The sequence below is a fragment of the Phyllostomus hastatus genome, unplaced genomic scaffold (assembly GCF_019186645.2).
Source record: "Phyllostomus hastatus isolate PE091 unplaced genomic scaffold, TTU_PhHast_1.1 phas_scaffold_585, whole genome shotgun sequence".
In the NCBI taxonomy this organism is placed as follows: domain Eukaryota; kingdom Metazoa; phylum Chordata; class Mammalia; order Chiroptera; family Phyllostomidae; genus Phyllostomus; species Phyllostomus hastatus.
In genome coordinates, this window is record NW_025334037.1 from 27,647,998 (window position 1) to 27,718,886 (window position 70,889).

The following is a 70,889-nucleotide window of genomic DNA, read 5'->3' on the forward strand; positions in this document are numbered from 1 at the left end:
CCAGCCTTTCTGGCTCTCAGTTCAGGGGGCAGTGCTGGTGTTGACTTCAGCCCGTCCCCACCCCCACTGGAGGGCATGTGATGCCAACTGGGTCTGTGAAAGCATTGCCTTCCTTGCTTAGTTCAGGAATGGCCACAAGAACCAGTCCACCCCGTGAGATATCTCCTAGGACTGCTGGCCTCCGTCTCCTGCTAGACTAGGACCTGGGAGCATGTAAGTTGGGAACTGGTTATCATGGGAGGAGCTCCTGTGTGAGAACAGAGCCAGCATGGACTCCTGTGCTGTGTCCCATAACATCACCTGAGCTCCTGAATCAAACCATACCTGAAACCAGACCAACACCTATACTTTTCAATAAAGTCCTTTTTAGTTTAACCCAGCTGGAAGGGGGGTTTCTGTTTACCTGCATCTTTTCTTCCCTCTTTGAACCTGCCCTTTTAAGCGTGATGTCTTTAGACACCACTCTTCCAATCCTCATTGAATTATTCAGAATCAAGTGGTCAAAATTGCATTTTTTGGAACTTCCCAACACTTTCTTGAGCAGTCTTCCCCTCTAGAGTCTCACGCCATGAATCATGTATATCATTCCTCAAATCTGTCTATCATTCCCACCTTTTTTCAGGACATTTAAAATCTCTAACTTTCTAAGTCATCGCGTTTGAGTCCATGCTAACCTGTGGACGGGCTCAGGGGACTACTTTGCAACTGCTCAGTTTCTCTGAGAGAGAGAAACAGACAGAGAATAGCTCAGGATATGAGTGGCTCTCCAGCCTACTCAGAGGCAGGAAATTCTACCAGGTCCATATGTTATCACATTTGATCTCACGATAGTCCCGTGGAAGAAATAGGTCAACGTCCAGCATGCAGGTTAGGACAGAAAGTCACTTGCCCCAGGTCACTGCAAAGGGAGAAGGAGCCAGCAGTCAGAAGCAAGTCTGCCAGACTCCAAAGCCTTTCCATCCTTCCCACCACCCTAAACGGTCCCCTCCAGGCTATCGTTTCCTAAGGAGAGGACTCTGGGGCACCTCTTGGGTCCGTTCTGAGCTGCATCCTATGTGGGCAGGTGGGAACTTGAGGAAAAGGTAGTAGCAGTTGACTCAGTTTCTCCAGAGAAGAAGCCAGTGGTTGGGGATCCAGATGTCCCAGTCATACAGCTCTGGGGGTCAGCCCACATCATCCCTCCCTGCCTCTGTGGAGTCCCCCAGACAACTCTCAGTGTCACACAAGCTGGGAGGTCGCCGAGCCTTGGAACTGGGAGAGGCAAGTGCGGCCTCTGCTTGCCCTACGCCCGCCCCTGCCTGTCTCCACTCCCGAGACCTGCCACCTGGGAAACGGCCTGCTCTGGACGGGTGCCACTCCCTCACCTGCACTGTTCCTTACGTGGATGCCTGTCTCCCCCACTAGGCAGGGAGCAGCTCTCCGAGCTGGTGCAGCCCCCTCACGTGCCCCCACGTCCTGTATTTGGTACTTTGAGGGGGGCATAGGGACACAGCCATACTGGTGGCTGCACATCATCCGTCCTTTGAAAACCTTTCCATTTTGAGAAACTCCCTCTGAGGTCTGCCTTCCCAAATACTGTGTAGGGCAAAAGTAGGTTTACAGTTGTCCATATGGAAAATAATACCATAATTAATAAATAATAATACAAGAATAAACTCCGTGTTCCGGGTACTCACAACTAAATTTCAAACCTCACCCTGTATTTTTCCCCACCCTGTATATTTCAAACCTCAATTCCCAGGCCCCAAGGAAGTGAGGACATGCGCACATGTGACTTGGGCTCTGCCCCGAGAATCCCTGATTCAGGACTGAACTCCAGAAATAGGCACAGACTTCTGTTGTGTGGTCCAGCTTTCAGGGCGGCCTCGGTCACAGCATCAGCTTCCAGGAGCAGCAGAGACCAGGGTTGCAGTGAGGTCAGCTCCTGGCAACCAGCTCATTGGCCGCAGCGACACCTTCCCCGCTGAGCCAGTGCTGCGCTGAGGTTCTGAGTTTCTCCGGGAAGCCTCCCCTCGTCTGTCTCTCTCGCCCTCCCGACTAGTCCGTGCATTATCTCCTAGAGTTTAATAAATCCCTTTTCTGCTTAAGCTAGCCATAATGGGTTCCAATATTTGCAACTCAGTAAAGAAACCTTTTGAAATCACCTCTCACACTGGAGGCTAGAGAGGAGACCCCACTGTGCGGCCCGTCTAAGCCCTTCCTCCTCTCCCCATCCTCATCCTTGCTGGGTGCCCAAGTCCCTCAGCAGCCTCCGTCCAGGTAAACAGGACATGGTACAAGGTGTTGCGGTATCTGGCACAGCGCCTAGCACACCGTAGGTCCAAGGAGATACTTACCGATTGTTGGATTTCTCTAAACTCGCCTGCATCCCGGGATCCCCCGGGCTGCTTTTTGAGATTCCATCCATTTACTTCTTGTCATGTGCTGGGCATCAGCTAGACAGCTTCACAACTATTCTCATCTAATCTTCAGATGGGAGACAGCATCAGCGTCTTGTAGACGAGGGAACTGAGGCTTGGAGATGTGAAGTGGCTTGTCCAAGGTCACAGACTGTAAGCAGCAGACCAGGTGTGTACCCAGGACTGTGTGTACCTGGTACTGTCTGACTCCAGAACCTTAACACACAAATCCTTTCCCTCTGCTCTACCAGGGGAGGCCTGGGAGGTGGACATCTGGCCTCAGGAAGTCCAGACGCATGTGGCCAACTCCAGGAAACCCTACTGGGGATTTGGGAATGAATGGCTGGATGGGCTGGAACCCCAGATACCCTGATTTCAAACAGGAAGATGTAAAGCTATTACACTTTTCTCGTTTAAAAACAAATGGTATAAAGACTACCTGGACACCTGTGGCTATTGTCTAGGGCCACACAATGTTTGGGACATTGCCCACTGTCGAGGGCTCTCACCAGCTCGAGAGAAACAGAGCAACAGCAATCTTTGCGTTTGCTGGAAGAGCCGCAGCAAGCCCCAGAGGTCTCCGTTATCACCAGAAAGTCTGCGTCCCGCCAGAAGGGCATGTCCTGAAGTCCCATCCCCGACGACGTGCAGGTGTTTGGAGCTGGGGTCTGGGGAGGCCAGTGGGCCCTGAGAGTGGGGCCCGGGTGAATGGGGTTAGTGTTCTCACAAGAAGAGGCCAGAAGCTTGCTCTCCCTCCCTTTCCGCCGTGTGAGGACACGAGTAGAAGTCAGCAGTCTGCGACCCGGAAGGGTGCCCTCAGCAGACCCCAGCCATGCTGGCACCCCGATCTTGGACTTGCAGCCCCCAGAACCGTGAAAGATAGATTTCTGTTATTTATAAGCCACTTAGTTTGTGGTATTTGGTTCCAGCAGCCAGAACTAAGGCAACTCCCACCCCCCGGGCCTCTTCCTCCCCCACTCAGCTTCCAGGGAGGAGCTGTGGGCAGAGAGCTGGAGCCCGCTGGGGGAGCACCTCCCGCCAGATGAGTCTCATCTGCTCTGACAGGTGATGATCCCGAGAGACCGGGGCTGGAGAGAGAGGTAAGGTCAGCCAGGCCGCTAATGTTCTCCCTCACAAAACGCAGACGCGCTGACAAGCCTCCTGGGGGTTCTGACCCAGACCCATTTGAAGAGAGCTCACGCACCACTCAGGGCTCGTTAGCGTGAACCAGACCCTGCCCTGAAGAGACACGCGTGAGCTGTCAAGGATGCATGCCTTCAGGGTGCAAGCGTCCAGGTAAAGGCAAGTTTGGGTCTGGGCCTTCCACTCAAAGTGTGTAAGTTGAATTCCAGTGGCCTGAATCCATCTCCTGCATTCTGTGTGACTGGCCAAGTGCTTCAAAAGAAAAATCCTTAAATCATCTTCTCGCATCTTCTAGTTGAGAAATTTCATCGTCTAGTGAGCCCCAGGGCCTGATGAAGGCAGAGCCCTTTGAGAATGGAAAGTGAAAGTGTATTTAGCCAAATTAAGTGTGTATATGCACCTCTACCAGAAATTCACTCCGAGATATAGATCCAAAAGAAATTGTCACACGGACCTGGAAGGAGAAGGTGAGGACCGCCACTGCAGGGCTGCCTGAGGCCAGGAAGGGGGGCAAGGAGGCTCAAAGCTGTCTGGCCTCCATTGCTGGGGGAGGAACAAATGTGGAGGATCCAGCGATTGGAGGCCCCACCTGGAGGTGCACACAGCAACCTGGACAGACCTGTCAAACCATAACACTGAGAGAGGGGGAAAATAGAATCAGGTTTTTAGCACAACACTGTTTATACTATTTACATAAATTAAAATACATGCACACGAAGTAATGTAGGTTTCATAAAATCACAAAGAGAGCAGCAAGTTTGTCTAGCACGCCAGGTGCAGATAAAGGGACTGCAGGCGGCGCAAGCGCTGACAGACGTCCCGCACACGCAGCGGGTCTCACGCCGCTTTCCTGGGAGCCCTACCCCGAATGCTGTTTGGTGTTTTTAAATTTGCTTAAAAAGCAGCAAGAACAACAATATCAATGTTATTTGTTACTGACCAGTTATTATTAGTTTACCGCCAAAAAAACGAACTTTAAAACAAACATGCTAAATTCCCCTCCAGCCACACATTCAATGAGAGCGACCAAAGAGTCAGTCCCCAAACGCCACTGCCACTGACGGGCTGGACGCAGCTTCCGAGCACTGAGCTGAGCGCACAACCCCGCGTGTGCGGCTCTGAATGCTACTTTCTTCTCTAATAAGCCCTCTTGGGTATTGCCTAGTGGTTTCATTTATTAATTACCTTCACTTTGTGCAGAATTATTGGTTTATGTGCATAAAGTTTGAGGGTTTTTTCTGCTACAGGGTTCTGTTTTCTTTGAGAGTCAGGTTTACGTAAAGAGCTAAAGAGGTCACAGCTACAAGAAAAGGAAAGGAAGGAAGGGAAGAGAAAAGAAGAGAACAAAGGAGCAACTCAGGGAGCGGAGGGGAAATGATCCCAATCTTCGTTAATCGGGGACCTACTGCACTCAGGAGCTGGGCTGAGAGCTTGACAAATCACAAACTCACAGGCGACCACGCTATGAGATGGGTCGGGCATATCCATCATCTGTGTGCAAGGCTGAGGCTCACCATGGTTCAGTGTCCTGCCCAATTCCACAGCTAGTAAGTGGCAAAGCCAAGACTTGAACCCACATCTTCCTGGCTCCAAAGCCCTGACACAAGGCCCACAGCACCTGGAACCATCAAGTCCCACTACAAAACTCTGGAGGCCAAAGTCAGGTCTGAGCTGCTAACAGTTGAGGCAAGATGTATCCCTGGGGCCTTAGAGGAAAGGCCAGTTGAAATCTGCTGTGATCAGAGAGTGTAGCCATAGAACGAATAAACCTTCAGGCCTCTGTGAAGTGTGGGGGCCACGTGTCTGGGGGACCTGAGGCCAGGACATGTCCCTAGCAGCTCTGAAGCCCCTGAATGCCCTGACCACCATCATAGGTTTGCCCCCCAAAAGGTGCCGCTTTGCCATGAAAGCCCATCTGCAGGTCAGGCCACCCCTGCTCCTCCCAGCTCTAGGGTTGCCGTAGCAACCATTTCAGGTAGCAGAGATTTTCTCTAAAGAAGGGGTCCCTCACAGACAGGGGGGAATGTTGGAGGGGAGGAGGGGGACATAGAGTCTTGGAAGGTGTTGTCGGCTACCTTGTTCTCCGCCCCGGTGGGCACAGGGGCCTGAGCGAGTTCAGAGAAGTGGAGAGCCCAGAGGGTTACAGTAAAACTCCCCTGGTACCTCAAAGCCCAGCACGCAGAAAAGATGGTCCAATTTGCACAATGCTTTAGGGTAACCTGCAGGCAACTTTGGAGCATCTATTGGGGACTAGGTGAAAAAAAACTTCAATATTACATTTTCTTTATATTACATAATTTTTATAAGAATGAGTACAAAGAAATAGGGGGAATATTAAATATTGAATATGTACAAAACTTCCCATTAAAATCTTCAAAAAATTTAATAAGAAACTTGAGCATTCTTCCATGAACACGGTTTTTTTTAATATCAGGCTTTACGTGTGAAATGGTCATACTCAGTTCTCGATGGGGGCTTTTTAATGATGATCTCTTGAAATCCTGGAAAGTCACTATCGATAGGAAACTTGTTCACACAAGTACACAATAAAAAATGTAAGACCATTTCATAAGCATTCAAAAAAATGTAACACTTGAAATTATATGAAAAGAATCTAACAGCTCTTCTTCTCTCCTTGGCAAATGTCGTGTTGAGATTTCTTGTTACAATGTGAATGGATTGTGAATACAATCAAACATTTCACATGGAGTATTTCAAAATAATGATGATGTTCTAATTTGCAGAGAAGGCGCATATTGTAGGAGCTCTCCCCCCGCGGAACACAGATGCCGCTAACGAGACACTCCACCTGCAAGTGGGCTGAAGTTGCTGCTGTCTGTGAACTCAGGGCTGTAGAGCCTTCTCCTAGAGCCCCTTCCCCCTGGAGATCCTGACCAGCTTCTGGATCACCCCCTTCATGACCTGGCCCACCCTGGACTGGGCACCGTGCACCAGGGCACCAGGAAGGAGAACTACAGGTGGCTGCTGACACAGGTGTCCAGGTGGCAAAGCACCCCCTTGGCCACACCCAGCCAAACCCAGTACCAGACATGGCTGGTCATCCTGAAGCCCTCGGGAACCACAAGGCCAGCTCTATTCTCTCTGAGGAGCCAGGACACCTGGGCTCTGCCTGGTGAGGGGACACACCATCCCAGTTTGCCTGGGACTGAGAGTTTCCCGAGGATGTGGTTCTTTCAGTGCTAAAATTGGGAAAGTCCCAGGCACACTGAAATGAGTTGGTCAGGCTACATGGCTGGCTGAAGGTTATAAGAATCAGCTTCTTGTTGCACACTTGTAACCCATGTGTTGCACACACACATCGGGTTAGAGCGGTGATTATCAAAGGCTCGTGTGCACACGAATAACCTTGGAAATCTTACCTTAAATGAAGACTCTGAATCAGTAGTCTGGAAGGAGCCGAGTCCAACACTCTACCTTTCTAACAGGCGCCCCGGTGAGGCAGGTGCTGCTGGGGCAGAAACCTCGCTTTGAGCTGCAAGAGCTTGTATCACAGCACTGAAGCCAAAAACAAGACTGCGTTGCTGTGGAAGGAAAGCTGCAGCCGACAGTCCCAGAGGAGCAGGGAAAAGAGCAGAAGAGTGTCGCTGAATCCCATCCCCACCATTTGAAAACCGATCACCCCCAAAGGCCCACAGATTTGGAAAGTTGCTCTCTGCAGCTGGGCCGGTGTCACCCATGAGGACACATTTCCTGTTGCTTCTAGGCCACTCAATTTCAAGGCCAGTTGACATTGGCTAGACCCCCGCATGTGTCATTACAGAGAGTCTCAGGAAGTGGTGAACTCATCAGGCAAGGTCCCCGACTTCATGGTATTTTCTGTCTGGCTGACAGTTCATGCATCCAAAACTGTGTGTATAGGTCTTCACTCATTCCCTTGTTCATTCATTTATTTGCCAAACAGTGTCTGAGAACCTATCATGTGTTAGATACTGAAAAAGGATACCCTGGTATTGCACTTTGGGGTAATAAAAAGTGCCCCATACCTAGGATGACCCTGTTATTGAAAACAACTAAAATATCTGGATAAAATAAGAAAAAGTCTTCTTAAATGCCAGATAGCTGGCAAGAAAGTAAATAATGCATGAGAAAAAAAACAAACAAACAATGCAATGAATGAAAGTAGGAACCAAAGAGGTAAGGAGAGTAGCAGCTGTGTTTGCTCAGAAGACATTCACTGAACCCCGTGACAAGATTTTTGCTTTCCTGGTGTCCTAGGACTAAGCTGACAAAACCAAGGGAACGCCCAAGGTGGGGAGTCTGATAGGAGTTTCTTCCCTCAAACAGCTGAGACTTCAAAGAGCTATATACTCTCAGGTTAAGGACAAAGGAGAAATACCAAACAACCCCTCCTCTATGGGGATTGCAGGTGGATTGTCTTAAGTAAAAAGTGGAAAGAGTAACTACTGAGAATTTCCAACCACCAGCCACCCCTTACACAAGTCCGTAAGCTGAATTTACGTAGCCTAGGTGGTCCCAAACTCCACAAACCAAGAATTTAATTTATAGTGGTTGCTGCCAGAAAGTGCCCCCAGTGGCCTGGCAGATGAAAAAAAAATAAAAACAAATATTCTTTGGAAGGGTCCTCTGCAATCCCAGGTCTTACAAATTTCCTTAAATAAAAATCCCCCCAAAAATGAGCAAACTGCAGCACAAAACTACCCAAACACAGGAGGAAACAAAGCAATGTGACTGAGAACCGGCAGAAACAACTGGCAGTGGACGGACTTGCAAGGGTCTCAGGTCCTGGACTTATCGTTCAACCTGGAAAATAATTATGTGTGCTATTTTACAATACATTTTTAAATGTCTTGAAATATGTTCAGAGAACAAGCAACAGTTAAGAATAACTAAGCAGATTTGCAAAAGAAACAGAGACAACATCTAGAAATGAAAAAATATTATAACCTGAATTAAATAGTGGGTGAGCGTACTTAACTGCAAATTAAACACAGCTAAAGAGGGAACTGGTGAACTGGAAAATAATTACAAAGAAACAATCCAGCATTGAGCACAAAATGCAAAAAGACAGACTATGAAATGGGCAAAAAGGAATGAAGAAGAGAGTAAGAAGGTCTAATACATGGCTAATGAGAGTCCCAGAAGGAACACGCAAAAGAATGAAGCAGACACAATATTTTAAAAACTAATGGCTGAGATCATCTTTTTAGAACTGATGATAGACATCAACCCTTGGGTTCAAAGGTCCAGTGAATCCAAGAAGATTCAATAAAAAGAATCCCACAGTTAGATTCATAGGAAAACTTCAAATTCCATAGTCAATGGAAAGTTTTTTGAAGCAGCCCAGAAAGAAAATGCTGATTATTTTCAGAAGGAACACCACTGGATGATGACTGATTCTCATCAGCAGTCATAGAAACCAGAAGAAAATGAAATGTTATTTCCAACATGCTGAGAAAATAAATAAATGTCAAACCAAAATTTCATACCCAGAGAGGATATCTTGAAAGATCAAGGGTTTCATTTTTTAAAAAAAATTTTAAAGATATACTAGCAGACTCTCAATGAAAGCTGTACAAAAGAAAAAACAAAATTCCAGAGAAAAGATCTGAGATAGAAGTGAAGTGGTAATTATATGGGTAAATCCAATCAAATATGACTACATGAAATTAATGAAAAGGAATGTATCAAGAAAATCTTTAAATATAGATAGAATTTAAATGCATAACAAAAGACATCTGCTCATGAAAAATTAAACTTCCGAAGGATTTGCACTATCACTATAAACAATTTGGAAAATGTACAATAAAGGAAGGAAGGAAGGAAAGAGGGAAGGGAGGGAGGGAGGGAGGGAGGAAGGAAGGAAGGAAGGAAGGAAGGAAGGAAGGAAGGAAGGAAGGAAGGAAGGAAGGAAGGAAGGAAGGAAGGAAAGGGGGAAGGGAAAAGAAGGACTGTTTTCAGATATTGGAAAATAAACTGCACAGGACTGTGCTGAAAAGAAAAGAAACGAATGCAATGAGTCCCATGACTGTCCCAGCTAACTGCCTGGAGACACTCTCTAGACTGCAGTGCAAGGGCAAATAATGCAAGTAGAGCCCAGTGGTCTCACTGAGGTAAGTAAGTGGATATCAGAGTTTAGGAAAAGCAGTGTAGCTAAAACCTGTGAGTCAAGGAACCAGAGGAGTGGGACACCCAGAGAGATAAACAGTGGAGGAGGTAGAGAGATCTGCAAAGGGGTCCCTTTGAGTCTTTGGCCAAGTACTGATCTACACACACACAGGGTGAAATTCTACGAAGGTCAGGGCCAAGAAAGAACCATTGGAAATTAGTAGCAAGCGAAACAAGTCCAGGAGTCCACAAAGACAGGCGAATTGTTTGTGTTTCCACCATCCAGATGGTGACACCTCACAATACATGGGACATTGGATAGAGTCTTTGGAAGGGTCGCAGTTAATTAGTAGAACTAACTTAGCTCTGCTTGGGACCCATCATTTAAAAAAACCTTAAAATTAAGGCTTCAGTGAATCATAAGGATGTCAAATAACTTAACTGTGTGCTAGAACAAATTCCAGTACTCTAGAAAGTCATCCAACAAAATCCAGCATTCAGCAACAGAAAATGCATAATGTCCATATGCTAGTTTATTGCTTTTTATCTCTAAATGCGCTCCTCTTTGCCCTGCTTTGTGACACTGAAGCTAGACTCTGACACTAAGTACTGTGTCAGATTTTGTCTTAAAAGTGTGCCGAGGCAGGTGGGTAGGTGTCACTGCAAGACCATTGCAAGAAGATCCTCTTCCCGGTCCTGACGTATTGTATCTCCACAGCTGTCAGTGGTATTTCGGAGGCCTAGTGGCACTCGTTCTCCAACATGTTCTGTAGAAACCCAATAGACCAGGGGTCCCCAACCCCGGGCCAGAGCCGGCACCAGTCCACGGCCTGTTAGGAACCGGGCTGCACAGCAGGAGGTGAGTGGCAGGCCAGCCAGTGAAGCTTCATTCACATTACCGCCTGAGATCTGCCTCCTGTCCACCCCCACCCCCTGCTTGCCTCCCCCTCTGTGGAAAAATTATTTTCCACAAAACCAGTCCCTGGTACCAAAAAGGTTGGGGACTGCTGCAACGGACCACCTTCCTGGACCAGCTCTAGTCCACTGACACACTAGCTTATTGGCTAGTTGACAAGAAGGTCCTGTAAACCAGCTATGGAACACCTATACCCTCTAACGAGTTTTGCCGCCATCCCTTTCCGTAGGCTGTTGCTATGGAAATCTCTGGCCCACATCCTCTGGCAATTTTATTCTCCACTATGTGTTCATATAACAGCCACACCCTCTGTAACAAGGTCTGAATTTAAGCAGGGGTGGTGCCCTGGTTGTTGTGGCTCAGTGCATTGAGAGCACTGACCTATGGACTGGAAGGTTGCCAGTTCAATTCCTGGTCAGAGCACACGCCTGGATTGCAGACCAGGTCACCAGGTGGGGGCAAGCAAAAGGCAAGCAATAGATGTTTCTCCCTCCTTTCCTCTCTTTCTAAAAATAAATAAATAAAATATTTTTTAATTCACAAAAAATAAGCAGGGCTGGAGGCAGGAATGCTTCTTTCAAGTTCTTAATTCCTTCCTTGTCTTCTCTCCCTTAGCCCTAGAGGAAGTAGGGCTTCCTGCATTTGTTATTCCTACACCCCTTGGAGTCTTCCGTTATCCCTTTTTGTAATTAACCACATTTTACTAGCTAATAATTACTTAATTTGTCCCTATTCAAATTACCCATGTGGTTTCTGTCTTTGCCTGACCCTTGACTGGAACACCCAGCATCCAATCAAAAATTACTAGGCATGCAAAAAAAAAAGCAGGTATATAAGACTTATAGCCAGGAGGAAAATAAATCAATCAACAAAAACAGACCCATAAATTACAGAGATGATAGAATTAGTCATCAAGGACTTTAAAACCATTAGAAATCTTATTTAAAATGCTCAAAGATACAAAGGTGAACATGAAAACAATAAGGATATAATAAAATATGCAAAATAAAAGGACCCAAGGGTCATAGAAGATGAAAAATACAAATCTAGACTGAAAAAAAAATATGCTGGCTGCAATTGACAGTAAATTAGAACTTGCAGAACAAAAGATCAGACAATTTGAGAACAGAGCATTAGAAACTATCCAAATTAAGCCCAAAGAGGAAAAAGAATGAAATAAAGAAAATAAACATCAGTCACTTGTGAAGCAAAGTTGGGGTACCTTATACATACGTTATCAGAGTCTCAGGGAGGAGGGGAGACAGAAAAAATATTCGAAGAAAAAATGGCTGAAACTTTCCCAGAATTGATGGAAGTGCAACAAATACCAGAAATCTGATGAGCCCCAAGCAGAACAGGCAAAAGCACATCACACCCAAAGTTGCTAAAAAACAGTGATAAGGAGGAAATCCTGAAAGCAGCCAGAGGAAAAAATATCTTATATATGAAGGAAAAAAATTAAGAATTATGGCAGACCTCTCATCAGAAGCAGTCCAAGGCAGAAGACAATGAATCAAATCTTTAAATTGCTGAAAGAAAAACTACCAACTTAGAATTCTAAAGCCCATGGAAATATCTTTCAGAAATGAAGGCAAAATAAAGACTTGCAGACAAACTCTGGAAGGATTTATCTGCTCTCCAAGAAATATTAAACACAAAGCTCTTCAGGTGGAAGGAGCTGGGTGTCAGGTGGGACTCTGTATCCACACAAATGGACAAAGAGAAAGAAGCAGGCCACTGACTGATACAGTCACCACTGTGAGTCCCACACCACCTGCACGAAAGAAGCCGGACACGAAAGACTACGTATTGCAGGATCCCGTTTATGTAAAATCCTAGAGGAGGTGAAAGTAGAGTGACATAAAGAATTCAGTGGTTTCCAAGAGCCACGTGGGGGGAAGGAGATGGTCCACAAGAGGGCACAAGCGAAGCTCTGGGTGGGTAGTGAGGTTCTAGATGTTGACTGTGGTCACACTGACATAACTACACACATTTGCTGAAACCTATCAGACGGCTTTCTTAAAATGAGTGAAGTTCATTGTGTGTAAATGAAAACCTGATGAAGTGGACTTGGAGGGGGAAAAGCACAAAAGACCACAAGCCAGACTTTCGTTTTAAAAAATGCACCACCACAACATTGAAGTTTAAAAGAAGGAGAACGGAATTAAAAGGCATTAAAGTATTAAGTGTGGTTTTCAAAGGAAGGGTAAAGATATCGATTCACTCTGGGTTAAGGTAAGACTTGGATAAACTGAGAAAGGAATTTGTTATCTCTGAGATTACCACTAAAGGACAGAAACAGATACATCATTTTCTAATCAGTGAAGGGGAGAAGATTTAATAGACAAAAAGTACTGAGTCAAAAGTGGGGTGGGGAAAAAAGCATAATGGGTGAAACAAGTAGGGAGCACACAATAAGATGATAGCTATAAGTTTAAATAACCAGCAATTACAAAGCATTTTTATGGGCTAAAAGACGGACAAATAATTCCCACGAGTTCTACCCAAGAATGCTGGTGGTGCTATATTGACATTAGACAAAACGGACTTCAAAGCAAAAGGATCACAAGGGTAAATGGGGGCACTTCACAATGACAAATCGTTCGGGTCATCAACTGAAATACACAACAATTTTAGAACTGTATGCACCTAAAAACACAGCCTCAAAATCAGAAGCAAAAGAGTGGCAGACCTACGTAGGGAAATAGATAAATCAATCTATCTACAATCCCAGTGTGAAGTCTTTAACGCGCCTTTCTAGTAATCACTAGAATAAACAGGGCTTTTTTAGGACAGGAAAGATATTTAGCCAACACATTTAATGTGACGGGATGGACAACATAGCTCACTATTCCCGATGACCGCAGAAGACACAATCTTTTCCATCGTTGTCCCAGGCTCTCGCTGAGACACTGAGGCTCAGGGAAGAATTCTGACTTGTCCAGCAAGATGCAGTGAAACAGGACCTCAAGGTGAGGCTCCTGTCCTCCAAATCATTAACCGTCTACTCCTCCTGGATGGTTTTAAATGCCCCACCCCCTTCCCAGAACTAATGCTTTTGTCCCAAAGCCACATCCGCCTTCACGAAGCCAGCCCGAGGCCAGGGTGAAAATGCTGAAGGCTCAGGTGTTTCCGAGGAAGGAAGAAAGCAGGAAGCGACGCCTGCAGCCAGCCCGGAGCTCCAGTTTGTGGGAAGAGGAAGCCTCCCTCAGAGGGGTGTGGTCAGCTGGCTGTTCCCAGACACACTCTGGGGAGATGGAAGATTCAGGCTTAAGAAAACTCAACATCCTGCACCCCTGGAGACAGTGGACTTCCCTGGGCCATCCAGAGGAAGAAGATATTCCAGGCAACCCACGCTAAAAACGGTCTTTCTCGAATAAACAAGGAGCACAGATGCAGGTGCCTGGAAGAGGGCACAAAGGCCAAGTCCACCTGACCTGGAGGCTGTGGCGGAGCAGCTGGCTTTCGGCCGCCCCAGGAAACCATTTCCCCAGGATGCTAGACAACCTTGAGAATGTGGCCAGAAGACAGCAGGTCAGCTCAGTCAACTTGTACTCTTCCCAGGTGGCCAGAGACTGTGGCTCTGAACTGCGGCTAAACAAAAGGCCAATTTGTCCCTGTTAACCGGCCACCCTGGGGGCAGGTCTGCAGTTACCCATCCAGATCTCTCCCCCGGGTCAGCCCTTGGTTCTAGGCCTCTGCTGATAAGGGCTCTGTGCCATTTTATCCAGGTGTAACTTTGTGCATTGGTAGTGTTACCATCGGTATTTAGCAAGAAAAAGGGAGCAAAAGGATTTAGATACTGAGCTTAATAAAATGGGAAGCATAAGCGTGCTTGCTAGCCTGGAAGCTACAGCTTCATACCCCAGGGGATTACAGCACGGATCCCCCAAGGGGATTAATACTCCTCCCTTCTTCCCCTTTGGTGGGAGCAGGGGAAAGCAGACAAATGTGCCATAGAAGTCAAAATGGTACAGGGGGAGGTGCTGGGCCACAGAGGCCTGTCAGTCTTGCCTGGGGAAAGAGGGGCTGGTTGGGAGATGGGTCTATCCAAAGCCCTCGAGGGCTTGAGAAATTAATAGATTCTTTTGAACCGGCACTCCGTCCATCCCACACCCAAGCCAATATAATCCTAGGGGAACAAAGAAGCTCTTTCTCTTGCTGAGGTGACTCGCGCTCCTCCCGTGTCCTCTCTCCATGGCCGTGCAACTGCACACACAGGCTCCACTGCAGGAGGGAGCCCGAAATGGACTCCAGCTGGAAACACACACAGAGCTAGCCAGATGCTAGACTGGACTGCACCAGGACATGGGCAGGGGCCTTCGCCCTGGCCCTACTGAAGGCAAGATCGGGCTCCTTCCATGGTGAGACGGACAGAGATGGGACACTGGAAAGCCAGGGGGCAGCTTTTAGTCCCACACGAAAAAAACATACCACATCACAATCTCCCATGCATGGGTCCTTGAAATGCTTTTTCTCGTGATCCTGTGGAAGAACCCAATTCCAACCTACAGATTAGACGAGTTCACAAGAAAGATGCATTCATTCAACAAATGTGCATTGAGCAGCTATCATATTCCAGGCGCCTTGCTGGGAACTGTGGATACAATGCTGATGTGGATGGTGGTGGTGATGGCAACATAATGACCAGCATTTATTGAGTACTCTCTATATGCCAAGCACCAGGCTATGCACCTTATGCAATCTTCAGAGTAGCCCTCAGAGGTAGGGTTTATAATGATTTTTCTCTGTACATTAAGAACTTGGAGGCCCAGAAAAGTTAAGTGATGCACCCAAGGCCACACAGTAGATAGTGGCAAAGATGGGACTGGAACCTAGAACCGTGCTTTTTATCACAGTGGTTCCAAGACGGAGAGATGTGACTGCAATTACAAGTCATCGGCAGGTAGCGACTCCCAGAAGCAGAAAGTGCAACTCGAGGGAGGCAGGCAAGGTAGCAGATCCAAGGTTTAGAGAGAGCATTTCTGGGCTCTGTGAAGCCTCCATAATTGTTCTGGGTAATTGTCCCAGGCTGACAGGCTGCAGGACCCCGGCCCAGCCAGCTCCTCAACTTAGGCATCTGTCTCCCAGCTGCACCTACACACGCACACAAAGCCCTTCCCGTGACCACGCAGCCCATGGCTGCAGCAATGTGAGCCCCAACCTCAGCTACCTGCCTCCGAAGACTCAGTTGCAGCCTCTTTTCCAGCCCTCGGGAAACAGAAGTGGGTTTTCTCAGTGGGTCTGTGAAGGGGCATCTCTCACATCTTCTCCTTGCCATCAAGCAAAGGCATTCTGGCAGGGAGCTCGTTCTGGACAACACCCTCTGGGGATGACGGAAAGTAGAGTCCAGCATGCTTCCCAGAGCCCCAGGGAAGAGGGGCCTGGAGACCAGGGTGTGTGCTGCTGACAAGGAGGGAGCAGGTGGGGTCACACAAACAGAGGAAGCCTGTGAGGAGAAGAATGGAGAGCACATGGCCCCCAGAGCCGCCAGCTGAGAGGGGCGCTGACTGTGGGGACAAGACCAGGAAGTTGCTCCTTAGAGTCTAAGACATCAAGGGCTGCACACAGAAGAGGTGGGGGCAGAGCCAGTCCTGCTACGTGGGGCTCCTATCACTATTTCCTGGCAGGACAAACGCCTCTGGGGGAGCAGGAAACAGCCCTGTAGAGGTGTGACTAAGAGGAGGAGGAAGTGCGCTTTGTCAACCGAAGAATTCTCTCCAGGTGTTCGTTTCCCTCATTCTTCCTGTGTTCAGCCGGTGAGACAGGTGCAGCGAAGAAACAGCAGAGCTGACGTGCAGGCCTGGAGTCAGAAAGAACAGTGGATATGGGGTGGGGGAGGGTGGCTGTGGATTCTTGGAACAAAGCGCAGCTCAAACACCCCCACTCCCCACCCTGAATGCTGTCAGAAACAGCGTGGGAGCCATTAGCTGCCTCAGGCCTCATTTAGATCCCTCCCAGGCCTTGCCCAGCCCCCAGGGAAGGCCTGGCATGAGCAAGTTATTGTATCAGGTGGGGAGCACCTGTTTTATTCATTTTTTTCCATTCAACTAGTGTTTATTGGATACCTATTGTGTGCCAGGTCCTGTAATAAAAAGTGTGATTATAACTGTGCTAAGCGCCATAAAAGAGATGTGCACAGTGCCAGAAAGGGCCTATGATAGGGATAGATTAGATACATAATCAGTGATACAAGGGCCTATCATCAGGAGAGCAGAACTGGCAAAACTGAGGAAGAGTTGATAATGAAGCTGAGCTCCAAAGGATGAGTAGACATGAATCAGATAAACAGGAATAGGGGCAGCCCAGGCGTAAGGAAGAGTCTGCAAAGAGACAGAGTAGCTTGCGAATTGGCTAGGTTTCAATGCGTAACAAGTTAGTCCAAAACCTAGGGGCTGAAAACAACGATCACTTCTTTTAACCCACAATTTCGTGGGCCATCCACTTGGCTGGGTTCAGCTAGGGAGTTCCAATGATCTAGGTAACATTGTGGCTGACCTTGGCAGAGGCTGTCTTGTGCATCTGTGTCTGCTGGCTAACCTCTGGCGGGGCGGGGCTCTTTGGTTCTCCCCCTCACAATCTGTCGTCCTTCAGCAAACCACCCCGGCTTCCTTCCCACGGCAGTTAAAGGCTTCCACAAAGCAGCCAAGAAGGGCAACCGCCAGAGCTCAGGTACCTTTCAGTGTCTGCTTCCATCCCACTTGCTGTCATCCCTTGTCCCAGAGCGGGGCCCATGGCTAAGCGCAGAGTCAAACGTGAACAAACTGGGGACTGTAACTGCAATCATCTACCTCAGTGTGCTCAAGGAATTGAAAGAAAGCAGGGCCCTGGCCGGGTAGCTCACTTGGTTAGAGCGTCATCCCCTTATTGTCAAGATTGTGGGTTTGATCCCTGGTCAGGGCACATACATGCAGGAGTCAACCAGTGAATGCATAAATAAGTGGAACAACAAATCGAAGTCTCTCTCTCTCTATCTAAAATATATGTGGGGGGGGGGGCGTGAGCAGGTATGTATATATATAAAATAAATAAAATCAGTAAATAAAAAACATTTTTAAGTTATATTTTTTTAAAAAGTGGGAAAACTGAAGAGTGGCGAGTGAAGGGGAATGAGGTGCAGGTGAAACTGGAGGTGGGTGGAGCCAGGACATGCGGCCTCTGAGAACACACTAGGAGTTTTTGGTCTTTACCCTGAAAGCAGGCATGCCCTCTGGTTTCTGACCCCCTGTCTTGTGGGTTTGGTCAGCGTAAATAATCCCTTGGGGACTGAACTGGCTGAACTAGTAAAATGGATTTTCTAAGCTTCAGACTTCAGCGTAGAAGCCAGCATGGTCTACCCCACACGCCCTTGCCAATAGCCCACACAGATGTGAATGCCCGGTACCTTCCCACCTCTGTGCCGTGGCACCAGCCTGTCCCTCGGCTGAGAACAATCTTCTCATGCCCTACGTGCGGCCAGTTCTCACCTCCCCAGACTCGACTCAGGCACACCACCTCAGAGAAACCCTCCCTGACTTCTTCAAGCCCTGAGACCAGTGATAGGTCAAATGACACCAAGAGGCCTAGGAAACAAGCCTGTGGCTCATGGTGGCCTTGTGGTTTGTAAAACCAAGTCGGTTCGAGTCCCAGCCCTGCCCTTGCAAGCACATACCAGTGGGTACAGTGCGCTGCCCGTGCTGTAGCCATCGTTTTACGTTCACCCCCCACTACACTATGTTTCTTGAAGGAGTGCCCATAAACCCAGGGCCTGCACTTGGAAGAGTCAGAAATACTCGAATGAGTGAGTGAACAAATGAATGAATGAATGAATGAATGAATCCATCACTAAACGGGACTTTCCTCTGGAAGCCCCAGTCAGCGTTATTAAAGTCTTCTGTCCTGGCGGATGAGCGGAAGGTGTCTTTCCAATGAGGCCAGGAGCTCCAGGGTCTCCCAGGTTCCACATAAAGCCACCCACCCAGAGGAGAGAAGCCCCCAGGCTCTGGAACGATCCAAGGCAGGGCAGTGGGAGAGCAAAGAGAAGGGAGCTCCTTGGGAGACAAGTGTCACAACGTCACTCACTGTAACGGAGTGAGAGAACCAACCTGCAGTGGCCTCCACCAGAGCAGGTCTACCCTGGGTGCTAGAACAGCTGACCAGGGGCACTGCTGGAGGCAGGTATGCCAGGAAGTGACATTACTGTAATTTCACTGGCTCACTGTGTTGACTGGCTCACCACAAGCTGGAGAAGCAGCCCCTGTAAACAGGGGCTGAAAAGTGGGCACCAGGCCTCCAGGCCCTGCCCACCAGCCTTAACAGAGATATTTCCACACAGGCTTCCTGGTCTTGCAATGTGAGGGTTTAAATCATACTGTCTCCCATTTACAGAAAAGAAACCTGAAGCCCAGGGAGATCAGCCTTTTAACCATTGGCCACTTTAATAGTCATGGCTGCCCAGATAAACGACTACATTTCCCAGCTTTCCTTGTACCTAAATGTGTCTTGACCAGGTTCCAGCCAGTGAGACATGTTTGGAAGTCATGTCTCTAACTTTGGGGTTTTGTTCACCAAGGACGGGGATGTGTGCCTCATTTTTCTCCTTACCACCGCCTGGTGAGCCATCTTGGACTATTATAGCCAAGGGCAACGCCTTAGAACGATGGAGCAGCAACAACACGGAAAGAACCAGGGTCCCTGACACCCGGGCACACGACCTGGGTGCACAGTTTGGCACGCACTGCCGAGTGAGAATGAAAGAAACTAGCCTACCTCAATTAAGATACTATTATTGAAGGTGTTTGCTATTGCGGCTGCATCTGTACCCTCCTGACTCATAATACAGCCAGGACCAGGTTTCCTCAGGAAGCCCTGGACCACTGGGGCTGCTGAATCCCAGGCACCCTTATTGTATGAGGACAACAGAGCTGTGACCTCCACCGCAGGAACCAGCTGTTTTCTTGGAACAAGACTTGGGAAATCTGCTTGGAGGAAGCTGCTAGATTGCCAAGGACGGGAAGGAAACTGAGCACAGTTGATTCTCCACCAGTGTGGACACCGGTGCCCCTGCACTGCTGTGAAAATACTGAAACACTCCCAGGCCACTGCCCCATCCCACCCTAACCCACCCCTCAGATGCCCCCCAGCACACCCCCCCAGCTATCTTTGCCCCAGATCCAGCAATTAAAGGAGTAAGGCCTGGCACAGGAGGGTCCCCAGGACTTCCTTCTGACCTCTGGACATTCATTCAGCAAGCCATACCACTTCCTAAATGTTCTGAGTATCAGCCCCAGCTATGAGGTGCCTGATCTCAACCGTCTGAAGGGAAGCGGAACCCTGAACGCAGTGTGGAGGGAGGTGAGGAGGTCATGAGTTCTGAAAGCCCGAGACTGGTTACTGCACCCTCCCTCCACCTCCTTTTCTCCTCCCCAAAGCCAGAAACCCCCAGGCCCCACTGAGGCCCGCCCTCACCCCTGCAGAATATGCCACAGCCACGCCCAGATATTATTGCACTCTTTTATTTACATAAAACACAGATAAAGCATTTCAATGTTCATTTAGCAAACTGATCCACTCTTTTTTTTTCTTTTTGGCACAAAGAAAATATCACAGATGGACCCCAAGATCAATCAGAAACCCATAAGATTTATCAGTCATTACTGGTCCAGGGGCAGCCACAAGACTCAGACAGACAGACAGCATCGCCACAGTCTGGAAAAAATAAACAAGGTGCACATTCACCTCACAGTAAAAACCTGCTCACCGGCAGGCAATGGGGGGCCGGGAGGGGACAGTTTCTATGCTCCCAAGGGGGCAGTGGGCATGGGGGGCAAGAAGCAGGGTGAGGAGGTTTAGACACCATTCATAAATTAGAGGGAGGTGGCCTCTTTTTTAACCTCTTACCTTGTAGAAGTTAGACAGGGCCAAAACTACCGTTCCCTGACCACTCGCCCATTCAGAGCGCTCCGGAAGTTGTGTGGTTCGGGGCGTCTCCCCTTGTGCGCGCCCGTGTGTGTGCACGTAGGTGAATGTGTGAGTGCGGTGCTTGTAAACATGGTCACCATCCACACAGACACCCAACGTCCGTGTGTCGGAATGGGGTGCGGTGGGGGCTGCACCCCGCTCACTCCCCTTCTGCCCCGGCGACTCCTGTCCAGGACATAGTGCAAATTTCAGAGACCAAAGAGGCAGAAGGAAGTGTGGGGCAGGCAGAAGGACACAAAGACAGTGTGGGAGAGGGAGGGGGAGATAAGGCAACAGTTAAAAACGGTCCATTTTATCAAAACCGACACCAGGTGCCCCTCGCCCCCACCCACGGAGCCCTTGTCACAAGAAAGGGCGGAAGTCCCGCTCCTCCACCAGACTGACGGAGGGGTTCTTGAGCTCCTCCTCCGAGGTGGCCATCCTGTAGCCCAGCTGCGCCAGCACCCTCTGGCAGGCGTTCTGGGCGAAGGCCACAATGTCGTAGGAGAGGCGGAAGCGCCACTTCTCGGCCGTGGCCGCCGAGTTGCGCACGGTGCCGTACTTGTGCTTGCCCAAGGCGGGGTCGCCCTGCGTGTTGTTCTGGATCCAGCGGGCCACGTGGCTGTCCAAGGGGATGCCCAGGAACCCGTAGATCTCCTCGGTCTTCTTCATGGGGTTCCTGGCCAGGTCCTCGTAGCGCACCAGCATGTACTTGCCTTTGAGCCACGGGGGCCGCATGAGGCCGGTGGACACGGAGTTGGAGAAGTCCTCGCACACCGTGGTCAGCTGCGTCACATCCAGGTTGTAGGGTTTCCTCCCGGTGCCGTACCAGAGCCGCCAGAGCCGGTACGTGTCGCGGAAGGTCTCGCTGCGGGAAGCCAGAATGCCACGGGGGTCTCGCACCAGCTGGATGACCTTGAGGTTTAAGCGGGGGTCTTCAACCAGGGCCCGCAGGTCGTTAACCTCAGGCACCCTCACTGTCTTGATGGCCACGTGGCTGCGCTCACGACAGGCCTCGGCGGCCACCGTCAAGTTCAGCAGGCCGCACTTGCGCACGCAGTCCCCTTCCTCCAGCACCAGGTCGGCGGAGCCTGGGGGGTCGCACACGGGCCGCGAGCACAGCACCCGGCTGGCCCCGCGGCGGAAGATCCTGTCGGTGGTGTGGTTGACGGGCGGCGGCTTGATGTAGTTCTCCAGGAAGTGGAGGTCACAGTCATAGAGGCTCCTCAGGAGGTCACGGCTGGCGCCCAGCATGACCCGCCGATCCGCGGGGCTCTTGCCCTGGGTGAAGCGGGGGATGAGCGTGTTCTGGACGTGGTAGAGGGGCTCGAACAGGTAGAAGACGTCCAGGTGCTGGTTGAAGAGCTGGCCCACGAAGGAGGAGCCGCTGCGCGTGGTGGCCAGGATGAGGATGTGGGTCTTGCGGGAGAGGTTGTAGGTGAAGGTGGGGCCTTCCTCACACAGCCGCTCGGCCAGCCCCGCATCAGCCAGCCCCGGGCAGGTGTGGAAGGACTTGGCGGTGAAGGTGCGGATGGCCGTGTACTGGATGGCGATGGAGGCCAGGGCGAGGAGGAGGACAGCCTTCCAGGAACATTGCATGGCTGGGCACCTTCATGGGGCTGCTTCTCCACCTTCCAAGGTCTGCAGGCAAGAGCGGGCAGAGGTCAGGGGCAGCGGGGCTTGGGTGCCTCACCTGAAAGAAGAGGTGGTCTCCGGGGTGGGAGTGGGGGTCCAGGGAGGCATCCCTGGCTCCCTGCCCAGTGCTCACTGCTGTACCAAAGGCCTGAACAGCTTCTACACTAGACTTCACCAGTCTCTGGGGGAGCCACTGCGGACTGAACCAACCGATTCCCTGTGCCCCGTACTGCGGGGTTGAACCTACAGAACGCTGCAGGGGCCTCCCTGCAGGAACTCCGGGTTCCTCAGTGGGGGACTACTGGGCAGGAAACTAACTCCTCCAACCCCAGGAGGAGGGGATGACCAGGTCCCGCCCCCAGCCACTGCCCCACCACTGCCTGTCGCCCATTGCTGGCATCTCCTGGGCCGACCTGCATCTTCGTCCACCCTCATGAACTGATCCACGTGGTCATCTTTTCTCCACCCCGTCACTCCCCACCAGGAGGAAGAAGAGTCCACGTCAGAAGCCCCGGACTGAAAGGGCCCTGGCACTCTGTGAGTCATGGGGCTACCAGGTCCGGCTCACCCACGCCCACGGGGCCAGGGGAGGTAGACAGCTGTGTCAAGCACCACATCCCCTGACTTATGGATGCAGGTGACCAGCTTACTCCAGATGAGGACTCCTGGGGTCCCTGGGGTCCCAAAGAGTCACCTGGCCCAGATCACACACAAGTCCGGGGCTGCTGAGAAGGATCCCTTCCCAAGCCCCCGTGTCCTCCCGGGTTTGCTCCAGCCACAGGGTGCAGAGGTCCAGGCCATGGAGCAGATGACCCCCACGACAGCAGAGCGAACTGACCCCTCCACCTCAGCCAGTCCTCAAGGGCCTCCACCCTCAGGCCCTCAGCCTCTTCTGTCCACAGGGTGAGCTTGGGGACCCGCCCTAACCCAGCAACGACCCCAGAGAACCAGGCGGGACAGAGAGAAGAGGAAAGGAGGGAACAGAAGGAGCACCCCAAAGAAAGCATGGGGGATAAGAAAGGCTCCAGGACAGCTGTGAAAGCGAAGGGTGTGCCCAGGGTTCAAGGCAAGGAGCCAACCTGAGCAGCTGGAAGTCCACCAGGAAAGGCTAGGTCAGCTACTAGCATGCAGGGAGGGATCCACTACTCACCAAAGAAGGGCTGCTCCAAGCTGGGGAGTCCACAGCCACCAGGTCTCCTGCACAGCAGCCCTGTGGCCAGCAGGCTTCAGGGAGACAGGGAGGGGAAGGGTTCTGAAAAACAGGTCAGGCTCCAGCACCTCCCTCCCTACCCCTGCTCTCCTGCGTCCTGGGACCTATGGACTGCCCCCCACAGCTGGGTGATAAGGGCCCTGCCTGCTCTCCCATATCTATCACTGACTCGGGGCTCCAAATACCCCAGCACCATCTCTGATCCCTGCATCCAGCCCTCTGAGTCCTGGGCTCCATCGCACCCCCTCCATTAACTTTACCCACCCACCCACACCCTCCTAATGAGCCCTAGCCCCTCTGTTCCCACCAGAAACCAGTGGGCAAGGAGCTGGCAAGCCTGCACCCCCAGATGACCAAGAGTTGCTGCCCCACAGGGACAGACACCCCAGGGAGGTACTCACCCACACACACCCACCACCCAGTGGAACTGAAAAGAAATGCACTGGCCACAAGCACCCCCAGGCCCAGCTAGCTCTGTTCATTCGGCCCTAGCGCCCAGACTGGCCCAACCAGCCACCGCGCTCAGCCTCCAACAACAGAACAGAGCCCCAGAGTCAAACTCATCCCAAAAAGTGGCAGGCGCACAACCCCCGTTGGTTCTGCATTTTAAATCAATAGCACAGCCTGAGCTTCCAAAATTTGACTTGTTCAGTGACTGCCCAGGAGGGGGTTCATGGAAATCAGCAAGGGCAGGGGGCCTCACCTCACACCTCCAGGTGGAAATGCAGCTCAGTCGCAACAGCCAGGATGCTGAGGCCCCCAGGAAGGGGCAGCTGGGGCAGGTGGTTCTCCTTCCAGCCACGCCGGAGAGAGAAAGGCTACCTGAAACTCAAAGCAAGAGTGGACCAGGGAGCATCCCTGACCGTCATGCTCGCCACGGATTCGAAGTTAAAACACCAAGATCACAGCACTATTGTGGTCAGCATCTACTAAGTACAGCCTAAGTGCTAAGTAAACCCTCTACCTCGGAGCTCATGTATTCGCCCCCAAAACTTCAGGTGGAAGCTAGTATAAGCTCCATCCCACGGGCAGGACAGCGGAGGCACAGAGATAAAGCGACCTGATTTAACCCACAGCCAGCAGGTTGTCCAGAGCTCACACTCTCCTCCCTCGAAGATTTGACTTTCTGTTCCTCCAGCTTACGTGTACTTGGCCTTCAAACATGGACGCAATTGATGTCCCCAGCCCATCCGTACACTGGCGTGAGAGGGACTGGGCACCAGATGGGGGCGGACAGGTGATTTCCAGGACTTAGAGCATATTCTTTCCCTTTGCTGTCCGGTCTCATTGTTCAGTTGACTCACGGCCGAGGGACCGAACCCACGTGCTTTTCGAATAGTCTTCCCCCATTGTGCTATGGGTATGACTTTTCTGGGGGTGGGGCAAAGGGGTCCTCATGTCCCAACCCTGCAGTAATGCCTGGCTCTGCCCACCCAACTCTCAACACCACATTATTCCTCACAAGCCCCCGTGGGAGGTCGGGGTCCTCACTTGCATCGTTCAGATGGAGAAACTGAGCCTCAAAGACTAGGCATACACGTATAAGCAAGCAAATAAGAAGTAGCAGAGACTTGCCCTGGCTGGCGTAGCTCAGTGGATTGAGTGCGGGCTGCCAACCAAAGCATCGCAGGTTTGATTCCCAGTCAGGGCACATGCCTGGGTTGCAGACCATGGCCCCCAGCAATCACACATTGATGATTCTCTCTCTCTCTCTCTCTCTCTCTCTTTATCCCTCCCTTCCCTCTCTAAAAATAAATAAATAAAATTTTAAAAAACAAAAAAAGAAGTAGCAGAGACTGAAATCCCTCTGGGTCAGACTGGCAAGCCAGTGCTCTGGCCCCTTCACCATCAGCTTGGGGAGCAGCACAGAGGCTGGGCTGAGCTGGCAATGGGCCGGCTGAGGCTCTGGGGCCTAGGCATCCTGTTTTCAGGATGAAACTCCACTCAGCACCTTTGAAAGGCAGTACCATGTTACCAAGTGGCCGGGAATAGGTGAGGGGCACAGTCTAGATTCTTGGGAACCTCCCATGTGAAGAGAGAAAAAAACACAACCCTGATCACATCCCATCGAACCCCTACTTCACCCCACGGCAGCAGAGGATGCTGGGGTGGAAGAGGTACCCAGAGAGAACGTCCTCTCTGCTTCTGATCTCATTCCCCTGCAGAGCGCAGGCCTGCCCTGCCTGAGTAACCCGAGACAAACACAGACACCTTGGAAGAACAGGTAGGGAACACCATTAATAACAGTGCTAGCTAGTATTTCAGGGCCCTATACTTCAGCTGCAATGCCATTTCATTTGTTTGTACTCGCTTTGTCTTTTTTCACATCTGTCAGCTACCCAGGATGAGACAGGCACTATGGGTAAAACAGCACAAAGAAAGGGGAGCGCTTCCTGGGCATTCACAATGTTTCTCCCGGGCACATGCTCCCTTGGCAGGCATTGGCTCGTCTTGCCCTCCTGCCAACCCCATAAGACTGATGCCACCATATCCCCATTTTACAGAGAAGGAAGCTGAGGCTCTGCAAGGTCAGATAAATTTCCCAAGGTCGCACCTCCAGCAAGGGGCAGAACCAGGATTCCAGCCCAGACATGGTGCTCTGGAGTCCAGCCCTTCCCCTGAACCCTCCTCCCCGTTTGGTCCTCATCAAGACGGGAAACAGAACCCTTAAAGAGACTTCATTTAACTACAGGACTCCAGTCCTAAAAGCAGAATAAAGAGGAGCATGCTGCAGGGAGGGGACCATTTCGGTTTCTCCCCTCCACTGTCCTGCTCACCCCCACCCAGAGAAGCTTAAGGCAGGATTGGAAGCTGCTGCCTTGGCCAATGAATCAGAAGTCCCTGAAGCATCTCGATGTTATAAATCTCTGAGAAAGTGGGACTCAGTTTCGTAAGGTGCAGCTTGGGTTCCAAGGAGGGGGATGTGTTCAAAAGCCCAGTGGCCAGCCATCCCCTTCCCCCCTGAAGGGCAAAGCCAGGGCATGGGAACGGGGAGATGGAGGAAGTCAGGTCCTCCCAGAAATGTCCCCGCTGTCCTGCCAGCCTGGCAGAGCGGGGCCCAGGGCTGGCCAAGCCTTCTTGGTATGCTAGATGCATATGCCCTGAAAACCAGAGGCCCTGGGGCCAGGTCTCATTGTTTCCAGGGGAGCTTTGGTCACTGCAAGGGACTCTTCAACACCCTCAACCTCCAAGCGAGACTGTGAGTCCCCGGTCCCCTCCCTGAGCGTCGAGCATCCTCTGGCAATGGCTTCCCTGCACCTCTGGTTAGTCAAAAGCCAGGCAGATCTGAGGCCCAGAATCTGTAACTTCTGTTGGAAGGCACAGAACTTGGTGAACTCCCACTCGCAGCAGGAAGCTCAGATTTCAGTGTCGGCCACACTGATATTAAGGCACAGAGCACCACACAGGGTGGGAGGACGGGGCACCTCTAAGTAGCAGAACTGTAATTCAGAGCTGAGAGCGCAAGCCATGGAACCATGTCCACCCAGATGTCACTTAGCAGGTGTGTGGGCCTGGGTGACTCAGTATCTCTGCGCCTCAGTTTCCCCACATGTAAAGTGGGTATATCATAGAATCGAAGGGCTTAAAGCATTTAGTCAATGCCGGGCATAGAACAGGGCGCAGCCTCATGCCTGGGACATGGGCTCTGACACCAGCCCCCTGGATGGCCAGATTTCTTAATCTCTCTTGGCCTCTGTTTTCTCCCCTGAAAAGTGGTGATAATTTTAACAAGGCTGTTGTGAGGACTAATGTGTTAATGGAGTCCAGCCTAGAGTAAGCATTCAATGAATGTAACCTATTGTTACCATCATTAAATGTATTATTTGCTCTTTTGTCTCGGGGAGATGCCCCAGAACAAATCACCACTGGCTCTGGCACACACTCTCTCTCACCATTGTGCCCAGATCCCTGGCCAAGCCCCCTGCCCACCGCCCCTTCTTCCCTGGCTCGTCTCCCAGGCCGCAAACTTTCTCATGCTGAGCTACCGCAGTGGTTTTCCTGCTGCCCTCTAGTGGCCATGTCCCATAGTGCAGCCTCTTAGCCCTGCGTCTTTGCTGTGTTCAGAATTCCTGGCTGATCGGCGGCTGCTTAGTGTGAAGATGCAGCCAGCGGGAGGTGATGTTGCAGGACGCAGTGAGGTGTGATGATTACACGCCCACCCTGGCTGTGGCTTCTGCTCTGTGCACCTCCTCTTCCTTATCCACACACCAAGAGGCAAGCAGCAACAGGCAGCCAAACCTCATCCCGAGGGCTTCTCCTCCCCGGTCTCATTCTGCTCTGGCAGGGGAAGGAACAGTGAGCTGAACGTCACAGGCAGCAGCAGCCCACAGCCTCTGCTTCTCCCTGGCTCAATGATCTTGCACTCACCCCGTGGGGTCTGTGTTTCAGTTTTTCCACAGATCCAGCAACCCTAAGGGCCTCCCAGGTCTGACCACAGGGGGTGTCTGAGCCCAGGAAGGCCCTATACTCCACTCTTAGAGTCAGGGCCACTCTTGCTGAAGGCAGGGACCCTTCTTTGGGAGTGGGAAGGCCCCAGTCATCTTCCAAGAAGACACCAGGGATGGGCGGAGCACTCCGCCTGCCACCTCAGCCTGATCCATGGCTGGCCCAGTCGAGCCCAAGAAACAAGGGGCTGTGCCCTCTGCTGAGTCAGCACCACCTGCCCTCACCCTCATGCCCCGCCCCCTCTGTGAAATCCCAGAAAACCCAGGGCTGTGACTCTGCCTTTTCTGGGCCACAGGCCCCTTGGAGAGACACAACCCCTCCTCTCAGAAAGATCCCTTTGTGCCCACAATTTTACACACACAACTGGAGAAGTTAAGCCTCTAGGGGAAAGAAGGGGCACCCATGGGTGGACTTTCAGAGGTCCAGGAACCTGCTCGTAGCACTCTCCCAATCCCAGGATTTTCTTTGCAGGTAACACTATCAGAGAAGGTTCCGCAGACATCACCCGTGATACATTAGTAACTAAAAAAAGCTAGGGCCAGAAAGCACGTGTTCAATAGTATACTGCCATTTCTGGTTTTTGAACAGGAATGTGTGTACGTATGGATATATATATATATATATATATATATATATATATATAGACAAACAACCACTGAAAGAACTTGTGCTGAACCAGTAATTGCAGGAGCCCCAGCAGGGGAGCTAGGAGATGGGGATTCAAGGAAGGCACAGTTTACACAGAGCTCTTCGGTTCAGTTTGAATTTATTAACTTTTGGGGACAGAGTGAAGCTACCCATGCAAGAACTGGAAGGTAACGACAGGGTGGGGCCCCCAAAATCAGCACTGGCACTTCCCTGTGCCAACTATTCTGCCCCCAGGCCACTGCCAGCCAGCTTTCTCCTCCCCCATTTCCAAGGCACCAGGGTCAAAGTCACTACCTTTCCGCCAGAATGGGGCTCTGCCTGCTCAGGCAGGCCCCTAAGGACAGCAGTCAGCTGGGGCTGCTGAAAAACAGTGAGACCTCAAAGGGGACCGGAGGCTGCGGGGGGCGGCAGAGGCCTGACCTGGGGAAATGCCTGCCCTCCCAGCTTTTTCTCCCCAAAAACAGTTTGGGAAGTTCTAGGGACCTAGGGAGAGCAAAGAAGAAGAAAAAAAAACCCCTGAATATCATATTTCTCACCAGACCCAGGAGCCAGTCTGGAGGGACCCCAAGGCTCTGGAGTCCCAGGACCTGGAGCAAGGGGCAGAGCAAACTGGACAGGGAGGGGGAGTTGGCAAACAGGCCTCTAGGACGGAGGCTGCAGAAAGGAAATGCTTAATCCCTACATCAGCAGTGGCCAGCACTAATCCACCGTAGATGTTTGTTTAGTTCGGGCTAAAAGACATAAAACAGCAAGGTTTTTCCCTTCCTAAGGAAAATGTGGTAATGAAATGAGGCAGGCAGAAAATAAGGATATGAAAGTCTGAAAGAACTAGAAGCCAGGTCAGTCTACAAGCACCAAGCCATTTCTGAGCTACACATATAAGGCAGAGCTACCTGGCAGCCCATGGGAAAAGGGAAATATTTCATTTATGTATTTTGTAGGATCCATAAGATGAAGATTAAAGCACCTGCTCAAGAGATACCCACCTACTTCTAATATTGACTTCAGCACCAGATTTCTCCTGAGGGGTCTCCTAGAGAGCCCTGGGGCTGTATACTAGAACATCCTTCAAGGTGAACAGTATGCCAGCACATAATTCAGCCAATGCAACCTTGCCAGGTGAGGCGAACTGATGGTGTCCAGATTTAGCCTCCGTGGTCCAGGCCGGCCACGGAAGGGGAGACTGGAGGCACTTTCAGTGGATTTCCCTTTCGGGTCCTGCCGATCAACCTGAAACACCATGAAGTCTGTGGATTGCTCCCAGAATCAGCACCAACACAAACCTGGTGTTTCTATACAATAATCCCTAGAGTCCCAGGCCCTGCAGCCTACCCACCAACCCCACGGGCAGAACCAGCATGCCCTTCAGTCACCTCTAGTGGGGGCCAGCGTTCCCAGTCCTGGCTCCAAAGACAGGCGCACACAGAGCGACTGATGCACTGACTTCCCATCAGCAGCAGAGCCCCTCAGCTGCCTCTCGAGTCTCCAGAGCATGTTGCTCCAGTGTCCACACGTGATGGCTCCGGGGACCCCCATGGGTGTCCCAAGCTTCCATGAGAGTCACCCACAGGCATGTGAAGAGGCAGATGGGGGGGGGCAGCTGGGCACCCTCTGTGGGGCCAGCTGGCCTGGATTGGACTCCCACTGCTGCTGCCTTACAGCTCAGGGACCCAACCAGGACACTTGCCTGTCACAGGCCTCAGTGGTCCTTATCTATGAAATGAGAAGGACGGTCACAGAATCTTTCAAATATTTGGGCTGTGAGACAGAAAGCTGGTGACTGCCAATAGCACGGCACAGTGCTGGGCACAGAGCCGTCCCCATGAGGCAGGAACCCCAAGCGTGATTTCCAGGGGCTGCTCTAACCCACGAACAGGCAGTAGTGGCCTGGAAATGTTTAAGGAAGTTAAAACAGACGCTGCAGCCTCCTCTATGGGAGCCCCCACAGCCAGTGTGCTTGGAGACCCTCGCTGTTTGGGTGGCAGAGACCACCTCCCGGTCCCGCCCCACCCCGTAGCCAGTCCGCAGGGTCCCAGCGGCCAGACCAGAGGAAAGCTCTCCCGGCACTGGGGAGAGTGACTGACCTCCTGGCTCAAGGCCCCAGTGTGCCCGGCACCTCTGGGGGGGGATGAGTCAGAAGGGCCCAGTTCCCTCAGGCGGTCCTACAGCCTGGCCTGTGGTAGGCGGATCGGACACTGGGCGGAAGGCCCGGTTTCCTGTCCTCCCTCCCCTCTCCAGCAGCCACGGTCAGAGTCAGAATAGTCCTGAGGCCCCACCCCCTGGACATTGAGGCTTGGGCCCATCCTCCCATCTTCAAGGATGGGAAACCACCAAGAGCAGCTCAAGCACAGGCAGCTGCCGCCAGAGGAGTCAGGAAGGGGGGGCGTCTATCCCTGGATCCCAGAGCCTCCAGGCTCTGAAGCGCTTGCATAAGGCCCAGCTGGCCTCTGGGGACCAGGGAGGGCTGGGCGTGGGGGAGGTTCACCTGACTCTTGGGGCTCTAACCCAGCGTAGAGGAGGCTATGGGAGCAGATACCCAGAAACTATCAGGGTCCTGGCTCCCATTAAGCAGGCCCTTATTGCAGGTAGCATCACCTTTCACAGATGAGGGGCAGTGAGGCCCAGGCAAGTGAGGAGGCTTGTGCAAGCTCACTCAGCTAGTCCGTGGTAAGGCCAGGATTCAAGTTCAGCTCCAAGTGCTGGCCCTGACCCTAACCACAAAGCTAAGCCTCACACCACACCCAAGAGCAAGAGCACCTGGAGACCAGAGGGGAGGGGCAGGGAGTACAGGGCCAAGGTCCCAGGACACACCAGTGCAGACATTCCTGGTGCAGTGTGGCGCATGAAAGGCAGTGGCCAAAACACACTCTGCTCCCCAGCCGGGGGCTCCAGGCCTGGCTAGGAAAGTCGATGGAGGAGGAGGCAGTTTCATGGCCAAGGAGCCCAGGAAGGCTCAAATCCTTTGCAACCAAGGGGACACAAAAGATGTATGTAGTGGGGCGCAGGGTTTGCACTCAAGGCCAGGAGTAAAGCCTCCTGCTCCCTAAGTTCAGAACTTATCACCAGCCCACAGCAGGTCACAAGGATGCCAGCACAGCCCAACCTGTCACTCCTCTGTCTCCTGGGCAAGCAGCATTAGCGAGAGCTATCCACTGGTAACATGACAATCAACGAGCATCGCTGTCCCTGCATCAACAGGGGCCAGCAGAAGTAGACACAGTGGCAGCCACTCAGTGGGGATTCATTCCCCAGGTGGGGACCAAGGCTCACAGAGGCTAAAGGACTTGCTCCCACGGCCAGGAAGTGGCAAGGTGGGGACTAGATTCAGACTCTGGGGCGCTGTGTATGACCTGCACGTGCAAAGAGGTCCTCACCTCGCCAAGGCTCTCCCTCCAGATTTCCCTTCCTTCCCCTTCTGACGTCCTAATACCCTTGCATCTGAACCACTCCAAGCAGCTCCCGGATCCTGTACACACAGTCCCGTAAGTGCTTCGATGATAGTTAGCAGAGCACGAAACCCAGACCTGGGGTCCCGGCAGGCCTGGCCCTCTCTGAGCCCCACCCCGGTGGCCGGGTGGGGGAGAGCACGCCCACCTCCCAGGGCAGGTGAGGCTCTTAAACGAGACCTCCTTGCCCATAATGCTCTTAGCATGCTGGCTGGCATACAGCAATCACTGAGTTAGGGATCCCTTCGAATGCCGGCATCACGCTTATCTGTCCTCATCATCCGCCTGCAGAATCCACAAGGGAGAGCACCAGGCCCTCCCTCCGCCTGCCCACCCCCACCTCTGATGCCCACCCTGGGGCCCCCCCACGCACTGCAGGAGCTCAGTGGGCGCTAACCCACGCTCTGTCCCCAGCAGAGATCCCGAGTGGAGAAGGGCTGTGCCCTGACCCCTGTCCCAAAGGAGGAGACAAGCATCCCGGCCGTTCCCAGCCCACAGCCTTCCAGCTCTAATCAAGGAGCAAACACAACGATGGGCTCTCTAAACATTTAGAAAACGCGGGAACTCTGGGCCCCACGTGGCACCGTGGGGATTTATAAGGAACAAATCATGCCTGACAAACTTGATAGCTTTTTTGATAGAATTACAAGACTGGTAGATGAAGGAAATGCAGGCAGGGTAATATATCTTGATTTTTAGCAAAGCATTTGATAACAGCGCCTCGAGTAATCTTACAAAATTAATTCAAACAGACTTGGCCCTAAGCACTTGCCATGTGGCCAAAGGCAAGAGGGGGCAGGTCCCAGGGGTCCCAGGTGGAGGAGGCAGCCCGGGGTGAAGGGGCTGAGGGACAGAGTCTGGGAGTGGGGGCAGGGCTGCCAAGACCCAGCGCTGGGTCAGGCCTTACCTAACATCTTCATTAATGGTCCTGAGAGAGGGAGTAAACAGTCCGTTAATGAAATTTGCAGAGGATATTAAACTGGAAGGTGTTGTGAACACCAATGAGGATGGCAAAACGGTCCAGAGAGACCCGGGGGGGTGGGGGTGGGGAAGAGCTTTGGCAGGAAACTGAGAGCATGGGGGGAGGGCGGGGGGGGGGGGGTGCCGGCCAGCAACTGGGGCTACCTGGAGAGCCAGGGAAGAAGGAAGGGCATCCCAGGGCTCACGAGGAGCTGGGAGCGGCCACAGCCAGCTTGGCTCTGGCCAAAGAGGCAACCCCAGGAATCTCAGTTTTCCTATCTGTAAAATAGAAGGGCTGGCAGAAAGGATGTCTTGCAGCTCTAAGGGTCTGTTATCTTTCTGGAGAGTTACTCATCCCTCTTGGGCAGATCATCAAGAGGGAGATGCCTGTCCAGCCAGGTGAACTAGCCTCTCCCGGAGCAAGGAGAGTCACCCCAATCCTGCCCCTCTGACCTCAGAGCTGGGACCTCTCCTGCTCCTCTCCCTCTCACCGGGCACCAAGCAGGCTAAGGCAAAAAGCTGCCCCTTCATCTGGACTTGGGTTTGTTCCCACAAGGCTCCTTGAGCGGTGGGGTCTCAACAGGAGCCAGGGCTCCCTAGCATAGTGCCAGGCCCCCCACAACCTAAATAAATGCTCCGTGGGAGGGAGAAACGGATGGCTGGTTCCCAGCTGGGGGTGTACCGGGGTTGCCTCGGGCAGCTTTGCCAGAGCAGGGGGCCAGCCCTGCCAGATGTCGAGGCCACCTATCAGGACACAGAGGATGGATCCAGGTGAAGATGCTGGGGGAGTTTCTTCCAAGCTCCTGAATTAGTAATAATGACACTGACTGAACACTTACTATGGCTTCGTTCAGAGTGTGTTCCCCAGATTAACACATTTGACCTTCACGACAGCCCTATGAGGTGGGTCCTCTTATTTTCTCCATTCCACAGGGAGGGAAACTGAGGCACAGAGTAGCAGCCAGGAGCCTTGGCACCCAGCCAGAAGGCCCATGGGAGGAGCGGCAGCCTGCCAGGTGCTACAGTGGGAGATGAGCAGCTCCTGATGGGGGACCCCCGGGGGTGGGAAGAGGCAGCCCCTCCTACGGAGCCCCCAGAGCCTTGCCCAGCCTCTACCTGTCCCCCTTAACAGGAGTTGGTCCAACTCCTGACACACTTGTGGAGCCTGATTTTACTATGTTTCCCTCTCCCCTACCACTGCCGAGCTACACCAAGTCCTCTGAACAAGTCTGTTTCCATGGAAACCATACAGTGACTCAGGGCTTCGGGACCTTCTCTGAACCAGATTATGAATATCAAATGCTCCCTCCCCGCACCGATGCAGAGTGAGTTGGAAAAGTAGAGACACAGTGGGCAAGAGAGGAAGACAGGGAAGTGAGCAAGGAGAAGCCGGGGCGGGGGGGGGCAGGGCACAAGCCTGGCCCCCCCAGTGACAACCTGACATCTGGGTCCCCTGCAGACTCGATGGAGCACAGATGTACATCTCTGCGTGTGCAGAGCCAGCACACACACGCCCCAACGTCAGCACCAGCCTTCCCAAGGAGCTAGGGTCCTAGCGGGGAGGGAGGGGGCAGGGAAGCAAGGGGGCTTGACATTTCTCCTAGTGGGGACCTCACATGGCAGAGGGGGCCGAGGGGCCAGGGCTGAGGGAAGCGGTCTAAGGAGTTCGCCTTCAGATGCCACGGAGGAAACCTCTGGCCAAAAGCATTACAATATTCAGCAAAGAGGGAAATTTGGATTTTCAAGGGGAAATGTGCTTCTGCATAGAGATGAGGAGGCTGAGTGTTAGCCTATGTTCCCCGAGGAAGCACTGGTCGTAATTTCAAAGCCCCCCCCCCCACAGCTGCGGGGATGGGGAATCATTAGCACAGACTTCCTCTAACTTGCCCCCCACCCTCGCCTGTTCACCTGCTCTGATTGGGACAATAGCAGAGAAATCAAAGTTTGCAGTGCCAGACTCCTGGTCTCCCACAGGGGACTAAAGCCCCCAAATCCACACCCCCTCCTTTCGCCAGCAGCTCCCTGAAGACCCAGGAGGGAGGGAAGAGAAGAGGTTGGAGGCTTGATACCTCCCGGGTGAATCCGGTGTGAGTCATGGCGGTGAGAGCCCTTGGAAAAAGAAACAGGGTCACCCCGATGCCTGTCAGTGCCCCCAGCTGCTGGGGACTGGAGTCAGAAGCTGCCTGCCCAGGTAAGCTCTCTGCCTGAGGCATCCGGCCCCACCTTGAGGGGTTGAGCAACTCCCGAAGACAGGAACCTGGTACCTCGGCCCCCACCTGCTTGCCTCTAACATCTACTGGTGCCTCTGGCTTGCCAAAGCAGCCACCTGCCTGCCCAGGGTGCCCACCTCCTGCCCTCAGTCCTAGGTCCACTCTGCTCACCACCCTTACCAGCCCTCGGAAAGATGCCGGGCTCAATGTCTGTCCAAAGATGCTGGGCTCAAACTCCTGCCTTCACCTCTGTGTCCACAGTACCCACCCACCCTCTGGCACCTGGAACCCCCAACTGCCCTTCTTAGGAGTCCCCGGCTTAGGAGCCGTTTAAGTCTATGGAAGAAAACTGGCACCAGAGGTGAGGAACCTAATCCTGGGGAAGGGCAGGCCCTGGACGGGGAAAGGGGGCACCCTATGGCATCGAAAATCAGGGCACCAAGATGCCACCCTAGGAGAACCCTCAAGTCTTACCATTTAACCCCTAGCTTACCAGCCAGGGCTATTCAGGGCTGTTACTGTGAAAGCAAGCAGCGGGTTCCCAGAGCCTGGGAAGAGGTGCTCCGGGCGTCCTACCCAGAGAAAAGCGGGAGGCTGGCTTTCGCTTCCCGTGGAGGGCTCTGCACCAGCCAGGGGCCCGGGCCCCACGGGGAGCCAGCCAGCTCATCGCAAAGTGGTCGTGCGGGTTCGGTTCAGAGCCGGGACTGGGAACAGCAAGCCGGGCGGGGAGAGGGGGGCAGCCCCTGTCTTTAAGTGCAGTCCTGGTTTGGAAAGTTGGTGCAGGTGTGGGGACCTCAGGTTCTCGAGACGGACTCAGCAGCCCAGAGCCAGGGGGGGTGTGGGACAGTGAGCCCAGGCAGCCCCCGAGTCTCCGCAGCGGTGGGGAGCTGGGCGCCTTAGGGACGCAGCGCGTCTCAAGTTTTGCTGCCCTCCCTGAATGGGGGCAGGGAGGGCTGGGGCTATCACAGCGCTCAACCGCCACTAGCCCAGGGAGCCTCGTCTTGCGCGCAACACGCTGCTACCTACCCCGGCCCCACACGGTCAGTAGCGACTGTCCCGGATTATAGGGGCGTCTCCCACCGCGCCCGCGCCCCTCCCGACTGCAGCAGCGAGTGTCCGCTCCCTCCCGCCCCGAGGCCAGCCGGGCCCGGCCGATACCTGGTCGGGGGCACACCGGGAGCCGCTGCAGCGCCCCGCACCGGCTCCATCCTCGGGTCTGGAGTCAGGCTCGCCCGGGCTCAGCGGGCGACGGTGGCGGCGGCATATTCCGCCTCCCGCGCCCTCCTCTTCGGCCTCCCTCCTCCGCCTCCGCCTCCGTAAGCCCCTCACGGGCCCCTCTTCATGGCCCGGAGACGCGATCCCGGGGCGGCTCGGCCGGCGGAGAGCTTTCTCCGGGGCAGCGCGCGGGACCTGGGACCGAGGGGCGCCCGGCCAGCGGCCGGATCCCAGAGCGCCGCAGCCCGGGCGCCGGAGAAAAGCAGCAGCCGCGGGCGCCGGACCCTCACCGAGCGCCCTGCGCCCCGAGCCCAGAGCGGCGGCGGCGGCGGCGGCGGCGGCTACAGCGCCGAGCGAGCGGCGGGTGCTGCGGTCCGGGCTCCACCCCCAAAGCCGCCCGCCCCTCCGTGGCTGCCCGCCCCCTGCTCTTCCCCACCCAGCCAGCGCGCGCCCTCCGCTCCCCGCGCCGCCTCGCCCGCTCCCCGCTTTCCCCGCCCCGCCGGTCCGGCGCTGCCCTAGCCACCGCGCTGCGGACACCCCTCGGCAGGCGGGCTCCGGCGCCAGCCCCCACCTACCCCCGAGAAGAGCCACACCCACACCCCGGGTTTTGGAAGGCCGGCGAGCGTAGACGCAGACTGTCCGCGGCACCTTTTCCCCTACCCTCCCACCCATCCTCCACCGCCGGCGCTCACCGAGGGCCTTCCGCCTGAGTGCCCTCTTCAAGTCCCTTGGGAGCCCCAGCCTGGCCCGTGGCCCAGCTGTCCTCTACCTCTTCCCCATCCAGTGCAACGGAGGGACTCCAGAACCCAGAACGAGAGCCAACCACCTTTCAGTGCCAATGCCCCAACACACACCCCGAGCCCATCCCTCCATCCCTTTACTTCTCAGGTGTGGAAATGAATCCAGTTGTGCCTTTTGGGCAGGGTCAAGGAGGGGCTTAGGTGGTGTTAGAGCGGATTTGCTGGCAGACAGCCTTGCAGGCCAGTCCTGCACCCCGCCAGTCCCCTTCCTACCCGACTGCTGCTGCCTTGCTGGGACTCCGGAGCCACTGCTGCACTTATGCAGAGAGACCTGGGCCCCTCAAGTCCTTCTTTCTTTGCGTAAATATTAACTGGACATCTCCCACAGGCCAGGCCTGCATGGGCACCAGGGGCCCGTTGGTGACAAGACAGACTCCTGGCCTCCCAGAGTGTAGTGGAGAAGCTCAGCAAACAGGCGGAGAACACCATGTGATCAGTGGCCCCTGGGCCGGAGAGGACACAGGAGTCCCGGCTCTGCCACCACCTCTGGCTGTGCCGGGCTGGCCACCTTGAAGGCTTGTCTCCTGATCTGGAAGATGGAGATACTGGTCCCCTCCTCACAGAGCTACTGTAAAACACCGGATGGAAAAACGCCTGTCAAGCACTCAGCACAGTGTCTGGCACATGCTAAGTGCTTAATAATTGTGCAGTGTTGATACTGTTATTGGCTGGTCGGGATTCAGGGCAGCCAGAGCAAATATCCACTTGGTCACCCAGAGGAAAATGTGGCCTCTGTGCTCCTGTGGAGGACTGGGGACTCGGGCCATCAAGTCCCTCTGTGTATACCCAGAACCGGATGGCATCAAGGCGCCTGCCTCCAGGGTCCCACCAGACCAAAATGGTGGGGTGTCTTGGTCACAGCGGCAAATTCGTAATATTAAACTCCCACCACCACCACCCACCCCCGCGATGGATCCCCATCAAGCCAGAGTGTGGACCAGTGGGATCCCAAGTCGCCTTCCAGTGTTTTCTCACAGCAGCGACAGCAGCCCGGCCCCAGCCCTGCCCACCTGCCCGCCACCCACGGCAGCCAGGGTAGGAGCGCCAGTCCTCAATCCTGACTGCAAGGTGACCAGATCTGTTTCCCCGCCTGCCCCGGAAGGAATAGCAGTGCTCTGAGGTGCCTAAGGAGAGTGCTGACCTTCCACAGCAAGGACTTCGTGTTTCAGAATCCGGTTTGTCCCTCCACAGAAGACCAACTTCTGAAAGCCCAGAGCTGAGCCATCAGAACCTTCGCCCTCCCCCAGAGCAGATCCCCCTCCTCCCCAAGTCTCAGCCTGACAGGAGCAGTGAGGGTTTAGAGAGCACTTTCTCTATCTCGCACTCTCAGACCCAGCGCCTCATTTTTCAAACTCTCGTGTACTTTGGGCGGAGAAGACGGAAGCGTACATCTGGCTGACATGAAAAGATTGGTGTGGTTGTAATGTAAAGACAGAGTGGAATTTGGACGTATGTTTTTTTTTAAGACCATTTAAACTCTAAAAATAGACAAAACGCCTCATCTCGAGAACACCAGGATCCTGCCTCCAGTTTCCTGGAATCTCCCAGGTGACGAGCCTAAGTGTTTCATGAGTACCTACTGTGTGCACTACACTCGGGCAAGTGGTGTAGGGGAAAGAGAGGAGGGAGAAAGCAGAAGCAGAGGCCTTTGTTCGGGGAATGTTGAGCCCACACAATGAAACCGCAAAGAACAGTTGCTGAAAACGTAACTGAGTCCAAAATACCTAGCCTTCGAAGTCAGAAGAAGGTGGAGCCTTGGAGAGTCATTCAGGGAAGGCTTCCTGGAGGAGGCAGTTACACTGAGGCTTGAGGGATGGATGGGGGTAAAAAGGCAGGAGAGCCTGTGAGAGAGAGGAAGCAGCTGCCAGATGGAGCTTATTGATGAGATAATAGGGAGATTAATATTAACGGTTAATATTTGAGATATTACCCTGGGCTTGGCACTGTGCTATTTGTTTTGTGTGGGTTCTATTGTTTAACTCTTAAAACAACCCTGTGAAGTAGGTGTTACCATTCCCAGTTTACAGACAAGGAAACCGAAAGCCAAAGAGATTAGGCAGCTCACCCAGGTCTGCAGAGCTGGTGAGCAGCAGAGCCAGGAGTTACCAAATCTTTCGGACTGTAAAACACACCGGACCAAAAGACTCACCCAGGTTTTAGAGGAGGGAAACAGGGAAAATTTTTTGAAGAAAAAAATGTGGTAAAATATTTAATAACATAAATAGCATAGGCCACCGCCACCCCACCCCCACCCCCCGCAAGCCAGGTAAGCTACATTCAGACTATAAGATGCACGCCCCCCTTCCTCCCAAATTTGGGGGGTGCATCTTATAGTCCGAAAAAAATTACAACAGTCTGGCTGCACGCCTCACCACTGCGCTGGGCAGAGTGTGGCACCCTGACTCTAGCGGGGGCGCCCTCAGGGAGGGACAGGTGCCCCCAGAGAGGGACAGGTGGCGGAGTGGGCCCGGGAGGACAAAGGCAGGGGGAGGGCCGTCAGAGCCCCAGACAGGGGGTGTTTCCTGAAATAAAGCCCCCACAACCTCCTGGGAAATCTAAAATGAGGCATTCCCTCTTCTCCCCCCAGCAGGCAGATCTCTGGGGGTTGGAAATTAGTTAAGGGATTTGGGGGCTCAAGGCTTCGGCTTTTTAATATCTCCTGCCTGCTCAGGCGGTGGCAGTGTGCGCCACCCACCTTGTTATTTCAGTCTGTTCGGGGAGATTGATGGCCTGGGCTTTGATTTAAGATCTGTGTCTACGATCCTCAATTTCCCCTGTCTCACGGGGGACAATGACAAGGCAGCCATCGCGCAGAGGATGGCTTCTTCCCGAACGTCAGGCCTGAGAGCTCCCAGCACCTGGAGAAAAAGTTCCCACCGAAACAACCCGGGCAGAGGAAGCCAAGCGCAGGGCATCCGTCTCCTGGAGCCTCAGTTTCCCCATGGATGGCGTGCAAGGGCTGCCGCAGAGGAGGCCCACTCAGTAACATTAGGCTTGGGGGAGCCCTCAGGGGTAAGCTGAACAAACCCCCTCGTTTCACAGATGAGCGAACTGCGGCCCAGAGAGGTTAGGCGACTTACCTGAGGACAACAGGAAGGGAACTGAGCCTTCAGCTGGGTCTCCAGCTGTTTCAGAAAAAGGACTTACGTGTCTTTTATCCCTCAGCCTGCCCTGTTTTAGGTGAATTCTTGCTCTTGTGAATGAAGGGACCTGAACTCCTCTGTGGTGGAAATAAAACAAATATTTGAGGACCTTCCCTCAGGCCAGATATTAAACTTGTCCCTCAGATATGTATGATCCTATTCCTTTCTCATAAGCTCTCCATGGATCGCTGGGCCCAGAGTCACCAGGCCTGGCCAGATCCTGGATTCAAAAGACAACATCCTTTTGGCCAAAACCCTAAAATTGCTGTCCTTGCCCTTGAAGTCACCTCACTGCCCCATTGGCAAGGGTTTCCAGGAATCCTCCAAAGGGATGTTGCATTGCTCCCAGACCAGCCTACCAGCGACAGTCACCACTGGCCATCTGCCATACTTGTCTGCCCCTGCCCTAGAATTTTCCAAAGACCCTGAGGCTACCTGAGGGAATAGCCCACCCCCCTCCATTCCTCCCTTGTGATTACAGCCTGTGGAGAAGCTAATGTCCAAGCCAAGGGGGACCCCTGATGCTCCCGTAGCCCCAGTCCCTGGGCTGCCAGAGGCTGGGAGAGCAGCATCTCCCCGAACACAGGGGCCCTGGGTCCCCAAGGTCCCCAAGCTTAACTGCTTGTTCCCCAGTTTCCCAAGACCTCTTTAAAAAGAGCTTGTCCTACTGGTGGCTTTAACTTCTAAGCCCTAGTCTCAAATGTAAGCCAAGGGGCCAGGGTGGAGGGGGTCCGTTCCCGCCTTCCTCCTTGGACTTCTTAGAACCACCCGCAACAGACGGCCCCTCTCATTCTCCAGTCACGGAGCAGCATGTCCCGAGTAAATCAGAGGATATGCCAGCTAATCTGGTGGATGGAAGGAAACAGGGAACCTGAGCAATTTGCTTCTGGCAAGTAGCTAACTCACAACACGTCTGCTGCGCAGACCATCACGGCCACCCCAGGACTTGTCCCCGTGGTGGGAGTCCGGAGTGAGCTGTGTTGGCCCGCAGCCCATTGAAGATGGCCCCAACCCCACCTCCAGGCTTCCATCTCCTCTCCCCCGGCCTCACGTGGTCCAGCCCAATCTGGCCAAGGTGAGTCTCGTTCAAGCCCCGAAATTTCTGGGAGCAAGGAGAGGTCGGAGAGGCCAGCCTGCTCCAGCTGCCCTCTGGGGAAGAGGTCCAACAGAGGAGCTAGCTGACCTTCCCTAAGCCACTTGGCTCGCATTACCACCATCGCCCCCTGGAGGCCCAGTCTGAGGAAGATTGCGGGGTGCTCTGGGGACCAGCGCTTGCCCAGCACTTCCCAGAGCCTGCCTGCCGGGACGTGGAGAGGTGGCCACAGGGCCACCGTCCATCTGAAGGAGGTTTCTGCCTCAGGCTCCCCACCTAGGCCAGACCCTGAGACACGCAGCCACAGAGCCACAAGGAGGCGGACAGACTGACCAAAGGCAAACCAGGCCTAAGTCGGCCACAGACCCTGTGTCTGATCTAAAAATAAGGTACACTAAAAAGCTCACAAGCCCTGGGGCTGGGGAGGCGTTGGAGTTGGGGGCGGAGGGAACAGAATCGTGGGCTGCAATTAAAACTCCCATCCCGGGTAATTCCCAGGCCTCCGTAGGGCTGTTTCCATGGCAAGGGAGGTTGGCCCGGAAAAAATAGGCTCCTGGCAGAGCTGCACTCCCTCCTCTGCTCCTGCCCACAGAAGCCTCAGCCCCTGGGTCGGACAGTTCAGCCCCGGGTGCACGGGCCAGCTGAGAGCTGGCAAGGGACGGGTAGAGGCCCAGGCTCTGTGGGACAGGTGCCCAAGTTGGCAGCAATAGAGAAGGAGGGACAGTGCCTGGGCCCAGGGAGCCACTAGTGAATGGCATGTCCTAGGTCTGTGGGGGGACACCAGGGCTCCAGCACAGACTTTAGGAACATGGGCTTCCCAGAGCCGGTCTCTTAACTGAGGCAGGAGGAAACTGAGCACCCAGGAAGTCTGGATCCTGGTCTGGTAAACCCAAGGCCCCCCCTAGCCCCCACATCTGCCTCCAGGCAAATCTCTCCCTGTTCTGCTTCCTGCCTTCACCAGCGCCCCACTCCCCACCATCCCACATCCCTATAACCTCTGACTCATGGGAGCTCACCTCACACTGGCCCCCCAAGGCAACCCCTCCCCCGAACCTGGGTAGAGCTGAAAAAGTGGGAAGCCCTCCTGGCACATTCCCTGTTGGAAGACAGGACGAGCCGGGTGAGACTGGGCGCCGCTGGGCATCCGACAGCCAGGCTTTGGGAGGCACACGGTCAGGACGTAAGTGGCTGTCCCTAGGCCTCACCTTTGAGGGGTCCTAGAGGAGCTCGGGAGGCCTACAGATTCACCTTCATGCCAGTACGCAGAAGCGCTGCACTGGGGGTTCTGGCCCAGAGGCAGCCACAGCTCCCGAGGTGTGAGCCGCCTGGCAGGGGAAGCCTGCTTCCATTGGCCGGTTCCTCCCGCAGACCCCACGTTCGTTCACCCCAAGGAGGGAGAAAGGATAAGTTAGCATTCCATGTCCACTTCCCTTTTCTCACTGGTTTCCATTCCTCTTCTGCCTCCGGCCTCTCTGGTCTGAGGTGCCAACTCAGAGACCATCTGTAGGACCCCAACCCCTGGCATTCGGGAACCAGGAGGCCGTGCAGAGAAGAGCAGGTATCCCCTCGGCTCCCCTTGCCCAGCCCCATGCCAAACTGGGGCTCTTTCCTGTCTTCTTCTGGGGAAGGAGGGAAAGTGGGTGTCCTGCCAGGTATGGTCAGACCTTGGTCAGGGGCCCATGGGCACCACCCGCTGGACAGCCCAGCCCTGGTCAGTGCCACACCGGCTGGTTCTGGGAACTCAGCCTAGGAACAATGGGGCCATTCATGTGCTTTGCACAATGACCCCCTTGGTCTATCTCCACGGCTAGACGGTAAGCGAGAGTGAATGAGTGTGTGTGTGTGTGTGTGTGTGTGTGTGTGTATGCGACAGAGGGAGAGAGGGAGGGAATCTGGAGGTAACTGGAGAGCCCGGGCAAAGGCAGGAGGAAGAACACCAACCAGGGACTCGTGTACAGAAATCCTGATGTCCATCCTTCGTCAGACGAGCACTGTGTGCCAGGCACTGTACTGGGTGCTCGCATTATCCTCACAACAACTAAGTGAGTCAATTCCAACATTACCACTATTTTATTTCATTTTTATTAACACATGGCTTTTATTGCACCTCTAAAATATCACAAAGAAGTCTGAGGAATCACCGGGCATCTTGCTGCTGCTCCCGGAGCTGGACAACGTAGATCCTGTTCATTGCCTGCTCAGCTGCTTCTCTCTAGGAAGCACAGGTGCCAGCCCCAAATTTCCTGACATCCTTTTTTAACTGCTGGGGCTCGCGGAATCAGAGCAGCTGAGTTTCATACGAGTTCAATGCCTTGTCCTTCGAGAATTAACTCATCTTACTGGGCTTCAGATACTGAACAATGCCTGACCTCATCTGAACCCTGCAGATATGTGTTTCACCCAAGAAAGTTCTGATTTCAACAAGAGATCCATTCTCCCGAATAATGGCGCTGACGAGGAAGAGAGCACACACAGGACTGATCCTGGAGCGAAGCGCCATCGATCAGGTGCGGTGCGTGACTGCAGACGGTGCAAAAGGTAGCTGGTTCCTAGGCCCCCGCCGCTCCTGGGGCCGCACCCGGGGCCTCTTCTTTCTCTTTCCAAGGAGACTGAGTTCTCCCTCGATGTTACTGAAGTCCCTCCGCAAGGTGCCTCTGGGCCCTTCTCAATAACCGTGCAGCCCTTCAGAGTGATGTCGACATTTTCTAGAACGCCGACCTTTTCTGGAACGTCGGCAGTCTGATTGCTGAGGATGGTCTTCATCCTTGCAGTAGAGGCGACAGAGAGATTGCCGCCTCTCTGTTAAAGGTAAGAAAACGGAGATGAGGTTATAGAAGTCAGAATAATGCTAACTCCTTGACGGGGATACTGGCGGGCAAGCGGTGCGCGGAAGCTTTCCCGGGTAAGGGGAAGCTTGCACTCGTGCTCGGGCGGAGCTCACATCGGTAGATGCGTGCGTGGGCATTCTCTGTGCCGTCCGTTGAAGACTGACGCAGTTCGCTGCACGTGAATTTTATTTCACTTTAAAAAATGATGGTACATCCATAGAATGGAATATTACCTAGCCATAATTAAAGACTAAGGAAGCTCTCTGTGTATGAATATAGATCACCAACAGACACTGTTAAAGAGTGACGTGCAAAACAGTATTTTCCATGCAAACGTGTATTTAAAATGCTGCCTATGCATTCCCGCTCAGGCATTTCCATTACCTCCAGACAGACATATGCAAACCACGGCTGCCTCTGCGAACCGGAGCCACGCTGCCGGACACAGAGACTGGCCAAGACTTCCCATGCTTTATACCCTTCTCTTCATCCACGGGAGTGTATTACTTATTCAAGAACTAAGTGAAATTAAAACAATGAGGGTCTCGGTTGCCAGTTCCCAAGCCATTATGTCCATTGTTTCTGTGCATTTAATTCCAAAATCAAAGGGCCTCTCTCTACTCTTCCCACTGTCTCCAGCCTGTCTCCCTCCCTTAAATCCAGCCAGAAAGCATCTGGCTGTGGCTGCCCAGCTGGGAGAAGTTCATGGCTGGGCTCCACCATGGACCATACAGAACCCGCTGTGGCCTGAGGCTCAGGAGGCTTGGCAAGGGCTGGAGCCTCCGAGAAGCTGCTGCCCCACCCTGCAGGGGGTCAGAGCTGCAGGGCTGCCAGCCACCTCCCCCAGGCCCCCCAGCTGCCGGTGTCTGTCCAGGTCACTGTCTAGCTTACTTGTCCTCACTCTGTACTGTCACTGCTTTGTACACTCCCTTCCATGCAAACCCAGGAGGGGCCTGGGCCAGGGAGACCAACAAGTGTGGCCAGAACACCCACCTAGCTTGGCTGGAGGAAAGCAGCAAGAGGCGGCCGTCCTCAGAAAATTGCAAAGCTCACTATTGCTGAGCATGTGTTTCTTAACAAGTGTCAGTTTGCATTGGGGTCCTGAGTTCAAATCCCAGCTCTGCCATTTCCTGGCCATAGGACCTCAGGCAAGTAACTTGGTCTCTTTGTACTTCAGTTGTCTTACCTATGCAATGAAAGTGATGACATGTCCTTGTCACAATTATTGTGAGGGAAAATGACACACTGAGGAACCCGAGCGCGGAGCCCGGAGCGGCACAGGCACGCCTTAAAGAACCCCACTCACCGCCACTGAGTGGCATCCCGGAAGCAGAGCTTTACGAAAGTTTATAAAGTGCTTCCCATAAGGGGGTGCCCCCGAGGGAGGCTCTGCCCCCAGAAGGGCTCCAGGTCCCTTCTGGGTTTCTCCCTGCACAATGGTTGTCAAGAAAGTGAAGGGTGTTGACACTTGGGAGGGCCCCAGGTTTATCCAGGGGCTTCGAGACCTGGTTTCTAGGTTTCGGGCCGAGAGGCAGGCAGGCTCATGGGGTACTGGGGCCCTCCCCAGGTTGCCAAGAGCTACCACTGCAAGGAACAAAACCAAGACAATGACAGTGGGAGTTTGGATGGGACATCCTCATCTTACCAGATCCCCTAGTCTCCATGCGCAGGGTAGGCAAGGCCCGCACACATGCCCTGGGCCTGCGGCTGGCCTAGGCCACTCTGTCCCGGAAGTTTAGTTGCTTTTGGCAAGTCACTGAATCTCCGAGAGCCGTTTTTCCTACCGGTGAGGTGAGGCACACAGATGTCCCAGCCCTGGCACCGTCTGGCCTGCTGATAGCACCGACGGTCAGCAGCGCCCCTTCTCCCTCTCTCCAGGATGGAAGCCCTGTTAGACACAGGGTCCGTTGCCCTCTGCTGCCTGCATGCAGGGACATTACAGACCCCCTTCATGCAGAGGCCTTGTGCTGATCACAGGAGAGGCAACGAGAAACAGGTAGCAGCCCTGTCCTGAATGAGCTCACACTCCAGCACAGCGGGGACACAGTGGAGACAAGCCCGAGGGCCAGGGTTCAGGACATGTGGTGATAAATGGTGGGACTAAGGGGGAACCAATTCTCTGAGACACGGAGGAAGGGGTTTATCCTGCTGGGAAGAGAGTGACCCGCAGACCCCAAGCTCCCCAGCACAGGTCTGCGCTGAGAGTCCCAGCAATGGCTCCAGCCATCCTCAGGGCAGCAGTGGAGGAATTGGGAAGGTGGAACAAATGGAAACTCCTCCATTTCACAGAAGAGCACACCAGTGCTGCATGCTGGGATGGGAGCCCAGAACCCTGCTCCCCGGACAGGCTGCTGCCCAGAACTCCTGCCACTGCTCAGTGTGTCCCACCCAGGCCATATCCCCCAGTCACTGGCTGTACCCGGCCAGGCCCTGCCTCCTTTGTGGAGGGGAGAAACTTCCTACCACCCAGCCTCATTCCTTGGCAGGTGACAGCTGTAGGCAGCCCCTTCTGTGGGGTGAAAGTGTCCCCCCAGACCCTAAAAACAGGGCCACCCTCTCACCCATACCCTTCCTCCTGCTCAAATCCACACCAGAAATGCCATCTCCAAAAGGTCCCTGTTATATTTCCAAATCATCCCTGAGTGGTAACCTCTGGGAGACCCTTGCTGGGCCTAAGCATCCCCCCAGAGTCTGAGAGGCAGGTGGGGGAACACTTTGAGTTATTGCAACCACCCCTCTTGGTGCTCTGGGCATTCCAGAAAAAACTTCCCCTGGACACTAGTCATTTCTGTCCTTCTCCAGCAGTTCAGCCATTAATGCCCAACTATTTCCCAAACAGGCCCAGAATACATCTGTCCTAGAAGGGTCTCTTTACATTAATAACTAGCTCCTCACCCTCTAAAAGACAGACATGATTTTGAAGGGCAAAATCCTCCAATGGCAGCCTGCAGGGCCGTGAGCGAGGCCGTGGAGACAGCAGAGACACATCCCAGGGTACAGAGTGCCCTCGTGGCCCCTCGCTCTGCACCTCAGGTCAGAGCAGTAGCGGCTGTCAATAGCAGGGGGCTACTGGTGGGGATGTGAGGGAGTCCCAGGCCCTAGGTCCATCTCCTGTGGCAAAGGGAGAACACTGGGGTCCTGAGACCCAAAGGAAGAGCATTGAAATAGAGCCTGGGGGGGAGGCTTTCGGGGTACAAACACCTGCTTCCAACCCACTGAGCAGGTGGGGACCTAAGTCGAAGACCTGATAACAGAGAAAATACTGTCCCCCACCTCCTTCTACTGCCCATCCCCAGGGGAACAGCCCTCGCCAACACTCCCTGTAATACAGGGACATGCTGGGGGCAGGAAGCATTTCATGTAGGTTGTGAGAACAGACTTTCAGCTACGACCTAGAGCGAGACACCAAGGGCTTGCTGAGAACCCTCCTCAGCAGGCATGGCTGTCGGTCAGTCCCAGCCGGAAGCCCTCCCCATGAGAAGGCGGTTCCTCTCTCTGCCTCTCTGGGCCTCCATTTAACTGGGAGCAACCATAGTACCTATCTCCTCGGGTTGTTGAGAGGAGTACGGGAAATAAGTGGATTAATTAACCATTGAACAAAGTAACAAACACACAGTAGACAATAAATGCCAGTTACCATTATTACTATGGCTCTGAGACTGCGTGTGAAGGGTGCCCCAGCCACCCCGTTCCCCAGCACCCCCCCCCCCCCACCGCATTATTGAGTCCCTCTGTCTGCTCCACCTTGCAAAGAAACCACAACCAAAAAAAAAAGTTCTGGGCTTCTGGAATGGGAGTTCAGGCCTTGCTTGGAAATATGCAAATCCTTCAGAGCCAGAAGTGGAGAGTGGAGGGAAAGTGGGGGAGGGGTCTGGGTCCCCGGGGACAGCTGCAGGCAGCAGATAAGGGCCAGAGGCAGCCACAACAGGAGCTGAGCAAGCAGAGCAGGGCTCAGACAGGTGTGCGCCAGAGAGATGGAAAGAAATTAGGAGACCAGTCGAAGGAGGAAGGAGCACTCCAAACAGCACTCACCCATCCACACTGGCACCCTCCCTCTCAGGGGCCGGCCTGCTGCCCCGACCTCTGACCTGCACACAGAGGGCAGCCCGTTGCCCTGTGCTGACCTCAGGCCACATCTTTCCCCCAGAAACAGGCAGGAAGGACTGGACGACTACAAAACAGCCCTGAGGGCCCTAGCTGGTGTAGCTCAGTGGATTGAGCTCGGGCTGCGAACCAAAGTGTCGCAGGTTCGATTCCCAGCCAGGGCACATGCCTGGGTTGCAGGCCATGGCCCCCAGCAACTGCACATTGATGTTTCTCTCTCTCTCTATCTCTCTATCTCTCTATCTCCTTCCCTTCCCTCTCTAAAAATAAATCAATAAAATCTTTGGGAAAAAAAAAAAACCAGCCCTGAGGGCAGAACAACGTGGGGATGAGGCTGGAGCTCTGAAACCAGCAGAAACCCATCTGTGTCCCACACGCCCACTGACTGCTCCCCTGCCCACAGCCCCGGGGGCTGGGGTGACCGATCCAGAAGGACACTGTATCCGGCCAGGAAGGTTTTTCTGGAAGCATCATTCACTAATTCCACACATGGGAAGTGCTCGCAAGAGGTTGTGATCCCACACCCGGGAGGTCACTGTGCAAGGGGGCAGGCCCTGTTCTGGGGGTAACCACTGTGCTTCAGGGGGACAGAAGCTGGAGCTTTTATCTTGCTTTGCTTTCAGGCAACAACTACACAGAAGCTTGAGGCTGACTCAGGTCAGGCAGCTGTGGCGTTGCCCAGAGTTACCCAGTGACTGACATCAGGTGGGAAGATTTTGTAAGAGAAATAGAAGATTGCGTTCACCAAACACCTATAATAACTAAGCACCATCATTTAATTTGCAAGGAAATTCTATAAGGGGGGGCTTCTCCATTCTCTGTGGGGGAAATTGACAAGTTGCCTTTATTTTATTGAAGTTTATAAAGTACTTTTCTGTCCCTATCATTGCATTTCACTCTCACTAGATCCTAATGAAAAAGGTACTGGTTTCCCCTTATATTCAAAACTAACAAACTGAGGCTTATTAATAAATGGGAAGCAAAAAGCGGCTTCTCCGAGGCCAGACTGCCTGGCTTCATGTCCAAGACTCTCTGCTGCCCTCTTGCATGTTGCAATGAATGGCCAGGCAGAGGCTGTGGAGGCATCAGGCGGGGAGGACACGGTGATCCAAGCATCCTAAGTCACCAGGCGAGGGTGGACCCTTGCATCCAAAACGCCAAGTGCCTTGTTCCAGAGAGACTTTGAGTGTCGCTGAATCAGCAAGGGCTATAGCAGAGGGCTCCTTGGCTGTTAGGCTGCACCCGGAAAAAAAGCATCAGGAAAGATAGGAGAGACCCGTTCCATCTTCTTCTCCAGGGGATGCTCACCTGGCCAGTACTGGAATCCTTTCTGAGGGTCACAGACAAAGGGAGCCCTGCCCCTGTCATCCAGTCAGCGCCTGGGGAGGTCCTGCTCCAGGCACTGCAGGTGTGAGCACCAAACTGGACATGGTAAAACAGGCCATGGCAGGTGGAAGGGACAGTCGGTATAATCAAAGGCAAGGAGGTGACAGGAAAACCTGACTTCTCACAGCACCTCAGCTGAGTCCAAGCAAGAGGTGAAGGCATCCAAGCTACAGCTGAAGTAATGAAGGCAAGGAGAGAAGGACACGCGTCTAACAGTTCCAGAGAGAATGCTGGACCCTGATGGAGAACCCTCGCCAATGGGGCTGGAGGAGGGAGGCCACGGCTGGGATTGGGGGGCGGGGGGCAGTAAGGGAGACTCAGGGCCAGTAAGCCTGACCCCGACCTCCCTGCACTATGTTCCAGGATGGCTTGGTCTCACTTTCATTAGCCTTCTGTCCCACTTAGTTGTACAGAGCTTTTTCAGGTCACTCTGCCCAGTCCCACCATGAGCCTTCCCTTCACCTTAAGGAGCTAGAGAAAACAGCTACAGTGTCTCATGCCCTCAGGGCTATAGGGAGGCTGGGGATGCTCAAGGGAAAAAGGGAGTGGGGAGTGTGCAGTGGTCCTCACTTAAACCCGGGAGGTGAGAACCCAACATGCACAGGAGATAAACTGACAACATCTCCCAACATGTGCTCCGCAGAGCCGGTGTTACCAGGAAGAAAGGGTTCTCCGGTCAAGTAAAGTTCAGGAAAGCGGAGCTGAAGCAGACTTTAGAGAAGGACTTCCCACAGCCTTCAGCACACTGATAGCATGTCAGTCTGCGGGAGGGAGCACTGGAACACACCATTTCTCAAACACGCTGGACCCCGGAACCCTTTTCTCACACAGCAGGTTTCTCGGGACCGATGTTCCGTGGAGCACACACTGGAGAACACAGAACTAGACCTAAGCAGTCCGGTTTCCAAGCTGAGTATTTAATTGAACGAGGCATTCAGTTACCAAGTCGGACAGACCAAGACTTCCCACCAAGAAGCACAAGGCCCATCTCTGCCAATCTCTCTCAGGGGTCATTTCACCACCCATCTTGTCATCAGCCAGGGCTCTTGCAAGAATCAAATGAAATATGTAAAGCCCCTTGAAAACTACAGTGCTACAAACTTTAGGGCCTAAAGAGCAAATCCCTGGGGAGTGAGGACATACTTTATGGTACAATTTAATGCATAAAAGCTCTCTTTATAAACATTTATTTTTCCATGTTCATAGTCACTGATTTCACAAATATTAACTGAGTATCCATTAGCTGCGATCACTCTTCTATGCCCTAGGAATACAGCAATAGTAAAACAAACACAGCATAAAATAATTAATTCTAAAATTGCTATTTATTATTGAAGAAGATATAAAGTGTGTTAAAAGAGTTGGAAATGGGGAAACCCAACTTAGACTAGAAATCGGTGGGGCTTCCCTGTGGAAGAGATATTTGACCCTATAAGAAGGAGCTGACTAAACAAATAGAAGGGAGAGAGGGCATTTAAAGCAGAGAATACAGGATGTGCAGAGGGCCTGAGGTTGAAAGGAATAAGGAGCTAGTAACAGGCTACTGGAGCTGAATTGCAGAATGCAAGCTGAGAGTGAAGTGTGATGGCAGGTCACACAGGACCTTGTGCGTGTGTTCACCTGAACTTTGTAGAGAGAGGGAGCCTCATCCTGGACACTGAGAACAAAGCACATTTAGATACTGTCTACTTGAACATGACTTTGTGCTATATCTTACAAACAGCTTTCAAAGAACTCACCTGTTATATAAAGCAAGATATACCTATGCAAGATAAAAATAAAACAACGTAAGAAAGCAACAGTGAGAAAGAGCCATGGTGTATACAGTGAAGAGTATCAGGGAAGAAGGCTGGGGGGAGCCAGGATCACTGGGTCTGGACCCAGTCTCCCCTGACCTGCTGTGCGGCCACGGGCAAGTCCACCCTCTGCTTCTGCACAGCAGGGGGTGGGGAGACATGATCTCCGAGGCTCTCACAGCTCTAAAATCCAAACGGAAGGCCCCAACACTGCTTTGGGGAGTCTGTCTCTCCTGAGAATCTTTCCTGGTAAATACCTTTAAGGTATCAAGGGGAAGGACAAAACTGTGCCCAAAGAGGAGCCCTCCTCCTGGGGCCAGCCAGAGAAGCCAACTCTGTCCCCAGACAGGAACTTGGCCATGAAACTGGAGGGGAAGCCACGAATCAGGAACCAGGTCAATGCAGAGAGAACCAGTGCCCCTCTGCCCATCTCAAGAGCCCCTACCCCGTCCATTCAGCCTCAGCATCTCCCTAAGGATGGAGATCTGACCTAAGGGAAAGGGGTGGGCAGAGGCCAAGTTGCAGCCTGCTTTGCTATAGGAGCCCGGTAAGGGAACCACAGCCTCAGACTAAAAGAGGTCACAAAGCCAGGTTTGATGGATGAGTGAGCAAACAGTATCCTCTTGGAGTCCTGCAGGATAGAAGTGCGTCATAGTCACACCTACTTAGAGGACTGCTTCTCCTATTCTTCACGAGGAAAGTTATTTTCCACTCGCTGCAAAGCTGCACACAATTGCCCCAGAGGCTGAGGGACAGTTGTAAAGCACGCTCCACCTTTCCGAGTAACAAAGCAGCAGTCCGGACCTGAACCCTGTGCTGAGGTGTGTGGGCGTGTGCCTGGGGACAGGTATGTGCATGCATGCTTGTCAGAGAGACTGTTTTCCCAGTTCGAGGCTCACACGAAGAGGTCAGTGTGTGGCGATGGGGTCAGGAGACGGTCTGTGAGTGTCTGGCACTTGTTCACGACATCTTGCAACAGAGGGGTGCTGACAGAGTCTATTACTCTGAAAGTGTGCAGACTTTGTGACAATGCAGTGTGTGACAGGGTCTCCAGGGATGTGGGGAGGCTCCTGTCTGGACAGGAGACCAGTGGGGTCTGCTTGTGATCCAGGGGGTACTTTCTGTCCCCACAGGCCATGTGGTATCTAAGGGCTACCAGCTTGTAGGTGTGTGTAAGAGCCTTCCGTGTCCCCATGAGCCCATGAAAAAGGTATGTGTGCATGTGTGTGATCAGGCACACCTGCATTTGAGTGTGTCATTGGCAGCAGCCTGGGATTCTGGGCCAACCTCTGTATCAACTCACTCACTATAGGAGTTTGAACGTATTACTTCCCCATGAACTGGAACAGTGGGCCAACTGGGCTGAGCTCCGGAGTCTGATCCCCTGGAGTAGTAGGGGGATGCAGTGCCACCAGGGAGGGGTCTTGGCTCCCACCAGCCACAACAGCCTCTCCCAGCGGAGGGCAGAGCTCTGTGGGATTTCCTCAGCTGCGCATGAAATAGTCAGGATACGTATGGCCCTTGTCTGCTCAGTCCCAGCAAAAAAGGCTGAGTTTGGGGGCAGGAGGGCTGGAAATGGGGGTTGGAATTTCAGAGCCACAGTCCTGGACTGAGGCTGGTACTGGGGATCAGGTTCCCCAGGACCTCGTCCAGCTGCTAGCTGCATCCCATGGGCACTGGCCCAGCTCAGCTCCAGGCTAGTTTCCCCGCTGCAGGGTACTAGCCCCACACCAGCCAGAAAAGCTGACCTGGCTCCCCGTGGGCAATGCCCTGCCCCTCTCACACGCCGAACTCCTGACTCAGGGATGGGAGGGGGCTCCAAACTGTAAAGGAAGGAAAGGCTGAACTAAAAGCACCCCAAGCTCCCCTCCAAGCAGTCCTAGATTGAGGTCATGATGAAGGGGTGGCATCTTCCAATGCACCCCTTTCTTCGACCACCTTTTCTTTTCTCTCTTTTTTTCCCAAAAAAACAGTTTAATTGAGTCTCCTTAGGAAGATGCAACTCCATCTAACTCAGCTCTTAATTAACCCAGCACACCCCCAAAGAGGTTGCAGAACTACTCGTAAATTAAATATGAAAAGCATTATTTATCTAGGCATAGCCTTCTAATGGCTCTGACTCTGACATTTATGGTTACTAATGAAGATGGATTTGGAGGGAGAGGAGCTGGAAGGGAGAGAGACGCTGCCCTGGGGGAGCACGATGTCCTCAGGCGTCCTAAGGGTCTCGCAGGGCAGGGAGGGGGTAGTCTTCTCAGTGCCAGGCAGTGTGCCCTCCAGTCCTTGCTCCCCCAGGCCTCAGGGGGATGGGGTGGTGAGGGAGGCTGGGAAGCCTGAGGGTTGCTGGACAAGGCTCTCTCCCGCCTGTGGCCAGGCCACTCAAGCTGCCTCATTCTTCCTGCCCAGCCATAGTTCTACCCATGGTCCTTCTTAACTCAACCTGAATCACCCCTCCACCACTCACTCCTTGTCCTGACACTGTCTTCTATCCCTCCAGACCCTTCAGTGCAAGGCCATTGGAAATTGCTGGCGAAGGCCGTACCTCCAGCATGTGAGTCCCTCCTCTCTCTCTAAATGGTCACAGTGGCCACCAGGAGACTCTCATTTTGCCTTTTAAGGAGCGAGAAGATTCCTCTTTTTCTGTACACTTACAGAGGCTCAGAGTAAAATTGAAAAGCTATCTGGAGCCCAGAGGGCTCAGAATAGGAAGCAGATGGCCACCACTTCTCTGCCATCAGCCCCAGTCTCATAAATCACTGCAGGTGAGCCTTGGGGATCATGCCTTACTCATCTTTATAACCCAGCTCCAGGGCCTGGCATATGAGCGCCATGAGTATTTATGGATTTGTTGAATTCGCAAGACCAGAGGTGGGGAAAGAAGACAAGGAAGGAAGAGCAACTGAAACCAAGATAAACAGCTGAGAAATCACCGTAATTATTCTTGCTCTTATCACAAAACTTCTCCAGGAAAGGCAGCTCTGTGAGTTCCTCCTCCCTGCAGAGCCCCCTCCCCACGCAGTCCCCACGGTCCCAATTCAGTCCAGGTGAACGAGCTCGACTTTCCATTCCTGGAAAACAACAGGAAGGAGGGTTCTAATTCGGGATTTGCTCTCTCCGGAGCGCTGTCTTCAGCTTCTTTTTGTCTTCTGTGCAGTCTGTCTGTGTCTTCCTTTTGGTCTCTTTGGCTGCATAGGGAAAGAAGAGGGCCTAGAATGTCTCCGCTCTGCCAGGTCACGGGTTAAAATCCATTTGGGCCTTACTCAGCCGGTCGCTCAAACGGCATCTTCCGAGACACCCACTCTGTGCCGGGTGCAACACTAGACACAGTGAGGAACAGCACCGCGCATGGACTCCAGGCTCCGTCCTCCCTCAAGACTCCAGTAGGGTTAAGAACAAATGAGAAAGAAACCTGTCTTCCCCACGGTTCTCCTCACTCACAGTGAGTCAAGAAATCAACCTTGTCCAATGATAGGATGACGGAAAGAGGGAATTAAGAGAAATGAAGGTTCCAGCAAGACTCAGTTAACTACCTTGGCCCAGGACCTTGGACTCTGTAATAGGGCATGCATCTGAGACTCCAGGGTCACAAGTTAGGGGAGGTTCCACTTAAGTGCCTCTATGTGGTCTGCAGACCTGGAGGTTTCATGTTCTGAATTCTGAAATAGCCACACAAGCAACCTTTGAGCTTTGAAGACCTTATCACGTCCTGTTAACAACTCAAGCAACACAACGCCCAGGTCATGTTCATTTTTCCCAGGGGAGAAGAGACGTCTCCGAACTACTGGGCGACAATCCTAGTGGAGGATGTCAAACTGAGGGTGCTTCTAAAACTTCAGGAAAAAGCTGACCGCAGACAAGGAAAGACTCTACCTGAGACAACACAGAAGCTGCTGGCCACAGACCGGGCAAGCGTCCACCTGAGACTAAAACAAGATGCGTTTTGATTCCTCGGGACCATTTTTCTCTCCCTTTACCACTAATCTGGTCTCTGACTACTCTCTAGGACTCTGACACCCTCTGTGAACTACCTATGAGATTTCTCAACACAACCTCCCTTATCTCGGTCCTATTATTTTGGACCCCCTGAGGTCTGCTGCCCCTTTAGAAAAAAATAAAACTCTCTAGGATGTTTTTTTCAGACCATAAGCTATTGCGGACAGTCGATGGCGAACGTTTAATAACTGTTCCTGTAAATAGCTCAGAGGGTAGATTTCCTTCTAGCCGATACTTAAGTTCTCCTCCTGTAATTAGTCCCAAACTTACGTTTTTACCAAACTGGGCTTGGAGCCCACGTGGAGAACATGCTTCTGTTTAGGTCATTACAACCCGGTCAGCAGAGCTGAGCCTGTCAGACATGGAAACCAGGAGTGGGGGATTCTTGCTCCAATAGCTTATTCTCTTTAGAGACACTCAACCTTGCTTTGCAGGAACTGTTTGACTCCACTCAGGAAAGCTTCTCCCCCTAAAGGCATGCGCACACACAGGCCACAGTGCACTCCCCCCGGGACGAGTGGCAGGGCCAGTCCGGTCTGCACCCCACTGGGGTGACTGTCCACATGGACAGCAGACTCGGGCCGCCTGCCACACACTAACTTCCCCTCTGTTTTCAGGACAAATTTTAGAGACTTTCAGAGTTTAAAATGACCTTTGCCCTCCAGTGGATCATGTTTCCCTGAAAAGATGTCCAGAAACTTCCAAGAAGCAGCAAACACAGACTGCCTGGGAAAATTGTGGGCAGCACAGACCTTCATGCAGGGTAAGCACTCAACAATTCCCACAGCAGGGAGAATTCAGTGGAAAACCTGTTCAAAATGTGCCTCTGACCCCAGAAGACGTCAATGACACAATTTCTATTCTGGAGGTCAAACCAACCAATTCAAACTGAGATGCGTTAGCTGGCGTTGCCATGGAAGATCCCAGAGCCCTTGGTGCCTTCTTAGTGGCCCAAGGGAACCTGCGCTAGAGCAAGCCCTTCCTGCTGCACCCACAGGCTGCAGGGGGACCGGGACAATCTTGAAGTCCACTAAAAGAAGAAGTCACCCGAGTCTCTAAAAGAAAAACCTATTGAATCTGGGACATATTTTCATTGCCTGAGTTTGATCATCCAGGCCCTTCTTCAGGATCACTTCCAAGAACCAATGCAACATGGCGTTTCTGATCACTGCCTGGTACAGCTGCCTCCACTACTTTGTTCGGCGTCTCCAAAGCTGCAGTGCAGCCCTTGTCACATCAGGAGATTAGGAAACTCGGGCTGCCACAGGAGAATAAGAGACTAACGCTCGTCCAGCTACACACTACATTCTCTACACAACTCCCTAATCAGTGAAGCTCCGGCAGTGGTGGAGACCTGGGTGTCAGAGACGAAAGCCTTGCAGCCTGACTTTGCCTCTGGCCGGAGGGGAGACAAAAGAAGAGAAAAGCAGCCAGACAGGCCCTGACTTGGCAGTATTGCTTAGCCGTTTGTGTTCTCCAAGCCGCAATAATGACCACACATCTTCCTATCCCGGCTAATACTAGTGACTGCGGCTTTGTTAGCAATCGTGGCATGAGTCTCAGTTCATTCCTCCTGCCTTTTAGAGAAGATTAAGATACGAATCACAGAATTCATGCTTCTTCCTGACAGCATCCAATCCAGAGCAAAGCCCCACTTCCTTGAATCCTCCTCCCAAAATTACTTAAACAAAATAGTAAGTCCTTTCTAGCACCCTCTTACAGAGACTGTCCCCATGTTCCCTGTGAGCTGCATTTCTCCTTTGTTGCAATGACCTAATAAACCAAGTTTGTGCGACTAGAGATGTGTTTCTGGCAGCCTTTGGCTGGAAGACCTGGGCACACATATAAGCAAAGAGGCAGAAAGTGGCTTATGTGCCACGAGACCCAGCTCCACTCAAGGTAGAAATTTTACTAACATAGAGGAACCGTTAAGTGCTGTGCACGAGGAAGGTGTCCTGTAAGCACTTCTGGATATGATCACTCGTGTCAGGGCAAGAAGAAATTGTTCTGTCTTTTCTTTTTTTAAGAAGTAGGAGACTAGACTGAAGTAAACAAGCACAATCCTGATCAGTACGATAATTAGGGACCCAGAGAGGAGGAGGAGGAAGACATTGTCAGGGTCGACATTCCTCAACTGGCCACAGAGTTCGAGGGGAGCAGAGAAGAGCTTGGAAGGAGTGCGTGCAGAGAGCAATGCCTGGGATCCCTCGGGGAAGGACTTGGGTCACAAATGAGAATGCGTGGAGCTCAGGAGCTCGGGAGGTTAGTCCCCAGCAGGACTGCCCATGGCTTTTCTTACTCATTTGACCAATGTCTTCAGGGTTCATGTGGCTATGGCCGGACACCTGCCGCCTTGGTTGCTCTTCTACCCCTTGCTTACTGCTCCCCCGACCCCCTCCCCAGCCTGGCTCAGGCCAGGACTGCGTTTGCAAAGCAGCAACACAGTCACTGCCCAAATCAGGCAAGGGCACAGAGGAGAGAGTGTATTTGAAGAGAAAGGAAAAAGGCATTGTTAGGGCAAAAAAAAATGTTGAACACATTTTGGGGGGGGATAATGCCCTTCACAGTGTCAAAACAACAAATCGAAATCAGCCAGGCAAAAAGCTCTCCTCGTCACAGCGACAAGCAGGACCAGTCACTGAACACGCAGGGACACGCACGCACTTGAGTTAGACTCTTTTGCTGAGCTGTCCCTACCTAATATTTCTTCAGAATCTTCATCTTCACCCTATCAAACACCAAACACTGGGACCATCCCAAAGGGCTTCTGTACTCGATTACATGGCAACCTTAAAGCAGAAGTTGCCCTCGTTTTACAAAAGAGGAAACTGAGGCATAGCGCTGTGACACAGCCGATGACACTGGAATGCCCAGGCCAAGTTCTCTTAACTCCAGATCCATTGTTTGCTTATTTTTCCCAACAGCATCAGCTAAACTTTGGCTTCTAAACTCTGAGTGGCTTAGACTGGGCCAAGCTGGCCTTCCCTTTGACGTGCTGTGGCGCGGCAGGAGCACTCTGGGTAAAACATGGGTTAGAAGCCGAAATAAGCACCATACAGTGCATCCAAGGCCTTTGCTGTTAAGATGCATGTCAGAGGCTGCACACGGCTCACACAGGCCTAGACTATTATTATAGCCCAGCAGCTGACTGCCTTTTTCCTTTCCTATAACATGCATTATGGATTCGTAATTACGGTAATCAAGAAGCTAAACCATTGGGTGGGCCAGAGCCCTTCCCCAGGAATTCTGCAAGGTCTGTTCATTCGCACCTTATAGGCATTTAAATCCTAAGCCACATACTAGCCTGGGTGGGTTTTTTTTTTTTTTCATGCCACAGCACTATTCCGGTACCTCCAACAGTCACTGACCACCTGGCATTCAGGAGTCATTTTCCTAACCTCAGTCTGACCATGGCAGGGTGTTAAAATTCTTGGCTCTGCTGGTTGTGGATAGTTGGGGGACCGCCTGGTTTTAACCCCCAGATTGTTTCCCAGGAAGAATTTCACAGAACTCAGTTTACACGTCTAGATAATAGTTTCAAAAGCTCCGACTTATACTTTTTTACTGCTAATCCTAATACTAGACAGAGCTAAAGGGCTATAGCGACTTTCTGTTACAGTCACCTTTTAAAATTAGGTTTTGGCCTCATTCTTAGCGGAACCAAGAGGTCACCTTCACGGTATTGCAAGGTGAGCGGCTTCACCGTCACCTAAGGCCCCGCTCCCTGTGCCCAGGTCTAGCTTGGCTAGACTCACATCCACCTAATTGGATGGGGCCTCACTCTTTTTCAGGAGTTGGAGAGGAGGTAGACCTCAGATGCAAAGTTACCAGCGGGCAGATTTGATCTCCAGATACAACTAGAGCTTAATTATGAGCCCCCTGCACCTCCAGCAGCCGTTTCTCTCTTAACTTTGGCTGAGCCGTGTCCTTTGACCAAGCCTCAGTTTCCCCATCTGTATAATAGAAGAGGGGCTGGACCTCATAATTTCTAGGTTCTCTTCCAGCTCCCGACACTATGGCTTGGATTAAGAGAGGCGGGGTGAGACGTGCAAGAGAGGAAGAGAGGCTGGGGAGCCTGTCTGCAAGGCTGTCCGTGGGCCCTGCGTTCCACGGCTGTGAGCCACTCCAACACTCACCGAGTCCTGCCTGGACCACCAGGGCGGCGCACCCCTAGGAAGCCGGTGCCTTATGGAGGCCCCACCCCCACAGCACTGTCCAAAGGGAAGGACCTGAGTGCTCAGGAAGGAAGACTCGCCCCGACAGAGGTGGCCTCTCCCCGGCTCTCGATTCTCAGAGCTTTCTGTGCTCACATAGACCCCATGCTCCAGCTATTTGCAGGTCTCTTTTTTCTCTTTATTGTGTTAGTCATTAAAATCTCAAGTACAATTTACATTCAATATTATTTTGTATTGGTTTTAGGTGTGCAACACAGTGGTTAGACAATCGTGCCGTACTCTACAAAGTGGTCCCTCTGATGTTTCCAGCGCCCACCCGCCACCACACACAGTCACTACAATATCACTGACTGTATCCCCTGTGCTGCACCTTACATCCCCGTGAGGGTTCTGTAACTACCAGTTTGCACTTCTTAATCCCCTCACCGTTTTCACCCTGTTCCCCAGCACCCCTCCCCTCTGGCAACAACCGATCCACTCTCTGTGTGTATCAGTCCGTTTCGATTTTGTTTGTTCACTTACTCTGTTCTTTAGATTCCATGTATAAATGAAGTCATGTGACATTTGTCTTTCTCTGACTGGCTTATTTTATTTCACTGAGCATAACACCTGCTAGGTCATCCATACTGTTCAAATAATAAGACTTCATTCTTTTTTATGTCCAAGTAATATTCCATTATACAGATGTGCCACAGCTCTTTTACCCACTTGTTTATTGATGGGCACTTGGGCTGCTTCCATACTCAGCCACTGTAAATAACACTGCAATGAACATAGGGACACATGTATTTTTTTAAATTAATGTTTTGGGTCTCTTTGAATAAATCCCCAAAAGTGGAATTACTGGGTCATAAGGCAGTTCCATTTTTAATGTTTCTGAGGAACCTCAGCACTGCTTTCCACAGAGGCTGCACCGGTCTGCATCCCCACCAACAGTGCCCGAGGGACCCTTTTCCCCCGCATCCAGCCAACCCTGGTCATTTGTGAATTTATTGATGATGGCCATTCTGGCAGGTGGTTTTCATATGCTTTTCTCTGACAGGTCTCTTTTTGATCCCTTCCCTCACCTCCTCCCTGAGGCCATCGACTACAAGTATTTTCGTAAATTAACAAGAACTTCCCTTCCCCACCCCACAGACTGCTGCCCCCCACCTGGTTAAACCCCTCGCCTTCCTCAAGGTGGGCTCAGCTCCGGTATCTCCTCCCCCGTGAAGCTTCTGCCAGCACCGCCACGACCCGCCTCCCTCACCATTCCTGTCCCGTGCACTTCTTAGCAGGGCACTGGTTCATCCCACTACTTTGTAATTCTCTGTCTTTGCGTCTGCCGTGGTCTCCAGATGAGACGTACTCCTCGAACAAAAGGAAACATTTTTCTTGGAGCACACCACTGGGCACCCAATACAGCCTTGATACATGTTTGTTAAGGCAATAAATAAGAAAGTAAATCAATAGGCTTCCAACTTAATTGGAAAACTTGAAAAGGCAGTTACAGATTACAGAGTAGAAAGGGGCCAAAGCAATGAGATACAGTGTTTTAGACATTTAGTGTCAGGCGATGATCAGAACACGTTGCTTTTATTTTGTTTTTGCAAGGGATTCAAAGTGTTTGGGTTTATGTGGGGAGTGTGTGGGAGTTTCATCATAAAAGCAGTGTTTTGAGATTAATCTACAAGTACGTACAGGATGGATTTGAAGAGGAAATCCAGAAAGCAACTGAAAGGTTAGTTATTGCTCCAACCCATGTCCCAGGTAAGAACAATTTATTTTCTGTGCTTATGAGTGTGTTGCAAGCACTCCTTGTAACCACACCACTTATAATCACATCCTAGTTCTTGAGTAATTTCTCAGTGGGGTTCAAATTTGCTCTTGCTGGTAACTCACTGTGTGACCTTGGGCAAGTCACTTGACCTCTCGGAGCCTCCTGTAGAAAAAAGTCTAACTCCTCAGCATGGCAGCCCAGGCTGTCCCCCAGGCAGAGCCATGCTCCTCTCCAGCCTGCTTTCCCTGGCACTCTCTGCTGTAAGCCCAGTCACTGTCTCTCCATCCCTTACAGTGTCTGTCCCATTCTGAGTCACATTACAGGAATTTTGTCCTGGTCTGTCTCCCACACTCGGGAGCAGAGCGCCTCCGCTCCTCGGTGGCTCCTAGACTGCCCGGCACAGGGCATGGAACACAGTAAATAAATGCCAGCAAATGTTACATCATTCATGAGAGGAGGAATAAATACCCATCATTCCTTCCAAGCAGCAGCCTCCTGTCTCTCACTGCCCCCAAAAAACAGTCTGACTCTACAGAGCCCAGAATCAGGCTTCTCGCATGCTGTACATGGCAACCACTGACAGCACAAACACCCAGCAAGCTTGTTAAAAATGCAGGTCCCCAGGCTCTCCCCCTAACCTGTGGAATCAGAGCCTCTGGAGGGTGCTAACTCCAGGGGGCTCTCTAGCCCTGACCTGAGCTCCCACAGGCTCTGGAGCAGGTTTAACAGAAAGGGTGCTCCCCTAAGCAGCATGAGGTAGAAATGGGGGGATGACAAGACTGAGTGGGGGGATGGTGGGACCAGCTATGCAGGGGGTGGAGTGCTTCGATCCTATACGTGCTAACCATTGCTGCAAGGTCCTGGCACTAATCTTCATCTTCACCTTCCTCTATCCAAGGTGGGATGACGAAGAGCCACTTCCCTGTCCCATTCTACACCCCCACCACCACCCACCTGACATTTCTCTTCTTTTCGCCTCCCTCCTCCTTCCCATCAGCCCAGCAGGGCTGGAGGGTGCTCTTGCCCTCAGTCTGCTTCTCCCTTCCTCCCCAAGGTCCCATGTCTCTCCTTCCACTGATTTAAACCACTTCTTTTTTCCCCCAGACAAAGAAAGAAGTGACTGTTTTCTTCCTTTTTGCCTTGCCCTCTAGCATGCTAATGGGTTTTGTAAAACCAGCACGAGCAGCATTTTCAGTCACACACTTTATAACATACCTAATTAAACCTCTGTGTTTACTCGGGCGGCCTCCCCTCCATGCCAAGGCTTCAGACCCACAGGGCCCCACGACACCTCTGATGCCAAGCATCTGTCTGTGTCATGGGGGCACCATGGGGACTAGCCAAGCTCCAGGGTTGACCAGGTGCCTTTGGGGAAGTCATGTCCCCAATCTTAGTCCCTGAAGAACAAAGTATTTGGACTGGCTGATCTCAGAGAACCCTTTGGATCTACGACTCCAGGATTAGAGTACTTTAATACTCTGAGACACATTAGTCCAGAACAGAGGGATGCAGGGTGAGAAGACCAAAGGGAAGAAGCTCCAGCCGCAAGGGCAGAGAAGTCACCCTGATGGCGGCTGAGGTCTCAGCTTCACATTTGAGGGGACACCACCCTGGGCAGAAGCGATAGAGCTGGAATAACCCAAAGATATCTACCAAGAAAAGCAAGTTCTCGGCCACCAGGGAAAAGTCATCGCAAATGCTCACACGGCATTGACTCCAAAGAAGTGACAACTAACTCAGTTCATCTCGGCAACATACCCAATAGGCAGGCACTATTATTATCCCCATTTTACAGATGAGGAAACACGTGCAAGGAGGTAAAATAATTGGTCCAAGATCACAGAACCAGTGGGCAACATAGCCAGGGTTTGAACCCAAGCTGACTTCATGCTCTGCACCCGCCGCCTCAGGAAAGACAAACCCTGGCGGGCAGGGTGCTCGCCGCCCAGCCTTGCTCTTGGGCAGAGACATACAATGCCATTGCTACGGAGGCGCGGGCGATGCATCATAGAATTGTACGCCTGAAACCTATGTAATTGTATTGACATGTCGACCACACATTTAGTAACAAAAAAGAGAGGAAATAAAAGCAAACGAGTAATGTCTTTGAGGTCTAGAATCAAATGGCCTTCCTCTGATGAGACCAAGTATTGACTTGTACACGTTTCAAGAATGGAGACACGGGCCCTTAGTGCCTGACGACATTGTCCCCTCAGGAAAAAAGCTCTTTGTCCTCCTTACTACCACCCCCAGCCTCCGGGTGTGAAAAGCATGGGCTTTAGAGACAAAAGGCCTGAGTGTGAGCCCCATTCAGTCACCTGCTGTGACCTGAATTCTCCTAGCCTCTCCCCTGTCTGTTTTTTCACATGTGGTTGTAAAGGTGGTGATACAGCAGCATGGCCAGTGCGGGCTTGGGAAAGCCACCTGGGTTCACCTGCGAGTCTGTGTCATACACCCTGAAGCCCCACTTCCCGACGTGTGAAGTGGGGTTTCCTGGGGCTGCCAGGACGACTAGGGGTGATGCCCAGAAAGCCCCTGGTATAGAGCCGAGGACCAGAATAAGCACATCATTTGAGTGTTCAACAGTTTACGGAATAAACTGCTGTCATGAGCACAACCTCACTTCACACCAAGGACGAAGCAACCTCCTCCCAAGGTGGGACATGGCTCCAAAAGTCAAAGGGGGCTCAGCCTGAGGAAGTGCTTCATAGGCAGCCTGTGGGGTGGCCAGGAGCCGGCTGCCCGCTGCCGGGGTCTCCTCACTAAGACTTGAATCCATTTTTCACATTTCCTTCTGTCGTCTTCCTCCCTCGTCCTTCTGATGCTGACTCCCCAGCGTATTCCTGTGTTACAGAAAAGTGCTTCCTCAGATAAGCCGCAAGCATCCTGGGACACAAGCTCCAGAAAGCCAGGGCCCAATCTGCTCCCACAGCACCCTGCACATGTTCCATCGCTTATCTTTGCCCATAGTGCCGGGAATACCTATCCTCATATCTCTTCAACTCAAACCTCTGCCTCTCCTTCAAGGCCCTACTTGAGTCCTGCTGTTATATCATGGGATGAATTCCCCCTCCCCGCATGGAAAGGAACCCTGGTCCTTTCAAACCCGTGGCTATCTTGTGCTTAGGATTCTATGTGCCTGCAAGTACCCTTCAGATTATTTGTTTCTTTAAGAAGAAAAGTGTCGTGCTTTTTACATAAAGCAGCTCATAATCCAGCCTGGGGCCCAGACACATAGTAATCACTAATATAAGCTTGATTAAGAAATGAGAAGAAACAAGAGAACCAGAGCACACACCATCATGTGCTCTGGTCAAACAACACAGAAACAGCAAACATGTCTACAGCCATACCACCCTGAATGTGACCGATCTCATCTGATCTCAGAAGCTAAGCAGAGCCGGGCCTGGTATAGTACTTGGATGTGAGAAACAGCAAACAGCGGGGCTTTATTTCCCTGATAAACCTGGACTGGGGTGTTTCTCTGCACCAAGGACTGCTGGACCTTTTACAGTCACCTAACAGCATTCTGTTCATCCTAGCCTTTAGATCTGACCCCAAGCCTCTTGCTAAAAATGTGCATCTCCCTCCCCATTAGGCCATGGGCCCCTTGGAAGCAGAGTGTACCTAGAGGTGAGTGTGGGACTCTGCTCTGTCAGAGCAACTTGGAAGGACTGGGAAGGAGCCTCCCACCACAGCGTAGGTGGGCATAAAGAATAGGCCCTTTTCCTCACCAGTGTCATATTATCAGCTAGACCATGAGAGTTTTGTGCCTGGCCAGGTTCCCCAGGCCGATGGGTTAGAGAGCATACTAATCAACCCACATTTAACAGAATGTGGCTAAGAGAAGCCACCTCACCCAAAAGCCAGACAAGTGGTCTTCTTGCTACATTGACTTTTGTTATTGTTGGGCTGGGAATTTTTCTCAGCAGGGAGAAGAGTTGGTGCTGTGAAGACCACCCCTCGACCCCTGCCACCCCACAAAAGTATCTCCCTGGCTCCTTGCTAAAGGAAGGACAAGCTTCAGGGGAGCACTGGATACCTCAGACAAAAAGGGTGGGTGAAGACTTTCTGTCTAGAGCTGGCCTTGCAGGTGGGTCTCTGGATTGGGGTCCACCCTCGGTTAGGTAGAAAACAGTTCCCAGGCAGAAACAAATAGCAGAAGTAGGTATCCAAAACACAGACAAAGAGTTATGCACTAGGAGGCTTATTATTGTATAATTTATGTTGATGAAAACTATAAAAATGTAATAACTGATAAAAGTTGAATGGTCAAATAAATTGTGGCAATCCTTAGGATAGATTATTCTTGATAATCTATTTGAAGAGTTTTTAATGGAAATAGTGAAATGAATCCGATAGAGAAAAAAGCTTGACATATTACTATATACACTGGATATACAGGCTTAGCTGTATAAAGCACCGGATCAGAAAAAGAAACCAGAAGCTGTGTTATTTCCATGCAATGAGGTTCTAAGTTCATTTCCTTATGTATTTTTCCGTGTGCACTTTTCCAAGTTTCCTATAATGAGCATCTATTCCTTGTATGGTAGAGGAATCATCTAACAAGGAAGCAAAGGGAGCAGTAGAGAGGAAAGAATTAGAAGGAAGAGAATGGGCTGCAGAGAGGGAGGCCAAACGGAGAGCATGTGAAGAGGAAGAACGAGTTGGGGGTGGGGGGCAGACCAGTGTCACCTCAGGGACTGCCGGGCTGGGGGTCAGAAGAGGGGAGCCCAGGGCCTGCTCCTAAGTCTAGAGCGGAGGCAAGGCAAGAAGACGACAGGAGGTTTGGGCCTCCACTCTCACCGCCTTTGTGCCCCAGCATCTATTCCTCTTTGTCACGCGGTAGGACAAGAAGAATGTCATCTTTCACCTGGAGCCAGTTCCCTGCTGAGCAGAGCAGTTCCCTAAGGAGAAGCCCTGACTCCCTGATTATACACATTTCATTCACTCACACACACACACACACACACACACAAGTCTTGGAGCCCTGTCATCTGATCTCTATTCCTCTCCCTCGGGCTGCCAAAGGGGGAAGAGCTGGGCAGCTAAGACAACCTCCTGCCTGGCAAATAACCCGCCTTCTCTGACCAGAAAGCTCCCGACCTCACCTCTCCTTCTCCTCCTCCCACCCCCAGGTTTCACCCTCAGGTCTTGCATCTGGTTCCCTTCTTTTTCCTACCCTGGCCCGATCCTCTGAGGCAGCCCCCAGCTGCCCCCTCCTCCCGCCTCCCCCTCCAGTTCCCAGCAGACCGTTCCCCGTCCACTGGCTCTGCTATCTCTCAGCACCACCTGCTGCCCATCCCGCTCTCCATCATTGTCCCCTTTCAGTTTCTGGAGTGCCCTGGGTCTGCATCCTAGTCACACTTTGAGAAGTATGAATGAAGACTCAGAGGGGCCAGGTTTTGCCCTTCACACCAGACTCTCTTTATAGAACCAGAAAATGACAGAGCTGGAAGAGCCCTTGGTAGGCTTCCAGGCCGGCCCCTCTCTGCCTCCCCTGCCTCCAGTCCTGCTGCCTAAGACCCCCGAGCACAGACAGCAGCCACAGGCCTCTGCCTGCTCCCACAGGGTCGTTTTGCTCTATCTGGGCAAGACCCGAGATCCAGGGTGTGCCAGGAGGGTGGACAGGACCAGCCAATCTGCACGAATATGTCACAGGGATTTCCACAGAGGGTTATAAAGTGTTCTAGAGACCAAAATGAGACTTGGGTTGCCAGCCTGAGTCCTGAGACAGTCCCCTCCCCAGGACCTCTTTCCCTCCCTGAGTCACCGGGGCCAACCAGAGGCTCTCACTCTCTTCTCGCTGCTCCCCTTTGAAGGCCATCAGCCCCCCACCGAAGGAATGAAAGAACTTAACTCAGACTCTTACCCATCTTTCTTGGCTGGCCCTAAAGGATACCTGGACTACCAATGTTTTAGGGAAAAATACTCAAGCTCAAAACTAATGGTACAACAGTAACTATTTAAGGACAAGGGAGGATGGAAGGGAGGCCCCCCCTTCCATCCTTTTGCTCTGGAGATACCCAGCATCCCAGTCCAGGAGGAGGAGCCCTAGGGAGGAAGGAGCTCAGAGTGTCGTTCTACCACTGCCTCTTCCATCCCACCACCCCCGTGAGCTTGCCCATCTCCCTTCTGTCTTATGCTCAGTTCGCCCCAGCGGAACAACTCAAGTGCGGACACTTCGGTCCAGCTGGAAGAGTAAGCCTGATAAGAACATGTGCTCACGTTTCCTGGTCTCTCCAGACAGTGGGTGGCCACAAGGAGGGACTGCACTGGCATTGCTGAGACCTGCTGTCCCCACAGTTATCACCCAGGCCCTCCCATCTCGCCCTGGCAAGCTAAGAGTTTAACATTAACACCTGAGAAGAAGGCCCACCATCAATGGGAATTTGAAATGCCTATCATAGAAAACCAGGAGTGTGAAGACCCTCCAGGCTTGAAGAAGAGGAAACTTAGGAGGATGAGCAAGACGGAAAACAGGGCTGGGCAGTGCCCCGGGCAGGGCCACCAGCTGCAGCCCGGGGCGCAGAGTGCAGCTAACGCTTCCCCACCCTCGGGTGGGCAGCAGCATAGAAAATGGAAAGATCTCTAGAGCCAGGCTGACCTCAGCCCCCATCAAGACTTCCGTTGCTTCCCAGTTGCGTGATCTTGAGCAAATTACTTAAATTCTCTGAGCTTCAGTTTGCCATCTCTAAATGGAAGGTACCGTTACCTCAAATTATTCTGTGAGTGCTAAATCAGAGGCAATGTAAGTACAAGCCCTAAAATATTTTCTAGCCTATAGCAAATGTCCAGTCAAAGGTAGTCAGTTCTCCTTTAAATTGTACATAATGTAGGGTCATCTCAGGCCATAGAGCTAGATAGCTACTTGCCTCCCTTCAATTCAGACTTTTCTGGCAGGCGAAAGGGTGATGAGGACAGTTCAGTCATTCAGTCAGTTATTCATTCGTTCATTCACTCATTCATTGAACCATTTTCACTGAGATTCCCCCAGGTGCCGTGCCACAGGAGTATAAGGAAACAACACGAGGTATTTGCCTCCATTCTAACTGCAGAGGAGAAACAATAAACAGGTGAATATTAAAAATGCCAAGCAGGGTGAAGTGCTATAAAAAGCAACAAAGCATGGTACAGAGAGAGAGAAATGGTCAAGGAAGTCATCTCTGCAAAAGTGACATTTACGGGCGTCTGTAAGGCAAGCAGCCGGTTTCATGGTTGCCCAAGGAGAAAGCCTCCCACAGGCGGAACGGTGAGTTCGAAGGGCCCGAGCAGCAGTGTGACCCAGGAAGGCAAGCACATACCAACCACAAATGGGTCTAGCTCATAAGGGGAGGGCCCCATCCACTGGGGGAGACGGAAAGGCCCAGGTATTGAGCTTGACACTCGGAAATGGGTAGTCACTCGACAAGCACAGATCGGGGAGGAAAAGAATTCCAGACAGAGGGCCTCACTGTTTAGTTTCGGAATCTATCTCCATCCCCACACCCCACCCTCATGTTAATGAAAGAGGAAACTGGTGCCCAGAGAAGGGCCTGCGAAAGCCACACCACCAATTAGTAGCGAAGTCAGAGCAAGAACCTGTCCCCTCGGCTCCTGAAGGCTTTGTAACCAGACATGTCCCTATTGCTAAGAATGTGCGCAAATCAGATCCCCAGAGGGGCTACAAGCTCTCTGGACACAGAAGCCCATTTCTCACCAACCTCGGCACGCTCGTGCGCCTGGCATAGGTTATCAGGAGGCTACCCAGGAACTCGAAGTGACCCTTGCTCCATGCACACTGGGGTTTTCTGAGTGTATAGCTGCCCAGCAGCGGGCATTGTGTTGCGACTCTGAGGAAATGCCACACGCAGTGATTAATACCCTATCTCCTAGCAAGTAATTATAATTAATGCAGAATATCAAGTCAGGAAATTGGGTATTATTAGGAAGAATTAGCTATTTATTTTAATTTTACGCTCTGCTCCCCCACCCTGCCTCTCACATCTCCCACCCCCTCTGGTTTCTCAGCTGCAGGTTGGAGGTTAAAGAGAGGAAGAACTCAGCTAAAAGTTTCTTCACTCCATAAATGCGTAGTGACACCTATTTCCAGGTCCTGAACTAGGCAATGGAAATACAAGGATTGCCACAGTTCCTTGACCAGGTAAGGGAAGCATATACCAGCTACGTCTATGGGCCTATGTCATAAGGAGAAGGACTTCGTCTGGGGATCTTATTTGAATCCAGTGGAAATCTCAGGCAGTTGTAGCAATTGCAGCAATGGAAGCCTCCAGAAGCTGCAGTAGAGGTCTCAGCCTCTGACACCTCAGAGAGAAGCAGCATGTCATTGCCTGAGTCAAGGAAGACTTCCAGAGGAGGTAGCATTTGAGCTGGGCCTGGAAGGATAGGCAGCTGATTTCAAGGTGAGCAAACAGGGCAAAGGCATTTCAGAAGCATCTCTGAGACACAAAAGTAAATGGCCAAAGAGCAAATAGTGGGAAAAGGGGAAGGAGGAATGGGAATGCTGGGCCGGGAGGCAGGAGCCAGAGCAGGCAAGGTTGTGAGCTGGTATCCCCAAGGGCATGAGTTTGTTGAAAACAAAAAATAGGAGGAGAAAGCTAGTGCAATATTCCCAAAGGTAGATGAGACAAAGGTGCAAAGGCCCACGTGGAGATCCCTGCCTCTGGTCAAACAGAATGTTGGGGTCATCCCTGGGGAGGAAAGAATCTGAAGAAAGGACCAGCGGACAAGCCCCATGAAACCAATCACATAGCCCCAAAATGTCTGGAGTCCTCATCCTCTGCTGCTTTGTCTCAGGAAAGTACAAAGAGGTGGTCCCCCAAGGACCACCATTTGTTGTCTGAAAGAGAACACAGTCTCAAATTCTCTAAGCATAGTCACTGCTGATTAAAGTAGCACAAGGCAGCGGGCTGGCTTCAAGCAGCTAGGCTCAGGAAGAAGCCATGTCTGGAGAACAAGGAAGTGTATGGGAAACTTAGAAGGTAGCGACACTACGGAGTAGGGGCAGACAGAGCAGATGTCCCCATTGTTTGCCTGCAGGCATGACATCCAGGACGTGTCCTCTGAGTAGCTGCTGTGGGAGAGTCTGCTGTCTCGGCAGCCAGACAGGGTTAGGCTCTTCTATCTGACCAACCTCTCTGGATCCAAACAGCCTCCTCCCAGCTCGGAGGGTCATCGTATCCCCAGGCGTTCTGGACAAAAAAATTCTGAGGTCTTCCTCATTGCTGATGTCATCCCCTTAAGATGGGATGCAAGCAAGACCTGATTATAAGGATTCACGATGTAAAGACCGCATGGAATGCCCACCCCAGGATATCAGCCTGGGATGCAACCCTCAACACAGGCCTTGGAGTCAAAACTGAACTCTCATAAACCAATCTTCCTCCAGTGTCAACAGTAACTTAGGCCAATCTATTTGAATGCAACTTAACTGGCTTGTAACTCCATTCCTGAGTATCCAAAGACCTTATTTCACAGACATCTAGCTCTAACCCTGCAAAAAAAAAAAGTATCCCCATTTTTCAAATGAAGAATCAGGCTCAGGGAACTGAAATGACT

General features: G+C 52.3%; 1 protein-coding gene across 4 annotated transcripts; it reads right to left on the minus strand.

The window, feature by feature from the left end:
- Window positions 1–20,023: 20,023 nt before the first annotated feature.
- On the minus strand, window positions 20,024–36,590 carry CHST1 (carbohydrate sulfotransferase 1). Of its 4 annotated transcripts, none has more exons than XM_045825751.1 (4): window positions 36,198–36,590; window positions 24,033–24,151; window positions 23,270–23,343; window positions 20,024–22,125 (listed from the first exon to the last, which is right to left on the minus strand). In XM_045825751.1, the coding sequence occupies exon 4, from the start codon at window positions 22,081–22,083 to the stop codon at window positions 20,848–20,850; it is 1,236 nt and encodes a 411-aa protein (XP_045681707.1). In that variant the 5' UTR covers window positions 22,084–22,125; window positions 23,270–23,343; window positions 24,033–24,151; window positions 36,198–36,590; the 3' UTR covers window positions 20,024–20,847. The 4 variants fall into 4 exon arrangements, with proteins under 4 accessions (XP_045681707.1, XP_045681709.1, XP_045681708.1 ...); XM_045825753.1 differs by having other exon boundaries at window positions 23,270–23,371; XM_045825752.1 differs by having other exon boundaries at window positions 24,033–24,157.
- Window positions 36,591–70,889: the final 34,299 nt, after the last annotated feature.

Coding starts and splice junctions, on each gene's coding strand:
- CHST1 (XM_045825751.1), bottom strand. CDS start 22,083: ATGCAATGTTCCTGGAAGGCTGTCCTCCTCCTCGCCCTGGCCTCCATC.